The 64,166-nt window shown below is 47.2% G+C and overlaps 1 protein-coding gene across 4 annotated transcripts; it reads right to left on the bottom strand.

Moving 5' to 3' along the window:
- Positions 1 to 17,198: 17,198 nt before the first annotated feature.
- LOC139046706 (kinesin-like protein KIF20A) lies at positions 17,199 to 61,749 on the bottom strand. Of its 4 annotated transcripts, XM_070528656.1 has the most exons (10): positions 61,596 to 61,749; positions 60,658 to 60,786; positions 41,401 to 41,552; positions 37,433 to 37,639; positions 35,936 to 36,142; positions 33,743 to 34,258; positions 32,497 to 32,849; positions 28,887 to 29,055; positions 23,653 to 23,772; positions 17,199 to 17,317 (listed from the first exon to the last, which is right to left on the bottom strand). In XM_070528656.1, the coding sequence occupies exons 2-10, from the start codon at positions 60,767 to 60,769 to the stop codon at positions 17,282 to 17,284; spliced, it is 1,872 nt and encodes a 623-aa protein (XP_070384757.1). In that variant the 5' UTR covers positions 60,770 to 60,786; positions 61,596 to 61,749; the 3' UTR covers positions 17,199 to 17,281. The 4 variants fall into 4 exon arrangements, with proteins under 4 accessions (XP_070384757.1, XP_070384758.1, XP_070384759.1 ...); XM_070528657.1 differs by lacking the exon at positions 23,653 to 23,772; XM_070528658.1 differs by lacking the exon at positions 28,887 to 29,055.
- Between the last annotated feature and the right edge of the window lie 2,417 nt (positions 61,750 to 64,166).

Below are 64,166 nucleotides of genomic sequence, written 5' to 3'. Positions count from 1 at the left end.
GTGGGCATGGCACGATAATCGAAACCCATTGCTCGATCGTACGGAACTACGTTTGTTACTAAACTGGATAGCAAAGGAAACACACTTTGTAAGCATTGGTGGGTGCTTCACTTCGCCATTCCACTTAAGCGGAACCATTGTGGGCCAGAGTTTATAATCCGAGTCGAAGATGACGTCACCGACCGGAGCGCCATTGAGCTGTCGACTGGAGCAAAGCTGTACAACACGTGCCTTGGTTCAAGCATGCGCGGAGGTACAGTAGGCTGAGACGGCGCAGGCGTAGGAAAGAAGACGGGCTTGAGATGCCTGGATAGCATAGGAAACTGACATTGTCAGCAATGCTGAATAGGTCACTTCGCCATGCCCACTAATTTTAAGGCACGGAGGTGCAGCCTGATGCCAGCCGTGTCGGCCTAGGAGTAGTTCTCGTTGAGCGCGATCCCGACGGGGCTAAGCAGCTTGTCGCCTACACCATCCGTAAATTATGATACATGGAGGGTCATTACCTCTCGAACGAGCTAGAGGGCTTGGCCATTGTCTGGAGCGTTCACGAGAAGTTCCGGCACTACATTTTCCGCCGGAAGTTCCCTGTCGTGACGGGCAATGCCTCCATGCATGGATGCTTGCCAAACAACACCTGAAGCACAAGTTCTCCCGCTGGGTCATCCGACTGCAAGATTATGCCTTCGACATAAAGTATCGGGTTCCGACGCTAAACCAGGTTTCCGATGCACTATCGCGAAATCCATGGGACGAGAGCTCACCTCAAACCGAATAAAGGTGGATATAGTGAGCAGAACTGGATGTTTCTCTCAGTGGTGTGATTCAGATTTGGCATCAAAAATAACCTGCCTCGGAGATGGGCAGTCCAATTTTAAATTTGTGCTGTGCGACAAACTTTGTGTGGACCCTAATCAACCAACAGCCAAAATTAATGTCATATTCCAGTAATCCCTCAACCATGCGTTCTGAAATCCTCCACGCCATTCATGACACCCTGGAAGGCGGGCACATACACCTACGGGCTAATCTTCGCAAGATCCAGGGACGTTTCAGGTGGCCTAGGATGGATAAGAGCATTCCGTCGTACGTCACAAGCTGCGAGACGACACAAAAGCGTCGCCAGGGGGGTGTATCCCAACCCATTCCACTCCCTGACACGATTCTTCACAAATCGAGATTGCTCACATCAGCCCATGCCAACTATGGCAGCAGGCAAGCGGAAATCGTTAGTCGCAGTGGACTGCTCATCGAGGTTTGTGAAAATCACTGCAGTGCCTTCTCTTGCTGCTAACTTGGTGAAATTTCTGCAGGACCACGTTCAGTGGAAACGCGGTCTGCTCAAGAAACTGGTTCCAGACAGAGTTACCTTTTACCGTAGCCATGAACTTTCAACGTACGTCCATAATACTGGCGTTGAACGCTACTTCACTTTAGAATAGCATCCTCAAGCGAACGGATTAACCGAGAGGCACAACCCGACCCTACAGGCCCTACTTATCCCTTAATGCATGAACAAGAAACCGAAACGGACTGGGACGACCACCTGGAAGCAGCAACAGACCAGCATACGTCATTAATAAGGCGTTTCAATTTTCTTCTAGAGCTTCACCTTATCAAGTTGTCTACCGACACATTACAATACTGACCACCGTTAAAAACTTGGACACACATGGAAAAGATGGACGTGCCTCTTCCAGACAAACCCTCGGCCTCAACACTCGGGCTGAGGTACGCAAAAGTTGAAACGCCCTTTCGTGATCACTGAGAGACTGGGAGAGAACACGTGGCGTGTGCGCTACCGGGCTAGTGATACCGGTAGGCATCAACGCAAGAGGAATAATTTATTCTTGTATATATATATATATATATATATATATATATATATATATATATATATATATATATATATATATATATATATATATATATATATTGTAGCGAGATATAAGCTATTCTTTGTCATCTGTACATGATCATCATCATGTGGGGCTCATATGGGGTTCTTCTTCATCATCGCTTGTGGGGCTGGCTCTCGAGTGTGCTCCTTGCTGTTGTGGGCGTGGTCGGTTCGCCTAACCTTTTGACGCGGAATAAAAGCCGTGATTACTGCTGCGTCACAAGTGGTGGAGTGTGCTCTTCGGTCCCCCGTCCTCTGACTCCCCGCTCAACCTCCTGGAGCTTCGATCGGGTCGCCGATTGTGCCAGCTGTCCGCCAACATGTCGCAGGACGAGCCCACAGGCACTTCTACTTCCACCATCTCGGCCTCGACTACCCCAGCCGCTCCGTATTGGGTTGTCAGTGGGCACCAGCGTGATCCCCATCTGTTTGCTGGACTTCGCGGTGAAGACGTCGAGGATTGGCTGGACGACTATGACCGAGTGAGTTCGGCTAACCGTTGGGACGATGCGTCCAAGCTGCGTCACGTCGCCTTTTATCTGACAGGCGTAGCGAAGACTTGGTTTTTCAACCATGAGGTTGATTTCACGAACTGGGGTGCTTTCAAACAGCAGCTCCGCCAAATCTTCGGCACACCGGCTGTTCGTTCTGCCCTCGCAAAAAAGACGCTCGACACTCGCAAGCAACAACCCGGTGAATCTTATACGTCGTACATCGAGGATGTGCTTGCTCTTTGTCGACGCGTGCACACGGCCATGACCGAATCAGACAGGGTTCGCCACATCCTCAAAGGCATCGGCGCTATTGCTTTCAATGCTTTAGCCATCCAGAACCCCACTACCGTCGCTGATATCGTCGCTACTTGCCAGCGCCTTGACGAACTAGAATCAGTACGGTTGCAGCCGGACACCACTGCAAACACTAGCGCCAACGACCCTACGTTACGAGCAATGATACGCGCAATAATTCGAGAAGAGCTCCAGTATCTTGGCTTAGCAGCAGGACCTATGCCTTCTCATGCCTCCGATACCAATCTGCGAGATGTCATCAAGGAGGAATTGGCATCAATGGCTGGTGCAGCGTACACGGACCCTCTAACACCTAGGGCCCCATCGACGTACGCACAAGTAGCCGCTGCTACTCCAGTAATCGTCCCTCCGATGCCTCCAAAACCAACAACGGCTCACATCGCTTCTATGACTACCAGCGCACCTACCCAAACCAGCTATCCGCAGTGGCGTCCCCCTCGTCCCATCTGCTACTACTGCGGCTATCGCGGCCACATAGCGCGTTTTTGCCGCAAGCGCCAGCAAGACGAGCGTCGCGGCTATGACGTATACGAACGGGATGACGTTTCGCCCGGAGCTACTTTCCAACGTCTAGGGAGCTTCCATGACCAACGCCGTCCTTATGGTCCACCGCGCGGACGCTCTCCATCGCCTACTGTAGCATCCGAGACGGCTTACCGTCCTGCGAGACGCCGCTCGCCGTCACCCCTTCGCCGCTCTACGTCCCCACTGAGACCTGCTTCTCAATTCGCCGAGCGTCGTCCGGAAAACTAAATTATGCAGCTTTTGGAGGAAAAGCTGCATCGAACGACAGGACAGAAATTCCTCCATCGCGTCCGTACAATGTGATATTGGTTGTAGTAGAAGGTGTACAAGTAGAAGCTTTAATAGACACTGGTGCTAGTGTTTCAGTCATTCACCGTGATTTGTGTTCGCGACTTCGGAAAGTTACGACCCCCTATGAAGGACCTACGCTACTCGCTGCTCAAGGGGCCTCCATTCGACCTATCGCCATGTGCACAGCTCGTATTTCCATCGATGGACTTCTACATCACGTACAATTTGCAGTGCTAAGTTCGTGTGCCCAGCAGCTCATATTGGGATGGGATTTTCTTTCTATGGCCTCCGCCTCCATCTGCTGTGGACAACGCGTTCTCCATATGACCGACACGACCTATTCACTTCATGCAGATGACACACCCCTTCACTTCCTTGCTGCAGAAGATACCGCGTTACCTCCTCGCCATCAAAGCATCGTTACTATCACGTCTGATGTGATTGACTGCGGCGGCGTGCTCGTCTTACCATCTGCACGCTGTCTTGCAAGAGGGATAGCCTTTGCATCAGGGCTCGTTAGGTTTGATGATGGCTCTGCACTTCTCTACGCTACAAACCCGACATCCGAAAAGATTCTCATCCCTAAAGGCACTACATTGGCTTGCGCCACTGCATCAGAGTCTATATCTGTTATTTCCTTTAAACCAGCTTCCTCTGAAGGTCCTTGTACCGGCCGGGCCGCATCTCCTTCAGCTCTTGCAGCTCCCATCAGTTCCGACCTGACACCTTCGCAGTCACAACAATTGCTTGCTTTGCTCCAAAAACATGAAGCTTCCTTTGACGCGCATTCATCTTCGTTGGGAAAGACTTCGATTACGACGCATCGGATAGAGACAGATGGTACATCCATCGTGCGCCGTAGACCATATCGCGTATCGCTAGCCGAGAGGAAAGTCATTGACGAGAACGTCACCGACATGCTCCAACGCAACATAATACGCCCCTCTGCTAGCCCTTGGTCTTCCCCCGTTGTTTTGGTTCGCAAAAAAGACGGCTCTGTTCGATTTTGTGTCGACTACCGAGCACTTAACAAGATCACACGCAAGGATGTATACCCTATGCCGCGAATAGACGATGCCTTGGATTCCCTGCAGGGTGCCGAGTACTTCTCCAGCATCGATCTGCGTTCCGGCTACTGGCAGATACCTATGCATGAGGATGATAAGGAGAAAACAGCGTTTTCAACACCAGATGGGCTCTACGAGTTTAATGTCATGCCATTCGGCCTTTGCAATGCACCCGCAACGTTCGAGCGCATGATTGACACCGTTCTTCGTGGCCTAAAGTGGAAGACTTGCCTGTGCTATCTCGACGATATTGTTGTTTTCTCGTCAACCTTCTCTCAGCACCTGCAACGTCTGGATGAAGTTCTCACGTGCCTTGCCAACGCTGGACTTCAGCTAAACACCAAGAAATGCCATTTTGCGAGCAAGACGATCAAAGTTCTAGGTCACATTGTGAGCAAAGATGGCATTCGTCCTGATCCTGACAAGGTTTCCGCAGTTCAGCACTTCCCTCGTCCCGAAAAGACCAAAGATTTGCGTAGTTTCTTAGGCCTCGCTTGCTATTTTCGGCGATTCATACGGGGCTTCGCCTCAATAGCGTCACCTCTGCACAAATTACTGGGTTCTAATGTTCCCTTTGTGTGGTCTCCCGAATGTGAATCTGCGTTCACCCATCTGAAGCAAGCTCTTACATCTGAACCAGTACTACGCCATTTTGATGAAGCTGCTCCTACCCTCCTGCATACGGATGCTAGTGGTCACGGAATTGGTGGCATTCTCCTACAGCGAGACGACACTTTAGGTGAGAGGGTCGTCGCATACGCAAGTCGCGTTCTGACAAACGCCGAAAAGAATTACACCATCACGGAGCAGGAATGTCTAGCTATCATTTGGTCTGTGCAGAAGTTTCGGCCTTATCTTCACGGCCGCCACTTTACGGTCGTTACAGACCATCATGCATTATGCTGGCTTTCGACGCTGAAGACCTTGTCTGGACGACTTGGTCGGTGGATTCTTCGTTTGCAAGAATACGACTTTACCATTACCTACAAGTGCGGGAAAAAACACCAAGATGCAGACGCGCTTTCTCGCTGTACGCTTCCTACGACACCATGCAATGGAGCTCCAACTACCATCCGTGACAAGCTTTCGCTCAATCCCTCCTCAGATGCTTTCTTGTTGGCCACTGTCGACGAGATGCCTCCACACGACAACAAATCCTTCCAATTTCATCAACTTGCCGACTCTTACTGTCGGCGCATCATTGACCACCTTCAATTAGCTTCGCGCCCGCCTAACGCTCGCCTTCGTCGGCAGCTGACACAATTTAAGATTGACAACCGCGTCCTATACCGTCATGTCTATCACCCTGACGGTCAACGCTGGGTTCCTGTTCTGCCACGCTCTCTACGTGCTCATGCCCTGCGGGCTTCTCACGACGACATGTCTGCTGGTCACCTTGGTTTCCAGAAAACCTATGACCGCATCAAAGGGCGCTTCTACTGGCCTGGATTGTCCGCCAGTGTAGCGAGGTATGTCGCTTCCTGCGCTCTATGTCAGCGTCGAAAGCTCCCTACATCAGCTCCAAGCGGACAACTGCAACCGGTTCCATGTACGTCGCAACCATTTGAGGTCGTTGGAGTTGACCTATATGGCCCTCTTCCTGTGACTCTCACCGGTAAACGATGGATTGTGACAGCCGTTGATCACTTGACACGCTACGCCGAAACAACTTGTGTGAGTTCTGCCTCAGCCTCTGAAGTTGCTGCATTCGTACTTCAATCCTTAATACTGCGTCACGGTGCTCCTCGCGTCCTCCTGAGCGACCGTGGAAAAGCATTCCTCTCGCAACTACTAGACGAAGTACTCAGAGCCTCCGGAACCACCCACAAGACTACCTCCAGTTACCATCCGCAAAGCAACGGCCTCACAGAGCGATTTCATCGCACGCTGTCAAACATGTTAGCCATGTACATTGACCCGGATCACAGAAACTGGGACGCAATTTTACCATTCGTGACCTTTGCATATAATACCGCCGTTCAACGCACGACCGGTTACTCGCCATTCTACCTTGTCTATGGTCGTTCGCCCTCTTCCTGTCTTGACGTCTCTTTCTTCGCGCCAACTGTCCATCAATGTCCTTCCTCCTGCGAAGAATATGTGTCCCGCATTCTGCGTTGTCGCCAGCTCGCCCGCATCAACACCGAAGCACGGCAACAGGACCGCAAGCAGCATTACGACGCCTCTCATCGCGTCGTGTGCTTCCGCCCTGGCGAGGAAGTGCTACTCCGGACACCAGTTCGTACTCCTGGCTTGTGTGACAAGTTTCAGCTTCGGTTCATCGGCCCCTACAAAGTCATGGAGCAGACTTCTCCAGTGAACTATCGCGTGGAACCAGTTATTGTTCCAAATGACCGCCGCTGCCGCGCCGCTGAGATTGTCCACGTTTCCCGTATGAAACCTTTCACGAGACGTTCACCGCCCCTTTGAGTTGCGGCCAGGATGGCCGCTCTCGCGCGAGGGGACATTAGTGTAGCGAGATATAAGCTATTCTTTGTCATCTGTACATGATCATCATCATGTGGGGCTCATATGGGGTTCTTCTTCATCATCGCTTGTGGGGCTGGCTCTCGAGTGTGCTCCTTGCTGTTGTGGGCGTGGTCGGTTCGCCTAACGTTTTGACGCGGAATAAAAGCCGTGATTACTGCTGCGTCACAATATATATATATATATATATATATATATATATATATATATATATATATATATATATATATATATATATTTATGTATATATATATATATATATATATATTAAATGTGCGAATCTGCTGCGATCCGGTAGTTGAGGACGCACATACGAAAACAAAGCGATGCTTTATTGCCTCCATTTCGGCGGCTGACCGCCCCTGATGAAGGCCGAACCATTGTCGAAACGTAGGAACTAAAGCATCGTATTTCTCGCACGTGCATCCACAACCACACACACGCACACACACACACACACACATATATATATATATATATATATATATATATATATATATATATATATATATATATATATATATATATATATATATATATATATATATATATATATATATACGCGCACTGATATGCAGCTAGAGGGCTGATTCTTCCTTATGTCGCAGTGAGACCGGGTACCCTGAACGTGCGAATCAAAACCAAATTAGGAGCATAATAAGCCGTGACGTGTTCAAAGGATATTTCTTCCGTGCTTTTGTTCACCCTTTGTTTTGACTACGTGCATTGTTGGACAGCGTCAGGCGCTGTCCTTGTAACACAGACATGTACCGACTGCTTGCCGACTTCGAAAAATATTTGGAGTGCTTGAAGCTTTATGTAAACGTGGCGGCAAACTGAAAAGGGGAGAACGACACCTGCCCCTCGTGTCCCGTGTGCCTGCAGGCTCGGGCGGCAACCTTCTGCTACATTGGAAGGAGTGCAGACGCACTCCGATCTTCAGCAACATGTCAGTCGGGGGAATGCCAGGACGCAGCGCGAAGGAAAGTTGACAGAAGCCTATCGCTTTTCTAAACATGGCCCCGAACAGTGTTTAAGCGCGACATCGGTGGTTCTAACCAAGAAGGAGCTTCAATACTTTTAGCCGTGTTGCCGTGCATAGATAATGCGATTACCGTTAAAATGATATGTTGTGCGTTACGCCTGTTCTCTACGGCTTCGTGGAAGTTGTTTTCAAGAATAAAGATGAGTTGTTTGTCCAGTCACCATCTTCTAGCTTTGTCTATGTTTACCTCTCGACTTTCTCCTTCTTAAAAAATTAAATTATGGGGTTTTACGTGCCAAAACCACTTTCTGATTATGAGGCACGCCGTAGTGAAGGACTCCGGAAATTTCGACCACCTGGGGTTTTTTAACGCGAACCTAAATCTAAGTACACGGGTGTTTTTTTTTCCATTTCGCCCCCATCGAAATGTGGCCGCCGTGGCCGGGATTCCATCCCGCGACCTTGTGCTGAGCAGCCTAACACCATAGCCACTCAGCAACCTCGGCGGGTACTTTCTCCTTCTTCAAGTTTGCTGGCATTCTGCGACTACAGCCATGTACCAACCAGCCCAATAAACCATTTTCACATTTATTTAATCAGCCAAGTCTATCAAGCAACCATACGTTATTTGTATAGCACAGACGAACAATGCTGACCCTGTTGCTGTACAAAGCATGGTGATAGTGGAAACACTCCACCCTCTCAAGATTTATTCAGGCTGTTGTTTTTAGAATTATACTAAAATTATACAAGAATTATACTCCCTGCCACCAGCGATGTTATAAAGATCCTTAAAGCTTAATAAATTATCACTCCGTGTTGAATTGTCTCATCCAGCGCTTAAGGTTGAGGAGGAGATAGGTGCAATTCCAACGCCACAACAACGATGTGTCTCACAGATGCGCCATGTACTATCATTTCTTTTTATTTTTTTGCAAGGTTAGAAAATTGTCACAATCTTATAGGAAGACTTCTTCTGTGGCAGCTCTTCAATGTGAGTATATATCTACCATGTTTAGGGGCTGAACATCGACTACGGTGGTGCACGCTGTAGTAAACCGAAATCTTAAATGCACACTGACACCGGTGCAATTTTACGTACATCTGATCCTTTCGAGTGTGGTACACTACGGACCAAGCATGACCACCCAGAGTGGTTTTGCTTTTCTACGCCATTTTCAGCATTTTCTTTCTTTCGAGCATTTTCTTTGTTTCAGATGGAGGAAATGTTACTATTTACGTTTTCGCGTGATTTTACATTTAACAGTAATCGCTGCGGCCTGTCCATTTTTTTTTCTTCTGTGCCTGTATTTCTGTTCTGTTCATAATGGGACACTCTACACTTTGCCGTTGTTTTACTTTAGTCCGTGTGGCCTATCATCTTCCTCTGCTTTCGTTTCGTTTTCCTACACATAAGGCGCACGCCCCCGGCGACAGATCGGGCAAGTTGCAGATGGTGTTAGGGGAACTTTCAGTTACTCCTTAAAGAAGTGAAAATTCTCATGAAGAAATAATGAAAATAACCTATGAAGAATTAAGATATCTCCCCGAAACAACTACAATCTTCCTTTCAACTTGTCTTTTTTTATTTTAGAATTCTTTTTATATTCCCTGCTTCCTAAAGAGTAGGCAGGCATTCTGTGCCTCTCGATGGCTGTGACCAGCCTGCCTTCGCAACATTTCCATCTATGTGCAATGTATGTCTGTATATGTGTTCTCACATCGAATAATAATAATAATAATAATAATAATAATAATAATAATAATAATAATAATAATAATGTGAGCGTGACCCATGACTGACACTGCTTATCTCCACACATCATCATCACTTGTACAGATCCCTAATCTGTAATTATCGTCATCAGTCGCACAGCTTTTTCTTCGTCGTGGCTCGAGCTCGGCTGGATTAAACGGTTCCTTATAAGGGGTGGCAGGTCCTTTTCGTTTCCCGCGACCTCTCGCCCTTCTCACTGGAGCTCAACTTGGGTCGCCGCACATCACCTATTGCCATTGCTTGCTCAAGACAATCCGAGCACGTCCGTTACTACCAGCCCAGCACAGCCTTCGCCTTCCGTCATGGCTATCCACAACCACCGCCGTGATCCACAAGTCTTCGCTGGTTTACGGGGTGATGACGTCGAGGAATGGCTCCAAAACTACAACCTGTTGAGCGACTTAAATAAGTGGGATAACTCACAGTAGTTGCACAATGTCCCCTTCTACCTCACCGATGTAGCGAAAATCTAGTTATGGAACCATGAGACTGATCTCCCCGACTGGGAAGCGTTCACGCAGCAACTGTGTCAGATCTTCGGCGCTTCCGCTGTCCGCACTGAGGTCGCGAAGCAGCAGCTCGGTGAGCGCGTCCATTTCTTTGGGGAATCGTATGCATCCTACATTGAGGGTTTGCTAGCTTTGTGCAAACGTGTTAATGCCACCGTGTCCCAGACTGACCGCATACGGCATATTATTAAAGGTAAAAAACCGTCGCCTTTAGGGCACTCACCGCACTAAATACTGGCACCATCAAAGATGTAATAGCCACTTGGCAGCGCCTAGAAGAACTTCAATCTATATGGCTATGCACAGCTAACACAGACCTTCGTTTGCCTTCAGTAGTATAATTGCATATGAACATACGTGATATCGTTCAGGAGGAACTTCACGGGCGGTCCTCTTACTGTGCGCCAGAACCTGACGTCGCCCCTTCTCTGACCGAGATAATCAAGAGATAATCAAGCAAGAGATCGCCTCTGCGTCGCGTCTAAGGTGCTCCGATGGCCCCTACGCTCGACAGGTGCCAACATACGCCGACGTCGCGGCGCTCCCTCTATTCACCGCGGCCCCTCTACAAACGGACCACTATGTTCCTGTGGCTTCATTGCCGCCACCAGTGCGTGTACAGCCTTACCGCTCCGCTCCGCTTCCTGCTCGACCCATTTGCTACTACTGTGGCTCCCAGGGAAATGTCTCCCGGTTCTGTCAACGGCGTCAATAGGGTGAGAAACGTGGTTATACATCCGAAGAGCGAACAAGCGTCCGTCCAGCAACGGGCTGCCAGAGAACCTCCTACCACTCTTCACTTCACCAATCCCCCTTTCCTCCATAGCCTATACCAACACGCCTCTGAATTCTCGAGAATCTCGCTGCAGGTCACCTTCTCCACGTGATCGTTCCGTATCACTTCTCCGACCTGCTTCCCATGTCTCCAGCGCGCACTCGGAAAGCTCCCCGATGCAGCTTTAGGTGGGGAAACTGCATCCACCGGACAGCCTACAATTCCTCCAGAGCGACCGTCTAACTTGTTGTCAGTGCATGCAGAAGGTGTGCCCGTCACAGCTCTCATCGACGCAGGTACCGCCATTTCGATTATTCGCGGAGACTTTTGTTCCCGCCTCCGAAAAGTGGTGATGCCTCATTGCGGCCCGTCTCTTCGTGCAGCGACCAACGCCGTTCTTCGTCCCATCGCGCAGTGTATAGTCCCAGTATTTATTGACACAATACGCCATCACATCGTTTTTGCTGTGTTTCCAGAGTGTTGCCACGAAGTTATTTTAGGATGGAATTTCTTGTGATTGGCGTCCGCTGCTATCTCTTGTCGTGAGCGACTCGCACTCCTGAATGCCACCGGTTACTCTCTTCCTCATTATGAATAACGCATGCGCCTCGTCCCCTCTTCCGAATACGTTCTTTGGCCATCAAGAGAAGAAATTATAAGTGTCAATTCCAGGGACATTCGGGATTGCGACGTTCTCATTCTTCCCTACGGTCATACGCTGTCTACAAGAATCCTTATTACTCCTGGCATAATTGTTCACTTCTCTCATAGCTCTGCATTCCTCACCTCGTTAAACCAAACTACCGAACCTCGACTGCTACCCCGTGGATAGAGTGACACTTGCGCTGTTGATACACAGCCTAATGCAGTTGTTGCCATTTCGACTGTGCTACCAGAGTCAACGTCGTCGCAACTCGCTGCCTCTTCTACACCACTGCCAGTAACCAAAAGCCCTGACCAGTTTGAGCATGCTCAAACTTGCCAAAATGTTTTTCATGCATGGCAGTAGGCCGAACACAAAGAGAAGACCTGCGACACCACGCTCACCTCGTGTGGACGTGTTCTCATTGTGGCATCCTTGTTTTGGTCACCGCAATCAGCAGTGGAAGTAAGCAGAGACATTTTGTTTGTAACTGGATGTTTGGCACTGGCAGGCTGTTTTTGCTTCGTAAAACGTCGAAAATCTCGTTTAGGTGACATTTGCCCTTCTCAACACTTCTAGCTTAATGACATTTTTTTTCATATAAGCGCCCAGGAGCCAAGTGTATGTTACTCGATTAGGCGTTTAATGAAAATGTAACAAAGAAAAGAGAAATAACTTGGTATTTTATTACCGGTTGTTTTGAGTTTTTAATCTTGAAAGTTATTATGCAAAAGAAAAATATTGTAGAAGAGGGCAAACAAACTGAAGAACTTTTTAGGCACAGTGATGCAAATATTCTGATTTATTGCAAAATATTAATGTTCCAGTAAAAATCACCACCAACGAGTCAGCCCAAGACATCCTGGTCATGGATCGGCTGGTTCACCCATGGCGCCGCTTCTCACTCCAGCTGCAGCAACCAAGACGATGGTTCACAGAAGGCAGAACGAGCTCGCAGCTGGTACACCGCGTTATCCCAGGCGATCTCTACACCCACCCCAGGCTCTCTAGGACTCCACCCACCGTCTGACCATCATCGCAGGAGTTGCGCAGTCCTAGCCACTGTTCCACCGGTGGGGTTTGGCGAAAGGGCGACGCGTCTCGCTTCGAGTGCACCCACAGGTTTTCCGGGGCTGGCTCCACTCGTGGCGTCGAGAATCCCTCTGTCATCACCGTGCACTCGCTGCCCTGACCCACGGCGAGCACCACGAGAGCTTCAACATACGTGCGGGCAGTTCCAGTTCATCGAGACCGCGCACTCCGCCGCCATATTCTGACTGTGGCGTAAGGAATTGTCGAGGACATTCTCCTACTTTTCCAGCAGTACGAGTGCGTCTGGGCTGTTCGTTCGGATATTATAGGCCTCCATGAAATCGGCTATGCAAAAGCTAATCCGGAATCGTAACAATGCGCGGGCAATTTTGCCGAAGTAGCGCCTCCCGAAGACCCGGCGGATGAAGCAGCTCGTCGGGGACGCGAACATTTCGGCGGTGTTCTTATGCGCAGAGATCTGCTAAAACACGTATGGCGCTTCGACCTAATTACGGCGACATCTTCCATTTTTTTTTGTTTTATAAAAATATATTCTCAACTATGCGATGTCTGCAGTATGCCTGAATATTTACTTTTGGGGGGCACTGTCATTGCATTATCGGAATTAACGGATTCCTTGTTATGAACGCAGGCATGAGCTGGCATATCTCGACTGCATATATGCCTAGCCCACAATGAACAGAGCCATTAAAGGGAGAAGAGGGGACACATAAACCACTGTGAGCTTTGTCTCCTCTTCGCTATGTGTTGTCGTCTTTGTTGATCATCCGCTACGTACGGAAAGTCAAGATGTAATAACTCGATGATATAGCTACACCCTTCAGTTTGATTACTCTTTACGTGAGTATAGGTATACCATGCGACTGGGCAGTTACTGTCTTTATCTGCTTAGTTTTCAGTCACGTTGTCTCATATCTCTCACTTCAGGAAATAGCGCAGGCTGTCTCTCACTTCAGGGAATAGCGCAGGCTGTCTCTCACTTTTAGGATGGTCAGTCAGCCTGCAATGTTTTCTGAAGCTATGCTGATTAGACTTCCTAACTAAAAACTAATCAAGCTACAGCAGAGCAGAAAATTTAGAATGCTTTAGAATGCGGGCATGCTTTTCAACATGCAGCATCCTTTACAGGCATTGCCTTCTGGGTCACGGAGACAGAATAGAAGCCGTTCACATGCCAATCTCGGAAACGTCCTCACTGGACGCGGTGGCTTACCGGCTGTGGTGTTGTGCTGCTGAGTACGAGGTAGCGGGATGAAATCCCGCCTGCGGCAGCATCATTTCAATGGACGCGGAATGCGAAAACGCGTCTTACCAGTGCATTCGGGGCACCTCAAAGATCCTATGGCGTTGAAACTTAATTCGGAGCCCCCGCTGCGGGGAGCCTCACAATGAAACCATAGTTTCGGCACGTAAACCTCTGGAAATAAATTCAAAGAAACAAAATGTCCTTTACATGTGGTGCGGTTTTAAGGCAACGTATGGAACGTTTGAGCCGTTGTTACGGTGTTGTTTAGCGGTAAAGATCGGCTGCAGGACCACCGTGCACTGGTTGCCATTGATAAGTTAGGCCGTGGGTCCTTGCTGCTCCATTTATTGTGAATGCGACAGTCTCACCGTGCGATGCCTGTAAGTCGTGAGGCTTGACAGGAATTCTGCAGGTGGATCCTACTGTGCCTTGATTTCATTTCCTCCAGTTGGAACATCCATTTCCGCTCAGTCGGTAACACGGTTGTTCCTGCCTTTCTTCTGGACTTTGTAGCGTTGTGACCAGGTCATGGTGCTTGCTCGATTCCGGAAATGCTATTGTGCGCGGGTACCCTGACTATGCGGATATCTGTGACTTCATGTTTAAGCAGCATGGCTCTTCGATATAGGGATGCGATGCGCGAAATGCATCTCACAAACTAGCATAATTTATTCCAAAGTAGTTGCTTAAGGCTATGTGGATTGTTGTGGCTGGTTCGTCCACAAGGGGCTTTGTAGCTCTTGTACCCTCCATGTGTGTCCTAGTATGCAGCTATGCGTCACTGTGTTCATCTTGCACTGATGCATTAGAGTGCATACGACGTGCAATGCATGGTGCCCTTAGGGTTCATAATGTGCTGGTACAAAGTGTTCTTGTTTGACTGCCCCTTTTATATAGAATTTATGAACGAACTGAGGGAAACAGCGCAATTTCGTCAATGACGGAAATTTACAAATGTGCGCTGGCATAAGTAATTTCATTTACTGGTAGTCCTAATAAAAGGTCGCAGTACAACACAGTTGGGAATGTGCGGGGCAGGAATCTGGACCCGAATAATGGCAATAAAAATAGGCTTCTCTGGATTCTATGCAGGTTTACAGTGCTAAGACAACTTACACTGAAATAGACCTATACACGGATAGCGTGATTACATAGAGAGGGACAGCGCCCAAGGTCCCTCTATTTTCTCAATAGAAACCTTCGTGGTCCGCTGTGGCACGCTTCATTGCATTGGCATTTTTGGGCTAAATTATGACGCACTTTCACGGGTCCGTCCATCCATCCGTCTAACTAGCTAGCGAACTAACTTACGTACTAACTAACCGTTTTCCCGCTAATTGGGGTCACTGTGTACTCCATGGTCCAGTGGTTGCCGCACGAGACTGTTGTACTGAATGAACAGGATTTGAAACCAACCGTCGTACCACTGCCATTCAAGCCATTGCTGCAAGCGGCTGCAAAAGCTAAATGAGGAAGAAGACGCCGCCAGAAAGTAGCATCGGGAGATTTCCTGGACCCAATAAAAGTTTATGCACTCACTCACATAGGGAGCTTGAATAGCGTCTGTCAAATAAGCCTCTTGCGTTATTGTCCAAAAATTTCTACTTTACCGTGAGTCACCTTTTTCTTTAAAGCTTTCTTTCCTTACATTGCGTTTAAGCGCCGGCTTCTTAGTTGTACAATCCCCGTAGTGAATACAAGGAGGTCGTGTACGAGTATGACCGCGAGCACCCATTGAAAGTCGTGTACACGGCGCTATCACGGGCAACTACACTTAACGCCTTGCATCTGACGAACGCCAGGGAGAGCTCAACTTCCACCACAGGGACGCCAAATGGGAAGCCCCCTGCACCACTCTCTCGTTTACGAAATCACTGGAGTGGCAAAGTACAGGCTGAACACAATAATGCAGCTGGCCCAGGACTTTCTCGACAAACAAATGTTTGAAAAACACGTCATTCTCGTCGCCATCAACGTGCAGTCGTCGGATGCCCACGTAAGGCACTTCGAGAAAGGAGGAGGAAATAAAGAGAAGGCAGGGGTGTTAACCAGAAATGTGTCTGGTTGGCTACTTTGATCTGGGGGATGGGAAAGAGGGAATACAAAGGTGTGATAGAGGGAGAAGAAGGAAAGGCGTGGCGAGCTCGCGCACACACGCAGGCATCCTGAGCAAGTCAAAGGCTTTCACTAAGGCCAGTCGCACTCAAGAGACCAAAAGTGCCTTAACAGCGTCCCCTCGCGGGAGACCCCGTAGGGAGAGGAGTCCTCGCACTCTCGGAAACGTGGACTAACCACCACGCCCGCATCAACGGGTGCTACCTCGTCGGGCACAGAATGCGGCTCAAGTCAAGGTGTGGTGGTGTCGCCGTCTACAAGAACCTTGTCATGCGCCTTTTCTCGGTCGAATCCATTAGGCTACATTTGTAGCCCCACGTTGACGACACGCCAGTGTACAGCAGCGTAGGAGCCATATCCGTGGATCAGGTAACTTACAACGGCCAAAACATCGCCGTCACTGCCTTCTACGTTAGTCTCAAGGCCATGTAAGAGGTGGTGCAGTGATTCATGCCAATGCAACTAATAGTATACCCCAAGACTGCGTTCATACCTTCGTACGACAATGGTTGGGAACGAGACATGCCGCTCGCCCTCTACGTGGACTTTGACATGTACCCCTTGAAGCTCCGAAACGCGTGGTTTCCGCCGTACACGAGGGAGGCATATGGCACCGAACGGGCCTCCCTCGACATTGTACCCACGGCAACGACTGGAGGTGTGCTCGACCACCTGAGGCTAAGAAATTAGAATTGTTGAGTGATTGTAGATGCTGATCAGTGTTCTTTGTACGTTAGGTTCTATTTCGAACAAACAAGTCTACGTGACGCTCATGAGGACATGTGAACGCGGTCATCGTCTGACATGCCTGTATGTGTGTGCTCCATATTGAAGCAAAGCTACACAGATACACGACAAAGATAGCCAAATAAATGGCGGTTACATTTACCATGATCGCCGAAAGTCAGAGCATACTTGAGTGGTACACGGCCCGAGGTCCAGCTCCTATAATGATCTTCTGAAGGGTGCGGGCCAGTGCACCGGCAGGAGTCATTGATACACGTATTAAAAACATGTCTAGGTAGCTAAAATAATTAACATTTTATTTAAAAACAGCCTAAAACACAGTTGTCATACGTCCACTTCAGCAAAGTGTACCTCAGGCAGGAGTGTTCGGCACGTGCCCGCAGCCACACTGCACAGAGAATGCAAACCGAATTGTTATTGAAAAAAATAATGAAAGAAAGAACCAAAGCACTTGCATTTTGAGGTATCCGGATGTCAGTGCTGATGTCAAATGCCGGAAAACAAAATTGGCCTACAATTTCTTATTGCGTGTAATGAGAAAGACGAATTAAAAATTACTCCTGGAATGTTTCTTCGCCGAACAAAGGATGGGTTGGTTAATGAATCACCGAGACATTACCTAGCGCACACCTGACTTACCATTACACTGTTGTGTTCGGCAATGTTTCATTTGTATTTTCCCTTTTCCATGTCACAAGCTATTCAATGCTGGCAAGTGGGCTAGTTTTTGTTAATGTGTCAAAAGAAAAAAAAGGCAACCTGCAGGTCAGTACACCCAGTAATAACGAACTTCTCAAAGAAAACCATCGCGACTGTTTATATAACGAACTTATAACAGCTTGCATATATTTTTTTTCGGTTTTGCAGTCGACAGATCCTGGCTTTCACTTGCTCCTTCACAGAAAATCGCAATGAGCATGTGCAACTAACACAGCAGAGAGCCTAACAATGCATCTATTGACCTTAAATGTCATTCCTTTCTTTTCGAACAAAAAAATTCCCAGCTGGGTTTTGTTGGGGTGAATATTGGAATAAGTCGCATGTTTTCAGAGGTAAATGTACGAACACAAGCGACAGTCCTGAACGAATTAGGCACTTCATAATAGCAGTATTGAAGGGCGCTGCCAATATTCAAACGGCAGAAGTCAAAAGAAACGAATAACCCGTGAAATAACCATTTTACTTGCTTTTAAAAGTAGTGGCATACCAGGTCAAAGAAACGAAAATGAGATTTCCACCGCTATGGCTCCGGTGCTATGGTGTGGTGAGCACACCGTCATAGGTTCGATACTGCGACGCAATGACTACACATCGACGAGGGAGAAATGCAAAAAACAGTTGTGCACTTTAGGTTATTGAAAAACCCCAGTTGGTCGAAACTAATGCAACCCTCCACTATGGCATCTCAATGCTTTGGGACATTGTGGTTACTTTCATTCTTAGCTTCACACCAGTTGACACCACCAAGCGAAATTCGAGGGCCTATACAAAAACAGAAACGGGGATAGAAAATTATTCCACGGAACTAAACTGCGAAGTTCTCAGGGTATATCCTTTGTTGTATGTCAACGACTGCCATTTTGTGGCAGCCTGTAAAACAGTTGGTGTTGCAGCAAGGAATATAGTCCCTTACACGTGTGCTTATTGATCTTTGCCCGGTGACGACTTTTTACCGGCTAACAAATGTCAAACGTTATCACTCGGCGCTGCATGTATTAGAACATTTGATTCTTGCAGTAGGGGATGTCTGTTGTCACCAAGCCTTTTGTCAGATTGCGTGCGTGGCGAGAAGAGTTGTACATTCTAAGATGTGTGCGTGCACTAGCGATTACACATGTATAAATAGCCGACCAACGCGTTTGACCCGAACATCAGATTTCGCCGATGCGCGATTGTGCTCGCCGCCATCATTGTGCTTTGAGTGTCACTTGCTTTTTCTGGACACAGGTTCCTCCTAGAAAGAGGTGCTTTTGTTACGCAGTTTTCGTTAGTGTTCCTTACTGTAACGGTAATGTGGCAATAATTGTGCACTTTACCGAGCGAGATTGGGAAGTGTTGAGCCTTGGAAACTCAATGCACGAAACGTTTACCCAGTGGGAGATGGACAATATTTTTGCTGGGTGCATTCTGTCGAAATCGAGATTACTCTTGCTTGAGCATCTCATTCCGGCTTAGGGGCTCGGAGCTCATAAGTTACGAGACTGCGACGACCAGCTATTAGGTTGAAGATGAGCACATACCTGAACACGAAAAGATTTGTGGGGCAGGAAAGGTAAGGAACCACGGGTGTGAAAACATTCGAAATATCAAATATGAATATACATAATTTGAGAATTCGCATTCCGAAATTGTTCAAGACTGATGGACAACAACATTTTCAGTCTATCAGGAGAAAGGCCAACGCAAACATCTGCTGCGACGGTCCTGCTGTAATAAAACAGATTGATTAGCAGACGAATATGTTCCGGAGTGAAAGTCTTAAGTGGATCACTCCTGCACAATTTTTGCAGTAGTTTCCAAGCATGCCTCACCTTATGAAGCCAGCGAATAAGTTGCCTCACTTTAGGCAAAGTAATTTATTATTTAGCTAACCTCAAAATGTTTCTTCTTAACTGCGCGCGCTGCTGCAGTATTGCCGATAGCTTTTTAAGGAACTGTACTGGCTGCACATGGTGACGCAGTGTAATATTTGGATTACCGTCATTGTAGGGCATCAGGTATGCTTTTTACTTTATTTATAAACGTCCGAGTTCACCTGACATCCCGTTTTTAATGGATTTATCGAACAACACAAATTAGCCTTTCGTTGCCAATGGATTCTATAAAAATGTACATTTCATTACGTTTCGAACATTTCACTGTTCGAACACTTGAAGGAAAAAAAGCGCATGCCAAATAGGTTTTCGGCCGATCAGAGCGTAGATGTGTACACTGTGCTTCATTCAAGCGACTTCTCCGTTCCTACTTCTTTGACAGACCCAGACCTTATGAGCATTCTTTCTAGTCTTAAACTGAACAAATCTGCTGGTATTCACGATGTATCCATTGAAGACATCGATAGAAATATCGAAGTTCTAAAAGAATATGTTGCTTTCTATATTTAACGCTGCCATAGAACGCGGTATATGCCCTCACCGCTCATTAACTAGGCACGTTTGATTTCTTTTTACAAGAGTGGTTGTAAAAGGGATGTAGTGAGCTACCGCTCTATTTCTATTGTTCCCTGGTTATCGAAAATTGTATTGAAAAAGCATGTCGTGTGCATAATGAACGTCTTTCTCATCTAACAATACATCAATCAAACATTACTACGGCTTCGTAGCTGGCTCTAGTGGGCAAGTCCTGCAGAACATTTTCCCAGTGTTATGCATTCCGCTTTGGACAAATACAATACTTTTGTCGGCTTTTTTGTATATGTAAATAAAGCACTCAATACGGTAAATCATTCTCTTACGGGTATTGCGGATCGTCTCTTATCGAATTACCTAATTGAACGTTCACAGGTGGCCCCATTTTAACCTGCGCAGAGTGTAATCACATGGCTGCAAATTGGAGTTTCGCACGTACAGCTCTATTCTGTCGTCCTGTCTTAATTTATACATCAATGACCTATGCCAAGCCATGCAGCTTTCAAATATTTACCAACCGCACACGACACATCTGAAATAATCGGCATCTTTCGACATGCGCAAAGCATGCTGCGTGCTGAAGAAGGAGACAAATAATTTGGGGAATTGAGTTTATGCCATGTTAAGTGTTATGCAAGCCATCAGAAACTCAGCTAGTCTGCTTTAGAAGAGAGGGAAAACAAGAGGTGAATGGCAGAAAGGGTAAGCAGACAGTGTGCTGTTGGCTACTCTGTACAGGGGGTGGAGTAGCGGCAGAAAATATGAGGAAACAAGAGAAGATCATAGTGCGAGAATAAAAAGTTCACTAGCGCTCTTTAAGCAGCTTGGGCCGACGTCCGCTGAAACCAAGGTCCAAGAATTCAGGCTTCCGTAAGGGGACGGTTGTCAATCCTATCTAACGGGGTGTTGAGGACTTTCCTTTGCGCACTAAAGTGACGACAATCACACAGAAGGTGTTCTACCATCGCTTTGCACCCACAGACTTCACATTCTCGACTTGTGGCCATTTCAATGAGGTAGGAGTACGCATTAGTAAAAGCGGGAAAGCGAACTACGTTACCTCCAAACGAGAGTTGCAAATTAGTTACCTCTCGTCGTGGTAAGCCATGTGGAAGGCGGAGCTTCGGATAAGGACCCAGGGAACAAAGGCGCCGTTCTTTAAAGTCACGTAAGCTCGCGAGCAAGTGCATGGAGCTTTCCCGCTGCGTCTATTCTTGACATCGGTATAGGGACTGTCGTCTGAAGATCGAGTGGCTCAACGCTCGTTTCCAAGGATGCCACAGTGACTTGGCAAGCATTCAAACACGATATCCTGTCTTTCCTCAAGTGGCCGATGGTAAATTTCTTCCGTGTCGACGACAATATCGTTCGTGTGGTCCACGGCTTAGTGCAGAGAGCAAACTCTGGAAGGTGACCTTGTAATCGCAGAAGATGGACCATTTCTGGGGAGTTTCCTGCGATCAATTTAATTGCTGCACGCGAAGCTAGAAGTGTGACAGCCGTCGTTGATGTCAAGTGTGATGAAGTGCGTGATAAATTCCCATGAAGTCATCCCGCCGAATGGTTAGTTTTAAATGCGCGCCTTGCACTTGCTGCCCTATAGCATGTGTACCCTTTTAAATATATCTTTATAGCGTGTGTCCCAGCTAACGTGTACTAAGTGGTTAAAAAAATGTTTAAAATACACTGTTCAAGATACAATGATAAAACGTATGGTGTTCAGTTGTCAGCGTTCTCACAACCGCAGACCGTAGGTATTACGATCTTATGTTGCACTGTGTTTTCTTAATCATTCTTTTTCGTTTAGCAACTTGGCTAACGTTAGCTGGGACACCATATAAGTGAATTCCGGCTTGCGGAACACTCGTAGCCCACATATCTGAAGGATTAAGGAGCGTTGATCGTGCAATAAAACCTCGGAAGCAGAGGATGGATGCCGCATGCACAGGTGAGGACGCGGTTGTCGCCATCCCGAACCCCTCTCTACAACGCATTACCACCCTTCACATATCCCCAACTGCCACTTCGGAGGAGGCTGAAGAGGCCGCCATTGCCCTACCTATTACGAGCACGGAGGCCTGGTATATATTATCGGACTAAAACTGCGATAGTAAATTTTGCTCACGGGAGAGTTCACGTCCCTGCATTTCGCATACTGAACTCTATCGGTGCACACCAGCCCCGTCACATGCAGCTCATATGGGTGCCTGCCCACTCTGGGAATCCTGGAAACGAGGCTGCCAACGCTTTAGCCCGAGGTTCTCTCAACCGGGCACCGGCGGCCTCCGATCCAGGGTTCTCACAGGAGCGCATGTATTCATTCAGTGAACTGACGCAAGCCTGCAAAGCTGAGCGTCGGCTCTACCCCCCTCACCCCATCCCTCGACAATTATCACCAGACACTTTGGAGGCGGCTCCAAACACGCACCTTACCCTCCCCTTATATACGCTTGTGCTATCACCACGTCCACACCGACCCCTCCTGTACCCTCTGCCACCAACCCAAAGCCACTCTTGATCACATCCTTTTCCTCTGCCCGACGGATCCTCCCGCGCGGGGCCTTGAGCACCTTACTACTTGGGAGGCTTGGGAGACCCTACTGCGCTCCGAGGACCCGGCCAAGCAAATCATCGCCACAGGCCGGGCTGCCAGCGTCATGAGCTTCCGGGACATGAACGTTTGAGTGCAGTGGGGTCGTGTGGGGGCCCAAGGACCTGCGTGTCCGCAACTCCCCTGTGTGCAATAAAGTTATCACCACCTCACCACCACCGCCTGGTGCTTAGAAGCAGAACACCACCGCCGCTGACCTGTCAGAATGGGTCAGCCCGTTATCAGGTGAAGATAACGTGTCAACAACTGCATGCCGATGTTTCATCTAACACCGCAAACATCGGCTACATTCCAGAACTCAATGCCTGCGATGCAACTCCCCCGCAGAAGCTCTAAACTGAAGTGCAACGCACCGATAACTGCACAAGACCGCGTTTCAATGCCATACTTATTAGGAATGTCAAAACCTTGTCTAATGCTACCACTTCACTCCTGTTAGCGAGAACAGGCAGAATAGGCATGGTACTCCAGCCAAAATTTTAGTAGCTTCACTACTGTACTGTGTATCCCCCCCATCCCGGGCCCAGGACCTCCCACTGTCAGCAATAGTCACTGTTAAGCATCGCCTTGTATTCCGTAGCTCATATTCTGTCACTCAAACACTCATTTGCCAAAATTGCAATCAACTGCAGCTGCACGGACACATGAAAATTATGAGAGGCACCTATACTCAGTGTAAAGTATAGGTTCGAATCACTGAAAATGTATTGAGCTATTTTACTACATAGAACTTCTTTAGAACAACTGATTGTCCTTGTCTTTTTTCCTTGTGTCCGTGGTTTTATTTGCGCTAAGCTACTAGTTCAAATGATTGCTCAGCGTCTAAAATTATTGAAAGTTCGGACAAAAAGAAGTAGCAACTCTACTCTTATAAATGTTGACCTACTGAATGAACGCTGAGCCCGTACTGCTGAGCAACCAGCCAAGAATGCAAGACAGAGGAGCCTTAAGATATGCAAAAGTCGATGCGAAGCGCACACTGACCATGTTCGCAGTCACATTTTGTGCAACTGCCTTTCTGCCCAGCTTTTCCTCAAGTTCGGCGACTTGGCGCTCGGCTTCCTCGAGGCGCCGCCGAAGATCAATGGTAGAGGCTTGCTCTGCCTAAGAAAGGACAACAGGAACACTAGATAGTAAAGCAACATTGTAGTATCCTGTACAGCAGCTACTTACGAGCTGAACCAAACTATTCCTGTTAAGCACCAATTAATATTAATAGTGTCCATTGAAAGTGTTGGTGATCAGTTATTGGACCTTCAGAATCATGAGAAGCGTACATAAAAAGTGGAATAATTTCTTATTCTTCAGCGAGTTCTCAGGTGCAAAGAATATAGACTCCATGCAAGAACACAATACAAGAACGTCAGATATCAGAACGTCAACTATTTCATGTTTAGAATACATGAAAAGCAGCACCCATCAACCAACGTCAAAGGCATGCTAGGTTTTAAAACGCACAAAAAGTAACTCACGCGCCCGACAACCCAGCTGCCTACCTGCCAACTCGTTTTACTAAAACACTACACATTAGAACTTGCAGCACGTACAAGTTTCATCATATGTTTCAAAATGTATGAGAGACAATTTAGATAGTTTCATTCGTCTTTTTGCCCATCTTAGCTTGCAAAAATTGCAGAGTGGCTGAAGGGGATATAAACTAAATCATGCTTGAAAAGCAAAGAAATACTGTCTAAGGGAAGTCCTTAACATAACCGCAACTTAGTAGGGATACTGCTAGCATCTCGCACCCTCGACCAAGCACTTGATGCTGAAGCCAAACTAACGCCTAACGTTACGCTCTTTCCTCCTTTAAGTGATCACTCTACTATTCATTTTACCATTAGTGCGAAACATCCTAAAGATACCAGGAAAAAATGAAGCTATACTGGACTGCAGGAAAGCAGACTTCGAGGCCATCAAATGCGAGTTGCGTACATTAGACACATTATGGACTAACTTTGACGATCATTCCGTTCAAACTAGTTGTGACATGCCTGTATCTATCAAAAGTTTATTTTGGCCTAGTTGGTGTGTACTGCTTGTCATATTGACTAAAAGAAGTCATGTTTGGGACATGTGTATATACTTATAGCAAGTGAACTAATAAACAAACATGTTCCCAGCCATACCATAAATTCTAACCCACAAGCTCTTGGGCTGACAATCACATTAACAATTTTTTAACCGTAAAAAGTGTGTGTACCACTCAGCTAAGTTGGCCTCAAGTGCTTATCGTCGGACGGCATACAAGCCAGCTTCTAACTAATATATTCAAGAGTCAAAATATCCACAACGTACTTTTCTTAATGTTACACCTCCATCCACTCTTAAATCGAGCATTAAAAAAAATTGGACAGTAAATGGACCTCATTAAAATAGCTTGACCTCATTGAATGATTCTACTGAGCAGCCTATTCCTAAACATGGTTCTGCAGCTCACCTTAAAGCATTTGCCAAAAATGTTTGGGAGCCCTTAATAAACAACTTCCAGCATTCCGTAGTTATGATTATCCAGTCATAATGCCAGTGACAGTCGATGCATGTGGTGTTGCCAAAGTTTTTAAGAAACGTTTCCGCGTACAGTTCAATTATACAAACCAAAATTTTCAACAGCAACTCAACACAGGCCCTTCACCTTAATCGAAAGTTGGGAGGGCGACCCCTCCACAAATATGGCAACAAACTTAGCAACTATCGGTCATTTAACTTATCAGCACGCATTGCAAACTGCTAGAGTACACTGTATTCAAATCCCTCTGAGTTTCTTGAACATTTCTCCTGCACATCATGGCTTTAGGAAATTATACCCACGCAAAAGTCAACTCGCATCTTGCACTGATCAGTTGCATCTAATTCTTGATTGTTAATGCGCCGACTGTATTTCTTATATTTCTCACAAGCATTTGATGAATGTCACATACTAAGCCAGTTGTATATTGATGTTAATCTTTTAAAAGGAACCGTATGTTTTCTTGTTATTCGCTCACAATACTTAACTACTAACGGCTATAATTCCCCTATGTGATCTGTTGCCTCTGGAGTGCTCCAAGAATTTGTTCTCGGTCCTTTGCTGTTTTTAATACGTACAGTCACCCGAAAAAGTTTACGAGACGCGTAATTTGCGAAAGAGCCAGATTTCCGCGAAACCTGTGAACGTAGCCTCTAATTAAGAGGTTTGATCCCTAGCAGTTATTGCTAACTGCAGTGTGATTCATTAAATTAGAAGTGCTATGCCTTCAAAGCAAAAATCCGCATTTGTCGTCAAACCCGTGCCCCGTAAAGTTTTGCGGTCGACTACATATTAACGACCTTCCTTCGCCAGTAACTTCTAACATTAATCTCTTCGCTCATGGTTGTGTCATCTTTAGAGAAATTACAGATTACGATTCTAACTGTCCTTAATCCGACCTTGATATAATACTTAACTGGTGCAGTCGATGTCTAATGGAATCAAATGTTAATTATAAAACTATGCATGCATCTAGGACACCGACCTCCTGTCAATTATACTATTTGAAGAACCGTCCTTCACAAAAGGTAAATTCGTACACGTACTTAGGAATTCATATCACGTTCAACCTCACTTGGGCAGCATTAATAGTAAGCGATGCTAACCGTGCTCTTGGTTACTTAAGCCGAAGCATTTTGAATGCTCCAGACTAACTTTGTTTCATGAAACATTTGTACGCCCGAAATAGGTTATGCTACATCAGTCTGGACCCTAATCCCATAAAGTTGCATATTAGAATTAGTTCAGAAAAAGTCGCAGTTTCACCCGAAAGGCGAATCAGTGATTGCGATAGCAAATTAGTGAACTATGCGAAATAAGGATAGTTTCACCAGTAGTATATACAGTAAAAGCTCGTTAATTCGAACCGCAAGGGGAAGCTGCTTCAGTTCGAATTAACGAAAGTTCGAATTAACGAAAGTTCGAACTAACGAAAGTTCGAACTAACGAAAGTGAAGGAGAGCAACAGTACACTGCGATTGGGAAGCAGTAGGGCATGTCAGAAATTTGCCACGTCGGAAAGTGATGGTGTGTGCCGCGGGCACACGCCATCTTCAAGTCGAAGCTCTGGTGCCGACTGTACCACATCACCGATGTCCACCGAAACGAACGTTAGCCGAGGCTTAACACCATCACAATGAATCGCGACGGCCGATACCTCCTAAGCTGAAAACAGAGGTGCACAACCGAAGAAGACTGCCGAGACAAAGACGCTGAACATGTGAAGGTGGCGAAGGGCCTGATTCGTTGGTTCTTGATTGCAAGCGCGGCTGCGACGTACTTGATTCGCTGTGTTTTGGCGCTAGCCGTGCCATCTCCGCACAACATTAGCAGCTGTACAAGATTTGCAAAGCCTCCGAGATTCGCAACGGGCAAGAAGTCTCGGAGGTTACGTAGAGTGGAGAAACGGCAGCGGCCGCTGCCTTCTGGCTCACCCCGCGTCAGTTAGATTTTAACGCGATAGCGTTAAGGAGCTCGTGTCGCAGAAAAGCCGGTGTCGTCGGCGTCGGTGTCGGCGTCGGCCGCGTTGACCGTGAGCGATAAATCACGGCAGGCGCTTCATAAATAAAAAGCAACTTCCAAGATTGGCCCGGTGGGAATCGAACCCAGGTCTCCGGAGTGTGAGACGGAGACGCTACCACTCAGCCACGAGTTCGTTGCTTCCAAGCGGTGCAAACGCGCCTCTAGTGAATGCGGTGTTGCCTTCGAAACGAGCCGTAGAAAGTTATACTGCGGTGTATATCGGTAATTATGAACATGTAACGTACAGAAGTCACAATTACACGAGTTGCGAAGTGCGTTTCCGCTGCATTTCTTCTGCGCTTTCCGCACACGCAGAGCCATCTTGCGGCAAACACAGAAGACCCCCTCCTCTCAATGTACGGCGCTGCCCCGACAGGAGGCGCGCCGCGCGCGCATTGGGACCGCTGCCAGGCGCGTCGCGGGACTCCCTCTCCCCTGACGACGCTTCGCCGTGCTTCCGGTTTAGATTACTATCTATCTCTCTGCCCGTGCCGATCACGACGTTTGGCTGGCGTAGATCGTTTCCCCTCCGAGACACCGAGTACTTTGGTTCGTTTCGTTCGCTCAGGCGCACGTTTCGTTGCCGCGCCCAACGCTGCGTTGCTCGACGCTCACCGCGTGATAGGTGGGCGCTAAGTCCGATGCGGGGCGCGTCGTAAGTGATTGCTGTGCCGTAGCGCATTGTCATATACCCCTTGGCGGGTCGACGGGAACGCTGTCGCGTCCCACTCTTGAAGGCGAAGCTTAAGCGTCCTCCAATTTTTTTTTCCGATTTTGCCTTCTCTTACCGTTCTCCGTTTCGGAGGCAATACAGCCTTATGTGTAGGCAGTAGGCGCGTTTCTCTGGCCGTGTGCCAGGCGAGCGTAGTTCGAATTATCCGTGAGGGAACCTTCTCGCGTTCGAATTAACGGACTTTATACATATACTTCTGTGGAGTTTGGCCGGACCAAATTGTACAGTTCGAATTGTCCATAAATTCGAATTATTGAAGTTCGAATTAACGAGCTTTCACTGGACTTGGAAACGTTAGCTTACTAGCTGAATGATGAAGCATAGTGTCAGCGCGCACAAGCAAACACATCACATTACTATAACATGGACACTCGCTGCGAAAACGCTAGTGTGAGAAAGCGCGCCAGTAGCAGCGGACAAAGTGACCTTCGGGTCACCGTAAGAGCGACAACACGGCGCCCAGAAAAATGAGCCGGGTGCGCATTCCTTTGAAGATGAGGCTCGGGCGACCGCGCAAGGCCGTGCAAAGTATGCTCTTACTGGCTGAGTCGAAGCCGCCGATTGCTGTTGGAAATGTAGGCATAGTGGGGTAGGCTGTAATGAAGCGTGTCACTAATACGATAGAAAACCGTGGAAGCATGATATTGCCGCTAAAGGAACGGAGGCTCAATTGAGAATAGACCAGCAGCTAGTCGGCCCGCGTGTTTTGTCTGGCATTGGTCCCGTACTGCTGGGATGTCTTTTTCGGAATGGCTACAAGTTTTATTTTTTTTTCATGTCTTAAACACAGAATCACAAAGAAAGCATATGTCGGAAGCTAAACATGGTATCGCAAACACCTCAAGAACAGGTTCCACAGTGCAATGTGTGCACTAGAATAAAGCCGGGAATGCCAGAGCTGCCTTGGACATTTGGACAATGCAAAGAGCGGTGGAGAATACAGGGCAGTATTACCATGCTGTGGCGCTTAAGCTGTGCGATCTCGCTGGCAGTGCGGGCGCGAAATTCTAGCGCATGGAAAGCACTTTCGCGCAGCATGCGCAGCTCCTGCTCCATGCACTTCATCAAGCCCTTGTAGGTATTGGCACGGGTTTCGCTTACGGCAGCCATCTTCTGCACGAACCTGCAAAGCGTTGGTACACTGCTAACATGAGATGTCGCTTACTGATGTGACAAAGTAGATTATGTGAAAATGAGAAATTAACCACTTGCCGCATGGTGTCTCGCAAGAGACACAGAACTGGTGCAAACATAATGAAACCCAAAAGAAAAAAATAGTACATTTATCGGTAATCTGTACAATGTCTAGACATATGGACAGTGAAAATAGTCGGACGTAATTTTTATTCTGCAGTAATTTATAGCGCGAGCTCATTACACAACATGTTACTCTTTCCCTAGTATACACGTTATGTTTACCATGTTTATATTAAATCAACACGCGAAAAATACCAGGGAGTTTGCCTTTTGTCAGCCTAATGTAGTGTTGTAAAGAGTAAAGATGGTCCGGTTGTTTTGTGAGGTAGAAATTAATTGCTGTAGCATACATGACACAGCATGTACTTGTAACTTGTTTTATGAAGGGGAACAGTCACTTATGATATCGCAAGAGAACGAATTCTGCGGCATAATGTTTTTACATGTTAAGCTGCTTCTTAGCACTATTATTGTTATCAATATGTATGAAAATGAAAGTGCTAGCAGGGTTACGATAAACATAAAAGAGCCTGCTTTGTTTCAAGAGCTAATGACAAGAACAGAACAAGGCAGAGGAAAAGGAAGAAGACAATTTTCTGGCTTGCGCTGGTCTCTTAAGGACTACGCAAAAAGGCGTTGCAAGAAGTGTTCTAAAGGTTCCGGCCCAGATATTTGGGCTGCCATTTTTTTTTGCTTGGAAAAGGGCGGATATTTTCGCAGAAATCCTGCAATTCTAAAGCCTTTCGGTATGGTCACAAAATATACCGGAAAATGTATGCCGTGTTAAGTACGATACATGACATCTGTATGAAGTCACAACTAAGCGTTTCTCTGGAAAATTCAAGTTTGTTCGGGAATATCGTCCTAAATAATAGCTTCTCTGGTTTTTTCACAAGGAAATACATGATATGCTGTAAGGGGTTAAGTGAGGAGACTTCAGATTTAAGGGGCTGTTTTGCCTTGATAGGGTGAAAATTAGGGGTGTGCGAATATTCAACATTTCGGATACGAATTGCATAGTCCTGTGCTATTGGTATGGTGTTCGATTCGAAATTGTCATATTTGCAGTTGTCTAATAATCACGTGGCAAGCTGACACTGCCACTTGATGTGCAGGAGAACCACGTTTGTGGTGCAATCAAACTTTCTTCAGCAAAAACGTGGGGATTTCTGCACCATCTCTGCACGTTAATTTGTAGTTAACTAACGTGCCTCCCTTTAAGCTGCCAACGAATTTGTTGTCTTGATTATGACAAAGCGATTATTTAACCTAGCTAGCCAAATGTTATACGATTTCAATGAATGCGCGTTGCTGAAATATTGCGCTTAGTCCTTTCAACGAACACTACACTGATGCATGCACATGGTCACCACGCTGTCCTTTCTTTCACTACTGCCAGTGACTCAATGTACCGAGAGCAATCACCTTTAGTCCCGATTTACAAGTTTCCCAGTTGAAATTGGTAATAGCATTAGTGGTATCAAATAATGTAAAAGAACGCTTTGTTGCTAGCGCAGTCAACGCAATACTTACAGTTCAGTTTTTTTAGAAATTGCAAATATCTGTACAAGGCTCCAGAATTTCACTAGTTCACACACCCCTAGTTAAAATACCACCACATGAACTTGTAATATGCTGATCCTATGTGCGATTTGAGCCTCACTGTCAAATGGTATGCGAAGTTAGGAGTTTTAGTTTCACATGTATAGAAGCTTCAGGTACGTAAGGATCTGAGCGAAATGCGAATGCCCAGAACGTCAAGAATGATCTTGCATTTCTGTTATGCACGATATAATTACCTGCCTGCGTTGCATGCCCTGCCTAGATGAATGACTGAGTACCAAGAGCCAAGCGCAGTGGGATCAAGAGTGCCGATTTCATTCCACTAAGGCACCGATAGAAAAGGACGGTGACACAGATCGATGCAAAATATTTCGCAGCTCGAAATCATGCACCAATTCTACATAACCGAGTATGAATGACCAGTTCATTCAGTTAGAAAAATGCATGGCTTTTACTGCAGACGGTGATGGACAAACTCGCCCGTGGCAGCGATGACGTCTACTGACAGAGGGTCCGAATGGGCATGGCAAATGGTGGTTGCTTCCGTGCGCCACGAAGAAGCAACCACCATACTTGCACGCAGAAACGTTTACGTACGTGAAAGCAATTGTTCGGTTCACGTAGCACACAGGATTATGTTTGCAGGTGCAAATCTTCGCATGTGAAACAGACCGTCTTACTCCTATTTTTTGTAAGAAAATTACGGTGCGCTTCCCATAGCTTCCAGTGGCTGTTGCATTTGTGGATGTTACCCTCGTATGTCACCCTCGTATGTTACCCTCGTATGTCACCCTCGTATGTCACCCTCGTATGTCACCCTCGTATGTCACCCTCGTATGTCACCCTCGTATGTCACCCTCGTATGTCACCCTCGTATGTCACCCTCGTATGTCACCCTCGTATGTCACCCTCGTATGTCACCCTCGTATGTCACCCTCGTATGTCACCCTCGTATGTCACCCTCGTATGTCACCCTCGTATGTCACCCTCGTATGTCACCCTCGTATGTCACCCTCGTATGTCACCCTCGTATGTCACCCTCGTATGTCACCCTCGTATGTCACCCTCGTATGTCACCCTCGTACCCTCATCAAGAAAGTCAGCGTGTAATTCGTTTAAATAATTCGTGGGATGTGGCGTTGCTGAAGATCAGCATACTTGGCAACCACTAAACTTAATTGATAAAATTAGGGAGTGGCAGAGTGCAGTTTTTTTAAATTTGGGGTAACGCCTTTTGAGACATGCACTTCATTGAAGCAGATTTACATAGAAATAACAAATGAGCACAGCTAACTTGGAAAGGGTAAGACTGACAAGCAGCACATTGTAGGTAGATTACCGGCAACATTCATTTAGACCGCAGGCTTTGAAAATTTGGTCTGCTGGAAGAACTGGCTCGTAGAAATTTAAGTTGCTTAGAAAGGGTACTGTTGCAGTCTTTCGCCGCCATGCCTTGCAACGGAAGGTTCGGGGACTCAAGAAAGTGAAAGGTTTATGTGAACAAATTGTTTGCATCATTACTGATGCAACAATAAAATGATTTCGAATTCGCAAACGTGTTTAAAAACTTGGAAAGTTGGCAAGTATGGCATCAGGAATACGATCGCTAAGTGTAAACATCGCTAGGTGTAAGTGCCATTGCATCCGGAAATATAGGAGTGGGCTTACAACAGGTGGTGCTTCGTAGAAAGACCTCGCATGCAAAGCTAGAGCTCTGGAGACTAAATACAAGGACTGCTTCATATGAGTGAGTGGCAACACTGACTGAAGCACAGACCACCGCAGGATGAATCAAAACACGCACTTCAGCTGGCACCGGCTATCCTCCAGGTCCCGCTGGAGCGCCTCGATGGTCTCGAAGAGCTCAGCTTCATGTGCATCCAAGGCTGCTGGTGGAGCCACTTCCTCAGCTTTGTTTTGTGCAAGGGAACCATCAGGAAGTTCATCGCCTCCCATGGCACGGTTCCACCGCTCACTGAGACGACGAACAGCCTCCTTGCAGCGAACATGGCGGGACTCGAGCTGCAGTGGCACCACTTCAATGGCAACAGCTGAGAACTTGAGCGCATTCAGCGACTCCTCGAAAACCGACATGGATGGACAGATGTTCACAACCAGAGAGACTTGCGCACCCGTAGTGAAGTAGGCCTGCATCGCCTACAAAAATCCAGAGTAAAAATTACGCAGATCCAATGCATAGGTTGGAATCAACGTGAAGCAAAGCTTTTGAGAAGCAGGTAATATGCATCCCGTTTATTTGCATTTAATTATCTTTATTTTCCAACTATATGCAATTTTATGAATTGTGCATGCACAGTGAGTCACTGATTTAAGCTCACGGAATGGTTATAGTTACATACCTGATCGCCTGTGAACTGTGAAATCGTAATTCAGCGGAGAGCTCTCAAAAAAAAAAAAAAAAAAACTGGGGATTGGTGGGTGCGTAAGCTAATAGTGAGCACGATCATTTTGAGGGATGCCCACTCATTTTATTTGTTCATGAACGATTATGTGCTTTTAAACGCAGCATAGAAATAGCCGCAAACTAGGAGCAGTATAGACTGGCTAGCAACACATTGTTTTAAGATTAGCGTCTATTACAGCGCACTTGTTATTGGCGATTTCGCTCTCAGATACCTGCAGGAATAAATTTACTCGAAGCTGGCGTCCTTTCATTTCAGAAGAATTTCAAGGGTATGTTCAAAGGGCATTTGAGGCTAACTTGCAGTAAGAAATATAAATTTGCATTCAATGTGCCTACTGCAGGTCTACACAATGTGCAACAGCTTTAGATTGGTTTTTTTAATGCCCAATCCTTATAAGACTAAAGTTTGCTACTTTACTGCTGGTATTATTTCATGTTCAGAATATGCCAGATCAAAAGCATGTCGCAAGTGTGCCCATTTCGAACGACCCGGTGGGTGCTCCGTGGCGGAAAGAACTGAATGCACGACTTCCCACAGCAAGGCAGGCGCTCTACCGCTAGGCTGTGGCTGTAAAATTGTGTATCCGAGCTACAATGTCGGTTCATAAAAAAAAACCAATCGTACCTGGGTGAGCTTGCTCTCTCGGAAGGGCACCGGAGCCTTCTTGAACGCATCTTTGCTACGGAGGCCCTCCAAGCAGCGGCTGAGCACTGACAACGAGTTGTTGATGCAGCCGGCTTCGCGAAGCCATGACCCATCAGTTCCCGCTTTGGATGGCCTCTCCGAACCCGCCAAGTCACATAGCATCATTGTGCGGACTTGCCAGTTTTCGGTGCCCGACGTAGATGTGACAAGCCTCACCATGAAGACGCAGTGGCTGCGGCTCGAGCTGCGGTTCAGCCGAGTCTCGGCAATGGTTTGGTTTGTGCGAGCAAGGCAGAACAGCCGATGCGCCTCATCCGCCGAGTGCACGGGCACTTCGACGAGTCCACGCACAAATGCGCGCTTAGCCCGGTCTTCACCTAACTTTAGAATGGTGCGCCACTGGCCGCCTTTCTTTGTGGCTGCCTCAGCCGATGGGAGCAGAAGGTCATAAATTCCCTCCTTGTAGATTTCATAGCAGGAGAGCCACAGGGATACCTGCCGAAGATGTGATAGAAAGGACGGAAGGAAACTATAGCGCAAACCGCACGGACTAATCGTCCTTCTCGCAAGCATAATGAAGCCGACAGCTGATACAAAACAGTATTACTTGGAGGGGCTTTGTTTAATTATGACCAGCCTATACTTAAACTCCCGAGCATCAATGCAAGCAATTTTCGTTCATAACTTCTTGGCACGTTTTACTGTCTGTTCAACCAACATGCTGTGCCAGAGTTCTGTTCTTCCTTTTAACATTTATGAACCTCAATGAAGTTGAAAGAACCAAGTCTGGCTAGCAGCGCTGTCTGTTCCCATTGGTAGTCTGGGCGATTTCATGCGTTTAAAAAGCTGTCCGAAGATTTATCAATAAAGTTCTGTGGGTCGCTTGAAAAATCTTATTGCTTCCTTTCCTAATTACCATGCTGTTCTTGTGCAGCCTTCTTCGAGATTCCCGGTCAGATGTACGCTTTGTCATAAGCGAGTATTAGCAAAAGAAACTTGCTATCAGGATTGGAAAAGGCAGTTTTGAGCAACACCAAAGGTGATCATGCCATAGGCGAGTATTTAGCTAAAACGTGATCATATGAAATTTTGGTGCATTTAACTCGTAGGCAAGTGTGAAGGGCACATCGTATCCAGATCTAATGAACGAGCAGCAAGCTATAGCAGTTACTACATGAGGACGTAACGTTTGCAACAAATGACGTGCTACAGTTTCTTCGACACACTTGCGTAACCCACATACTAATTGAAACACTTGCGTAACAAATGCACCACCCACAATATTGTTCGTAAATGAGTATTTGAACTCATCAGCTGCATACCGATGTTGCCAATTTTGAATTTAGCACTACAAACAGGCTTGCCGGCAACCAAATACCATCTGGAATAGTAATATAATTGCATTTTTTGCCACTTTAATGCAGCAGAAGTACCACAGATGGAACGTTTATTCTTTGCCAAGCTTTGAAAGGAATACATATTAGTAATCTTTCTGAGCCCGAAGAAAACACTGTCGAAAAGCACGACATCCCGTGCATCTGCTTCAATTTACCGCACTAGCTCATTTTTCTGTCCTACCAAGCCTTGACTGACGGCGACACTATCCCGTTTGCCCCCTAGATGTGCAAGTCCTTACTGGATTACCATATTATACACATATAGTCTGGGACGCTACAGAAGGTAGTTTGAGCTGCATTTCGTAGTCTATGGTCTTCCGGTGCGATAGCCGTATGTTCCGTCTACAAGTCACCCTGTTATTATACTAACACCACCACTTTTGCATAGCAGATATTGGTTACCCAGAGAAGATGCGAAAATAAAACACTCACGAGGCTTTCTGGAAGTGTCATTTCAAGCCTATTTATACTTCAGTTAAGTGGACTATAGTTCAATTTAAATAACCCAAAACTGAATTAGAAATGTTTAAGGAAATTTCATGAATCCATAACCACCCGAGCCCGAAAAAAGAAATACTTTTAAATCTACGAGGTCACACTAACGTGCACTGCTGTAGTTGCCAAGAGAGTTTGTTTTAATGGAATTGTGCGTTTTTACCTTCTGTTAACTTCTTAATGAGAAAGCAAAGAGTAGTTGTAAAGGAACACTGCCCGTCTAAACCGAATTAGTCTCGGTAGTGTGCCTTAAAGCCGACACTTCAATAGCTAAGCATACTTGTGCTTCATCATAGCTGCTGTCACAGCTGTGAAGTAGGGACTCATGGCTGCTACTTGAGGCAACACGGCTGAAGTCGGTGGCGCTGCGGGCTGCCTTCATGTCCAACAATCGGCCTTTCCGCAAGAGCGCAGAGGCCTCCTGCTCGGCGCTGAGCGGCACCACATCGTCAAAGCAGTCCGGGCGTACTGGTGCCCCCTTGCACACCTGAGTGGTGAGAAGCAGAAAGGGGAATACACTTAGGTCACGAACAGATTGGCTGCTGAGAGTTCGTGCCAAATCAATAACAGGTCTGCGAGACAATAAAGGTGGCCTCCCAGTTGACTCATGACCTAAGGTTCCTTGCAGACAATGTTTGATATGCCTAAGTGTATTCAATGACTAGTAGACAAGCATACCTGCTTGATCTTTCTCGCTATAATTCTGCTAAATATTGCACCTTTTCCTTGAATACGCCAATTCTCAATGTGATTTGCGGATTTAGACAGCAAAGCACTTTTCTGGTATTTATATATATCTTCCTTCAGGAGTTTAACACAAGGCGGAAAGGAACAGTTGCCCTTCTCTAGCTGTAATGAGCGGGGGGGGGGGGCGAGGTGTTACCTACCCCAAGGTAGTTAACCAGCCGCTCATGGACAATCACATGGAAATGTCGAGAATTGTAGCTTTAAACAACAATGGCAAATTGTTGCAGTACTGTGCAGTGGAACTATCTTTGTAGAAGCCCTGGAAGAAAGCGTTTTCATTTCCTTCAAATGCAGTCTGAAGAGCATGGCTACGGATGCATTATGTTCCCCGACAGTGAGGGAGCAGACGTGCACAGCGTAGTGCAAGTTTATGCCATGCAAGTCACAATGCCTCGTTCGACACAAGAATATATCGGCAGGTACCGAATATTAGTCAGAAGCATTTTGAATTTACATCATATTATATGCGATAACATTCTATCAGTCTTTATATCATGGTTTGACTGTACATAAACCACGCAGAAACTGAAGTGGAAACGTGCAACTAGCTCAGTGGTTAGCATGTCTGTCTCCAAAGTGCGCACGGTCATTGTGAGGGACAAGCTCAACGCATAGCGGCAGCAGAGGTTAAGCAAAGTTATTCTTTGCCAAATGCCATGATGTGGTGCCTGCCGTGAACAGGTGAGGCTCCAACATTCAACAAGTCGCTGATCAATATGACGCGAGTTGCAACTATGAGCAGCTGTCGCCAGTATTACAAGCTTGACAATAGTAGCCTGCAAGTTACACTGACGGAAGTGCCAGCTGGGCCAGTTCTAATTATTTCATATGTGCAATGTTAATATCTGGAGAGAAGTACGTGGAAGTATTTGCTTTTCAGTAATTCCTCAATTACTTTAGTAGGGCAGGAATTGGTCACTAAGGAAGTGCATTGTGATTAATTAATGATCAGCTACATTTTTGTTGCAAGGTGGACAAGTCTGGTCTAGCGCAAGGCAGAGCGCAAGAAGAGATATGGAAAGTCCCTGACCCGAGATCCGATCAGCTTGAAGAGGTGTTCGAAGGTGCGCGGCACGAGTCCTGGGTCATTTGGTGGACCCTGAACTGTGTGCGTTTTGCCCCCAGCGGTAGGGCCATATGCAAAGAGGAGCACATTGGCCCCACGCACAAAGTCGTCAAGTTGATCCCGCACCACCTCCTGGAACAACTGCATTTGACTGCAGCATTCTGGAAACACCTGGGTACAGATGAGGACGATGTGAAGTCAGAACAAATCGAGGAAACGTAGTCAGAGATGAGTTTTAGGATGAGACATTGAGGAATAACTAAACAAATAATTGAAAAAGCAGCGCATGTTTTTCTCGTAGACAAGCTGATAAAACCGAAGAGACTCTAAAGAACAATGCCGTTCTTTGCACATCTCACCTCTGAATTGTCAGTTAAGCAGCACTGGCAAAACCTTGGCATGCAATGCACACTGAGATAAATGGTACATGCGTAAAATTTTTATGTGCACCAACAGGACAACCTCAAATTTCAGTGGATAATTTGTCTGCTAAGAAACTGCTGTTGCATGTGACTCTGCGGTGCCGTCACGTATGATACGAGAACTCACGAGGGCTCCCTTAGAACACTGGTGGTAGATCCATCTGGTGCTTACCATGCTCCAATGATGTTTGCAATTATGTGGAATCTTCTAGAAATTGCATCCCGAAAAAAGTAGGCCCGCCCGAGCCAAACATTCAGCTGCTTCCAGAGCAATCGGAGAAGCCAGCTCGATAGCTGTCAGACATCAGTCACACACTCTGCTCGTAGGCGAGAGAACCTTTTCGAGCTCTGAATAAGGCTGATGAATATGTTCAGAGCACTCCCTTTCGTGTGCTGCCAGAGCACGCAAAAATGACTAGTCAACCATAATTAGAAATGCCTTCTTAGAGCAGTGGAGGTCGCCATAAGGCATTGTTCAAATAAGACAAAGACAAACAAGACAAAGTATTCTTTTTTTGTTGGAAACATTTAAAGCAATATAGATTTTACAGCGTAGCTTTCTTTGCTAAGGCAATTCCATGATTTCGTCTAGGTCGTTTGGTCGAGTTCCCTCTGAATAGATTTTGCGCACATAAAGAAAAAAACCGCGGCCGCCAGCGGGATTGGATGATCGGCCCACAGCACAGCAACCCGACGCTCGAACCATTAGGCCACAATCGCTTTCTTTATATTCTGTCATGGTATTTATTACAAACACAAGGGTGAATCAAAGTAATTGACCCTATATTTTAGTAGACAAAAGGAGGTACGTAAAGGCAACTACAAATATACGCACCATTTTACGTACATTGCACTATATTCCACATCGGCCCCTCGCAGGTTGAGGCATTTGTCCCATCGCAGTCGTCAGTCATCGACGCACGCAGCCTCCCCGAACGCTCATTGCCACGCAAGTCTTCACGGCCTTTTGAAAACTCGCGACACCACTACCTCACACTTCATAAAGCGAAACACCTCTCCCCATACGTGGGCTGCATTCCCCTGTGGTGTGTGGTGTTCGTCCATTTCTTTATAGAGAACAAATAACACTTCAGTAAAGTTTCGTTCGTTCTCCGTCCTCGCTTCACCGTTGGAACTTGAAGCTTATCGGACGATGATCGGCAGTTGTTGGTCAAACGCAGGCAGGAAACGATGAGGTCAGATGTACAAGAAACATTTATAGGCAAACTTTTCTATATACATGGCAGGTACAACAAATACATTACAATTTTGAACAACTGAGAAACAAGGTCTCACTCTTCTACTGTCTCAATGACTGTTAGAGCCCAGACTCGTTTTAACGTACATAGTGCGGAGGCGCACTGGTCTATCAGCAATCCTGATCTCAGCCAAGTCTAACGTACATGGTACGGAGCCTCACTGATCTATCAGTAATACTGATTTCAGCCAAGTCTGAGGGACAGCATGTCGTCCCGATTTTTATAGCCCAAATATACAAAGAAAAAAAAGGCGGTAGGGCCGTTGGCCCGTCCCACAGGTTCAGTTGCCAATCAGAGTCAACCGTTTGTTAAGCCACCACCCACAGGGATGGGCTTACTCTTAAAAATAAACATATTGGAAAACAAAGCTCTCTTCCTTCTTCGCCAAAACTCCGTTGCCCTCTCATTTCTCCGTAGTGAGTGACCGGCTCAGCAAAACACGCCAGGCCCGAACAAGTTATCGCTAGACCGTTTCAAATGCCAACGGCGTCTAGGCTGCACCTGTCTCGGAAGCAGGGGCACCGGCACCACGAAGTGCCGCTGTACTCAAAGTTTGGCCGTCTGGGAGACGGATGACCCTCCTTGTCCTTCAAATTTATTGTCTACAAGACAAAGTTCTTTGAGTGCGTGTTTCCAAGACGCCGTCGTGCGAATGCACTCTTTACGTGCGCACCGCATTCCTACAGCGTGCACGGTAAGCTGGTCTTAGACACCACGCAGGCAGTCGCACCCAACAACAATGCTGGCGATTACCTTCCGGAGGCGTAGAGGATTAGGTCCATGCTCACTGCATGCAGCACAGAGTCAGAGTTGCTAAGTCCTTCTTAACCTCGGCGGCGCCTCCAATTAGTCAGGGACTCGGGCGCCAGGCTCACAATACCTTTTGTACAGCGGTTCTTTTCAAGGCTGGTCTGTGTGACCCGTCGGCGGACTGCCAACATCGTGCGCACAATACTCACTTCCAGCAATCGGCACACGCCCGCCTGGCACCTGCCGCGATGCGTCACCCCAACCCGCGCGTTGCCTGTGACCCCGCATAACACAGCAACTGTCGCCCCGCTGACATGGGGGGAAGTGAACCCCCTCTCGATATACACAAAGCACGAGGCCGATTCGTGAGACTTAAGAACCCGAACAATCAGAGCGACCTTACAACTTCGTTGCTCGTGCGCCATGGACGTGTGAAGCACAGCCACCATTTCAATAACTGACAGCAGCGCCGTGCCGCAAATCTACCGCTAAATAAGACCGGGCCGGTCCAACAAAGATGCACCACTGGGGATGAGTGTCGACTTCGTATTTACAGCCGTGATTTGGCTAAAAATAATTGGGGCAAAGACATTCCGAATCGCCTTCGTACAATATGTATTTCCATAAGGTATTTACATAGCGGCGAAAGCAACAACCACGCGTACATTTCTTTAATGCCAACCCAAACAACCTCTTTGCGATAATCACCGTCTGCTGATGATTAGAATTCTCATGCTATGGCTCAACCCAAAAAACGGGCTGGCCAAGAGATGGGTGGTGCATATTGTGCGCACGATGATCTCTCAGGTGATCGCGGCATGTTCAAGATTTTCAGAAAATGACACCCACAACGAGGGACTAGCCAAATAGCGACCAGGAAATTTCATATAAACAAATAAATTATAAAGAAAAGAAAGCATATAAACCATCCGTCCCCACGCAGCCTGCTTAAGCGAGAACAGATGTGCGCGCCTGCTTTCTTTGCGCCAAAGACGCAGGATTATATCGGCAAATTTCTAGCATTTCCTTAACCGCTTCACAGATTCAGATTCCAACATGTGCGTTGGACCTGCATAATCTTTTCCTGTTACCCCTTGCTCCAAGACAAGCGACATTATACAACTTGAACACATGGCTGGTCTTGTACGTGTATTTCAATTAACTGGGAGGCAAGATATTGGTACCAGACCTCGGACCTCAATAGGTGACTGTACGTCAAAATTCCGAGACTAGAATAGCTGCACCATACCGACTTCCTTAGCAGCTTCAGGTACATATTTTGCCCCATATAAACAGACAATCATGGTAAAAGCATTGGAAAAATAACGGCAACAAGACAAAAGTACACAGGACAGGCGCTGAGGTCAGCGCCTGGCCTGCACACTTTGTTCTATGGTGTTGCTGTTTTTGCACTGCTTGTATTGTAAATAAATACTACTTCGCCCAGTTTTATACGTTAAAACAAATACTGTACGCTGCAGACACTGGCTGGAAAACTCACCTTTGTAAATCTAAAACGTTTTTTCTGTTGATGGATCAGAGTGGCCGTGGTTGTCTCGACAGTTGTTGCATCGGATACATTAAACGCAGGATCCGTGAACGCCCTGCCCGCAAATCTTGGTCTTATGCGTAGGTACACCCTCACCGCTGAGCCTGCAAATAAAAGGCGTGTTCCCACTGCATGCACCAACTCGGAGCACAACTTAGTTCAACATTTCATTTGCCGTGAAAACAGTGCCCTTTCTTAGCTAATTTATAAACATCTGCGATTTGGCCGCCCACGTCGCAGAACACCTGGTGTCGGACGTCGTTTCGGCAAAGACATTTTCGACCCACGTATACCCAGGCCTTCCATATGACGCAGTGAATTGCCTGAACTAATTGAACTTTTCAAGCTAAAATACGTAGAAAAATCGTAAACTACGACTTGCACCCAGCCTACAGAAATGATAGCTCTCGAATTATAATTTTACTATGCGAAAAAGCACTTGTTACGCGAACACACACACACACACACACACACACACACACACACACACACACACACACACACACACACACACACACACACACACACACACACACACACACACACACACACACACACACACACACACACACACACACACACACACACACACACACACACACACACACACACACACACACACACACACACACACACACACACACACACACACACACACACACACACACACACACACACACACACACACACACACACACACACACACACACACACACACACACACACACACACACACACACACACACACACACACACACACACACACACACACACACACACACACACACACACACACACACACACACACACACACACACACACACACACACACACACACACACACACACACACACACACACACACACACACACACACACACACACACACACACACACACACACACACACACACACACACACACACACACACACACACACACACACACACACACACACACACACACACACACACACACACACACACACACACACACACACACACACACACACACACACACACACACACACACACACACACACACACACACACACACACACACACACACACACACACACACACACACACACACACACACACACACACACACACACACACACACACACACACACACACACACACACACACACACACACACACACACACACACACACACACACACACACACACACACACACACACACACACACACACACACACACACACACACACACACACACACACACACACACACACACACACACACACACACACACACACACACACACACACACACACACACACACACACACACACACACACACACACACACACACACACACACACACACACACACACACACACACACACACACACACACACACACACACACACACACACACACACACACACACACACACACACACACACACACACACACACACACACACACACACACACACACACACACACACACACACACACACACACACACACACACACACACACACACACACACACACACACACACACACACACACACACACACACACACACACACACACACACACACACACACACACACACACCTTTTGCTTGGGCTAGTTGGTTCATGCTTGAAGTAGTAAAGCCAAGGCGCAGAAGACCAGGACTCGGGAAGAAGTACACAAACGACAGGACCGGCGCGCAACAAACATTACACACACAAACCCGCCGCGGCTTTCAGACAGGCCTCGGCATCCGCCACTTTGCGTGCGCCGGCAAGATGGGTGTCTTGGGGGCCACGGAGTGGCGCGTCCGGTGCCTTGCAATAATTCAAGCTGGCGCTCGCCTCCGCCGCATCGCGGCCTATGCAAGAGGCTGTAGTTCCACGGCAAAGTTCACCTTCGTGCATAGCGTTAGGGTTACATACGCTCCGGTTGCCTGGTAGCAGACGGGGATCTTTGAATGCTATCTCGTTCCACGCTTAAAGGCCAAGCTTTAGCGCCCCCAAATTTTTTAAGAGTGCTGCGCGCGGTACTGCACAAGTTCACATTGAACAAGTGCAGAGCAACACATGCATGCCTCGTAACCTTGTCGCAAGTTAAGTGCAGCGCCAAAGGAGCTTTGTCTTCTGTAGGTAATAAGGCTTTTTTTTCGGGGGTAATTAAATTCTGGGGTTTTACTTGCCCAAACCACTTTCCGATTATGAGGCACGCCGTAGTGGAGGACTCCGGAAATTTAGACCACCTGGGGTTCTTTAACGTGCACCTAAATCCAAGTACACGGGTGTTTTCGCACTTCGCCTCCATCGAAATGCGGCCTCCCGCGACCTCGTGCTCAGCCTGCAGCCCAACATCATAGCCACTGAGCAACCACGGCGGTATTTGGAGGTAATGCACGTGTAACAAAGGGGAACGTATTGCCCTTCTTTGCTGAAATAATGGTAGGTAGTTCTACAAATGTCAACGGAATAAAATGCATCTTAAGAGAAAGCTGCTCAATCAAAAGCCGTTCAGCACATTAGAAGCCTTCATCAATGGATCCCGACAACAACAGACATTAAACTAGTGCCCCGTTTCCTCATGATAGCTAGAGGAATTGACGCGACTGAAGTTTTAACGTTTGCATTCCGCGAATCAACTAGCTAGGGGTGCACCATGTGCTATATTATCAAGAGCTCGCACGTCAGCTGCTCTTCCAAAGTAGCCAGTGAACAGCACCAGTGCTGTAAGTGCCTCAAGTAAAATTGAAGAGCAGCGCGCAGGCTACGCTCACTGCACTGAAAATGAGGACGGCAGTGCTACATTGCCTGAACTTGTGTAGAGAACGCAACGAAATATTCTACACTTAAGTGACGCCGAGGTCAGTATAAAATGGGCAAATGCATAACGAAAACAGACCAAGGCATGTTATGCGGAACCGAAAAGCCGCAAGTGTAAAAGAAAGGGGGAACACTCCAAGGAGATCCAAACAATTTACTGAACTGTGAAGTAAGCACCCACAAGGGAGCTTTTAAGCAGCCTTTCCACCAATGTACCCGAACTGCTAGCGTTGTTCTAGCCACCTTGCTGTGCTGCTCCACTGTCACGGTGGGAAGTGACCCTGCCGAAAGCGGGATCAATTTTATACCTTAGCCAGACATCACGCCATTACTCGAGCACCCCAACACGGCAAGCAAGCCTGGCAGGAATGACAAATGGAAGTAAAGAAAGAGCAAAAGACATGATACGAACGAAAACAGACAAGACATACGAAAAAGGAAGACGTGAAGAGAGGGCGCGGAGACGCCACCTTGGCGAAGGGGCACCCGCATGGAAGGACGTGATGGCCGGGGCGCAGCTGATTGCCGGCTCTGGAACTACCGCTGTCCCGGACCTACCCGCCGAGACATGTCAGCGTTCACGCCACTGAACGTGGATGCACGAAGGCTGGCTGCAGCCAGTCACCGTCCAGTCTACGGACCTCAGCTGGGTGGGTGTGCACCAGCGCCAGCCGGCACGAGACCCGCGCAGCTGGAGCGCGACAGCTCCCGAGCGACTGTGCCTTCGTCATGTCAGCCGGGGCACCGGTGACGCCGGACACTAATGACATCTGATCACGACCGGGTTGCGACGACGGACCCGGGACCGGGTCGTGAAGACATTCACGATGGACATAACCGGTACTGTAAGGGCCCGTACATGGTCGCTCCGCCCGTCCGTTCCGCCCTCGTCCGGTCGCGAGCGGAAGCCCGAAAGGCGGAAGGTGTCGCAAAATTCGATGCACGCTCAATCCGCACGAGCGGAACGCACGCGCACTCCTATTGGGCGACGCGGCCTGTTGACAGCTGGCAACCGTTCGGCGGAGCAAAGGTGTTCAAGGTTGGCAACGACCTTTGACAGCAGACGACACTGGCATATTTTTGCAGATGTGATTTCAATTTTCCGCGTTCCGGCGAAAATGCGACTCTAGGCTGCCACATTCTGTTCTGCAGCCGTATGTGTTGCATTGGCACCGTCATCCTTCTTCGAAACATTGCACAGTCGTCTTATATGCGCCACCTTGTACAGATGCATTGCAATCGCATCACGTCGCAGCACACGACGTATTCTGGGATGATTACTTTCAGTGCACGCTGCCTTGGCTGTTTGAACAAAACCTCTCTAATTCCGAAACCCGGGAAACCACTGTCCCTCCAAAATCTCAGACCCATTTCCTTGACTTCGTGTATTGGCAAACTCTTCGAGCACGTAGTGCTAAATCGCCTCCAGCCTCACCTCGAAGCGAACCAATTCTTTCCCAATACCTTATTCGGCTATCGACCAGGTCTGTCTGCGCAGGACATACTCCTACAACTTAAGGAGGATGTTGTGGATGGTCCAAGTAAAGCTCAAACAAGAGCCATTCTGGCGTTGGACCTCAAAGGAGCCTTCGATAACGTCTCACATGACCTCATTCTAAACAACCTTGCATTCTCCCGATGCGGAAAGCGCATCTATGATTATGTCCGAGCCTTTTTATCTGACCGAACAGCCACCATCGGCCTAGGTGATATTCGGTCGGATATCATAAAACTTTCCGGCAGAGGGACTCCCCAGGGTTCGGTTCTCTCACCCACCCTGTTCAACGTGGCGATGGCAAAGCTACCACCGCTCCTCGACAAACTTCCGAACGTGCAGCACGCCCTGTACGCCGATGATATTACAATCTGGGTGACCACAGGGTCAGACGGCGCCATTCAAGATGCACTACAGGAAGCCGTAAATATAGTTCAGGATTATGCAACAGCCGGAGGACTCACATGCGCAGCTGAGAAGTCGGAGCTCCTGCTTGTACTAAAAAAACGGAACAAGGCCGATATTCCACCAGCCATCACATTGCATCTCAATGGCAACGTTATTCCAAGGGTAGACAGGCTACGTGTGCTAGGACTTCACATACAACAGAACGGGAAGGCCACACATACCCTACACGTGCTCCGCCAACAAGTTACCCAAATAACGCACATGATAAAACGCATTACAAACCACCGACAAGGACTGAAAGAAAAAGACTTACTCCGAATCATGCAAGCCCTCATAATTAGCCGATTAACCTACCACCTCCCCTATCATAATCTGACTCAGACTGAGATGCACCAGATGGACACCCTCCTCCGTACGGCACTAAAGGCAGCGCTGGGACTACCCCAACATGCGTCTACGCAGCTCCTACTACGGCTGGGGGTGCACAACACCATCCGCGAACTAGTTGAAGGTCATCTTAACAGCCAATTGCAACGTCTGCAACGAACAATGCAAGGTTGCCACATTCTATCCCGGCTAGGATACCAAATACCAAGAACACCACAACAGGAAAACCGCACACTTCTTCCGCTTAGCATTCGCAACAAAATTCACGTGGCCCCAATTCCCCGGAATATGCACCCTGACCGTCATAAAGGTCGACGAAAGGCAAGAGCACAAGCCCTGGCTCGCCTATTTGGCGATGACAAATCAAACACTCCAGTCCTATACACCGACGTGGCCCGCTACCCACAGAAACGCGCCCTATGTCTGGTCGTACTAGATAGTGCAGACATTCTGAGAGCTTCGGCCACGCTCAACACTGTGGACAGTGGCACGGCGGAAGAAGCTGCTATTGCCCTAGCCATCGTACACGCTTCAACCATGCCGGCGCCGGATGGACCTATCACAGTGGTCACAGATTCTCAGACCGCCTGCAGGACTTTGGCACAAGGGAAGGTGACACCCTACACACACCGCATCCTTACATCATTACACCCCACAGCGTTTCACAGGGTGCGTATCGTCTGGACACCTGGACACGCCTCTCTCCATGGTAATGAACGCGCTAATGCGGTAGCCCGAGAGCTCGCTAACCGGGCGCCATTGGAAGAGCTGTCCAACCCAGACGACGCACCGACAGAACCAATGACCTACACTGAAACTCTACAATATTACAGAGACACCAGGAGACACTTCCCTCCACCACATAATTCCCTTAATCGAGAAGATGCCGTCGCGTGGCGACAACTTCAAACTAATTCATTTCCCTGCCTCTTTTATCTTCACCTCTTCCACCCCACACACTATCCCTCATACTGTCCCTATTGTGGAGCAAAACCCACAGTATATCATTGCACCTGGGAATGCCCACACCCTCCGGGCTACTCCCCTATTCCTTCACCTTCCCCTTCCTCCTGGGAGACTGCGCTGACCAGCTCAGACCCGCAAGAGCAGCGACGGCTGATCCGGCGGGCACGTGGAGTGGCGCGAGCCAATGGGGCCCTGAACTAAGGGCTCCACCCTGCGAGGAAGTCGCCCAAACTGATGATAAATAAATGTTTTCTCTCTCTCTCTCTCTCTCTCTAATTATCCAACGTGATGCGTTCTGCGACACGCGAAACTGATATTGTCGCCGGAAGCGCGGTTTCTATAGTGTTAGTGACAGCTTGCAAGAATACAGAACACACGCACATCTGTCGCGGAATGCATTTGCGTAGGTCGCCAAGACGCACATTTCTACCACTGAGCACGCGCGTGAGGCCCCGAGTACAGCTTGCCGATACGCTTGCTCGTGCTTTTTTTTTTCACTCTGCCAATTTTAAGAGGGTGCTTAAAGCAGTTGGATGCATGGAATGCCTTTTCCTTAAATTATTTGCTCAGCGATGACTGAAGTTCTCACCGTGTGCAAAAAAAAAAAGTTATGCATAAGTGGTTAACTTCACGCAGCAAGGAATTGAAGGTTAAGCAGTGAATGTACAATTCATTATGACTGGCTTAAAGCAATATGTATGTAGATATCGGTGACCTTATGCAGATATATGCATACTCATGAGATATGTTTCCAAGGGGAGTACTTTTGTAAGCATATAATTTACATTGCTGATAAGAAAACTTTTTGAGTGAAATCAAACAATTGCATTCTTTCTTGCCAGCCTGACTACCCAATATGTTGCCACCTTACTACTTAACATACCTAATTTAACATTTCAACAATGTACAAACATTACCAAAGCGCACAAAATTAAGCTGTACTTTGACAGGCATGCTCCCTCTCTCACCCATGGCACCAAACAAGGATGTTCGACTTGAGATTGTTTGATACTGTCGGCATCATACATGCGTGTTCTATTTTGATTGCTCCACATATAAAACATAGGCTCTAATCAGGTTATATCAGTTAGTTGGGCATGAGCTGCATGTTGTTTATGTATTTATGTACTAACAACCTTGCTAGCTCATGCACAGCCATATTTTAGGAAAATGAAAAATGCATAGCATAACATAAAGAGCTGGCCAGTGCCTGTATTTATTTGAAAGCAAACCGACATTATCAAGTGCAGCTTAGCAGTGAGTTCAGTGACCTCTTGTGGTGTGAAATGGCTGATGTAGTTAGTAGTTTTGTGTTTGTCTTTCTTACTTAGTTGTTTTAACATGCACATGACAATGAAATGAAGGTGCGTAGGGCAGAAGACAGGGCCACACAAAAAGCGAGGAAACATTCATTGTCATTTTTTTATTTCCATAACAAACCAGCGAATAGTTCCTTAGGTTCAGTTTTGTGAATAATGCACAAGGTGTTCTGGGTAAAACTGAAAGATTGTAGTGCTCTATTAGCTATTCACTATTTGGGTAGCCAAATGAACGATACTCCCATTAGCACTGCGAGAGCACAGAAATTTGCAGTCAAGAGGCCGTAGTGGCTCAGCCTCTGTGCCAAATGTAAAATTGTTCCAAAAGAAAACATGCATACTGGTGAATTGGGTATGCATTCACGTCTACTATTCAAATCCACACATCACAAGTTTTCTTTAATTCCTTGGCACATTTCTCACCATTGTACAGACTTTTGTTTCAGCTCTCTGTGTGCGGTGTGCAGCAATATAACTTGGTAAATCAAAGCTGCGGTTATTCACTACACTGAAAGCAACTTTGCGTGTTGGTTAGATAATATAATGCTCCTACACATGGGTCAGCTTAGTATTAGCCCCTTTGTTTACTAGCTCACTGTTACGCCTGAACTATACGGTGCCACTGGACAATACTGTATCCCTGCAGGCACGCTAGAACAGCTTGGATATGCACAAACAACCCTTTACATCGCACTTAAATTAAGGTCGTGTAGATTTGCTGTCACAATGTGCTTGTAAGCATAACTGCCGAGCATTCAAAAAAGTGTTTGAAATGTAAGGGTGGATGCTCAGGTTTGCAGGTGTGGCGTTTTACATTTATAGTGCAAGGACACACCGATGAACAGGAAGAATACCACACGAATCATCATGTTGTGACCTCGCAGTCACAATGCAAGTAGTTTTCAGTGGTTTTGAGCTATAAACATGTGAAGCAATCTGTAAATTCAAAACTGTATTAAGTAAACTGAGACACCATGAAAAGCAACATAACACTACGGTGTACACATTTTTTTGTCACATCAGCTCTTTGCGGTGCAGGTCAAATATGCATACAAGTTATTTGTAGGAAGTAGGAAGCCTATCCAATATAAACAAGAAACTTGCAGGCAAGGTTATCACAACAAACCAGCTGAGACGGTGGTACTATTCTACTTGTTTTCGTTTGTGATAGCACAAGTGTGCCCACTTGTGCTGCTGGTTGGTTGTGACTGATATAAATAAATAAATGAATAAATAAATATGCTCGCGAAGGTTTGGGTCATTCACATTTCAAGGGATGAGTAACTGTTACATACGTGAATCATTTTCCTCTGCCTATATCAATGACTTAACTATATGTGGCAGGTTTAGCTGTGCGATTTTTTGTGTAGCTGAAGTGATGTAGCACACATAGTTTCCGCGCACTACCAATTGGCGATAAGCATGCAGGAATTGGCCTTTGAGCTATTGGTTCAGTGATGGCTTTCCACTAAACGGACTGTTGAAGAGGCAGATTTCACTTCATCAAAAGGCCCATGTGAAAAATAGCCTAGAACTCATGACACCAAATACTGTCACCATGTGTGGCTGAAGAACAACACGTTACAGAACAATGAGCAGTGGAATGAATCTCACTAGTATACAAAGAATTGCAGCTGCATTCAGTATTTCACTGCTGGTATACTAAACACAAACCTTCATATGAGTTGTTTGGATGGCATAATCAACAAGATCCCTCTAATGAGCTGTGGCAAAAGCTAACTAAAAAGCTGCTACCCCAGGTACTGCATTGGCCTAAAATATGGATTCTCGCATGCAGTGAATACAGTTCTTAAATAGGTTTACATAGAGGTATGAAATGTAACTGCACCATGTGATAAAATTTCGATACGATCAGCTGACTACCCCACAGAACATCTCTAATGGGTATAGTTGGTGCAACGTGCCTTCATATTAGAAGTTGCGCTGTTTTATTCACACACAGATGCACATAAATGCAAGGTACACATAAATTTGTGTTCACGTGTTACTGTGTGCATCAAATGAACAGCACCACTTATACTACAAGCCATAAAGATAAATAATTTTTTGTACCAGTCTAATTTCTATTAGCTACGCAGCGATTTTTTTTTCTCACATGCAGCAACTCAACTCCGTGCATAAGTTAAGCCATGGCTGTCATGCCCAGAAAATCATAAAATAAAGAAGTGACCATGTGTACGGGCCTAAAATTGATGGTTTGGCAATATCTTGTCTGGCTGGGTAGTAAATTTCTGTCGAAAAAGAACAATTCAGCACACTGACAAAGCAGTGTGGCTAACAATATAGGGAGCAGACACTCTGCCTGCAGAGTAACTTGAAAATTCTGCCAGCAGGTCGTGTTCATTGGCTGGCTTCGGCCACATAACTAATGCTTACATAACTGTGAAAATTCGTGTTCAGGATAAACTCATAGCAGCCAATAGGCACGTTTTATATTGTGATAGCAGCTGACTTCTCAGGGACAACGCACTGGGGCCATGATCATGCTAAAGAATGACAAGAGGCGAGGTGCCCCTTTCTATAGTCTGGCAGCGCAGCTGAAAATGGTTCAGTTAATGTGTGGAATCGTGGCCTATTCAAAAAAAAAATCAGATTGCCACTTATAGCGTCCAACATCCCACACCCATGAATGATAGGTAGCTGTAAACTTACTGGCAGATGAAAGTGCAGAAGAAAAACATTTAATGGACATACTTTACAGGCCAAAGTCAGATTAATGCACATTATTTGCTAATGACTGTTGGCAGAATGAACACGAGGAAAGAAAATGAAGCACTTATCAGGCATATAATGCCGGTACTTGTGCTATTGTTTGCTTTAAACTGAAGGCTCGTGGCAAAACAGGCAACACATACCAGATAATCAAACAGGGTGGATAAACAAAGTAACCACAAACTTTACCTTACCCAATTCTGCCTGCATTAGTAACGTGACCATGGCTGGCCAGTGAGGAAGAAACAACTCTGGGCAAAATTTCACGCAGTTCTGCTGGCTGCTAGCAGAATATTATATAACACCATACCTGTGACAGTTACTAGTTACAACTCGTCCCACGTGTTCATTTTAACATTCGTAGTGCTTTTTGTCAGCAAATGTAAAATTTTTAGTTAATAAGAAGGTAGTATCCAGTTCTTACCTGTAACATATTCATCTACCATGCCACTTGTGTCTTCACAAACAGACTGCTTAGTCACTAGTCAAAAACAAGCAGCACAGATTTTTGGCTATGTAAGCCGCTTGCATCACAAAATATAAAGCAATTTACTTCATGAAATCTAGAAATTGTTGATCTGCACACTAGTGTCCACATTATGAAAATCAAGGCTGCCAGAAATTTGCATTCATGACATTAGTGCTCTCAGGCGCGTCCACATATTACGACAGCGCTGAACGTCTTGACGTATGCAATTATTATGATGTTCCCTAATTTCCCCCCACCGATTGAAGCATCTACAACCATGCAGTAACAACTTTTGAAAGAAACGATAGATGTACGAAGCAGAAAAGGCCTGTGTGATAGGGCTTATCTGTAAGGGCACTAAATATGAAAACGCGATCGGCAACGCTTCTGCGCCGTTCACTTCTGAGCAAACGCACATCGCGTAGAACGAGCACTTCTACACCCAGCAACGCTGCGACACATCGCACATACATATCACGATTTGTAGCTTGCGAACGCACTTCATGACAGCAAGAGCACAGCTCGAACGTCGCGGTCACCTTGGCGCGTCGCAGCCGGCAAAGCGGCTCACGCACAGTATAGCACACGCAGAATGGCAGCGATAACGAGGCGATAAAACTTATCGCTACTGATCGTATCATTACTTCTGAAAGTTTCGAAGGGCTGGCGTTGACTACTTCGCGGCAACGATCCGAATACACAGAACAGAAAGCAATCGTGTTCGCTGGGTGCGCTAATCGGACGCTACTTATTTCGGCACGCACTGAACATTTGTCCTGCTGCTCAGAATGCACGTGTATGTGATGGACTTCTCGTTTGCGACACGCACGCGAAGCATGGAACAAAAAATCACGAAGTCGACGGCTTCAAATATTTCTTCAGACGCTATCGTAAACACAACACACTTCCTGCGCCCCGTCTGTTTCTTTCGGCGATCGCACGCGCTGACGATGCCTGGAAGGGTGCACCGGCTTGCTGCCTTCGGTGACTGTCTCCGTGGGTGCCAGATAACTCTTGTAAAAATCATAAGGAGAAAAATAAACTGTATCTGACGCGGCTGTAGCTTACGCCTCGCGCCCCCGCTTCACTTCGAGCAAGCGCCATGTTTGCTGTGACGACACCGACGACACCGTCCGTCCGCCTCGGACCAGCCGTGCTCCATCCGCCCGAGCGGATCACATGCGCATTCCTATTGGACGACGTGGTCTATTGACAGCTGGCAACCATTCGGCGGAGCAACCGTGTTCAAGGTTGGCAACGAATTTTGACAGCAGACACTGGCATATTTTTGTCTATATGACTTTTGTGGATGCAAGTTAAAGTTTGACGTAATAGTTCTGCGTAATTTCCCCCCTTTATTACGTTCAAGTTCAATCTATGATTAATTTCTCTATGCATCTAATTATGTATTTAGAGAACGAAATATGAATAGCCGTCGCTGAGACATCAATGCGTGTCTTCTGCTACGAATCCGAACATACACTGCCGAGCTGCACCGAGCATTTGCGCTACAATCCAATGGAACACGCAACTATGAGGCATAACAGAATCCTGAATTAATCGTGCATAATTAACATCGACCACAAAGCTTTTCTAAGCATGTGTATCTAGGAACGAAATAGCTTTTTTTCGAAACAGTAACAAAACTTCTCCGCAGTCAGGGAACGCCACAGCATCCCTTTCTCTATGGCCACAGCCTCAAATTGAAAGGTGCTGTGACTATTTCTCCATACGGCTGCCGTATTAAGCGATTGCATAGCGCTGCTTGGTTTTTCGGATATTGCGGGCTCCGAAAAATTTATCGGTCTGCTGTAGGCAGGCTTTGAGCCTGCTCAGCAAATTACGAATTATGTACACTTGCGTAAGTAGCGAAGTTTCTGAAAGGCGCCGATTACGAATACCGAATATTCTCATTTCGAGACACATAAATACAAAGTTAAAATCATATGTTTTGGTGTTAAGAAGCCAGTAATTATTTGCAGATATTAAATACTCGTGCTTACAGTACCAATCACAACTAAAGAGCATTAGAATAAGAAATCAGAGCGTTTTGCATTTAGTCATTTCTATTTATTGCATGAAAGGTCCCTTGTTGAGACATGACACGAGGTTGTGGGTGCTTACTGGCAAACAAAAATAATACAGGGTACGATGGGATGTTTTCGAGGAGCCGCTTGAACTCGCCTTATGTTCCGTGTAAAAGACTGTAGAATGAAACAAGGCACAGCATGTCACCACATACAATTAGGAGGAGCCAATAAGTGTAGTATTGCACCACTAAAATATTGCTTTGATTGTGATGCAGACAGAGTGATCACTCGTAAAATAACTTCCTTTGCTAACTGTGACAACACACTTGCACAACACAACCAAACCCAGGATATTGAGAACCACCACAGCTACTGTGCATGACTTGTGTTTAGGTGGGCCCTATAGTGCATTTAAGAGCTCTGTCCTTCTCTGTATGCTAATAAAACATCCCAAGTCCTTTGGACATCAGGCCTCTCTGGATTTTGCATTGCAGGAGGTATTGCACTGCATTTTTGAGCTCGCCTAATGCACGTGACATGCATACCTTTGCAGTGGTAACACATGTGAACTTTACTTTATTCTGTACGCTACAAAGAACTGCTATTGCACTATTACTTCAAAATGCAGTGTTAAGGCCCATTTATAAATTGCTTTCTTGTGGTATGGGTGCAGTAAACTGACATGCTATTGAAACAAAAAGCAAATGCAGACTATACCACCAATGTACCAATATACTTCCTTCCTGTCAGACACTAATTTCTTTCTCAGAAATAATGAGTGCTCCAAGAAAAAGAATTAAGGGGTTTTATGTGCGAAAGCCAGGATATGAATATGAGGTACATCATAGTGGGGGACTGAAAATTGGGGCCACCTGGGGTTTAACATGCCTCTAAATGTAAGTATGGGGGTGTTTTCGCATTTCGCCCCCATCAAAATGCAGCCGCTGTGGCTGGCAGTCGATCCCGTAGCCTCATGCTTAGCAGCCCAACACCACAACCACTAAGCAATCACGGCGGGTAACTGCTCCTCAGGTTGTGCAATCTGTGTGGCTGTATCAAAGCACTGATGTAACATGTGTTTCAGTGGGGTCTAACTACCGCACAGAAGTTGTGGTGCAGCGCTTCCTAATGGCAACATGTGTTGCAGCTGGGATACAAAGAGTTGAGCCTTTGTATCCGATGAGCATATGGTACGTGGAAACTGTTTCCACTTGTAAAAATTTGAGTATGTTCTAAATGACATGAGCCAATGCTATTTTAATTTTTATAATAGCTGTACACGTTCGTGTACATCAAGAACACCATGAGATAACAGTCATCGGGGTATGCCTGAAAGGCACCTTCAGCATCTGCACTTCAAACCGCAGCCATGTTTTAGCCATTGTAGGTGAAACAGCAGTAGTCAACGCGAAATTGACCGCCACTTTAGCAGTTTGCATGCAAACACACATTCATGTGGTGGCATTGTTTATTTTGGTTACCTGGCCCAGGCAAGTAATGTGAATTAGAGAGCAATTATCAAACATCATTAGCTTAGTGAGGCCCAAAATACTAATTCGGGTAACTATTAATAGCAGTAGTCGAGGGCACGCTTGAAAGGCACCATTAGCAGTCTGCACGTCAAAGCGCAGTCAAGTCGTCGCCACTGTTGGTGAAACGGCAGCACTCAATGCGAAAATGACAGCCACTGCTGGCAGCTTGCATGCAAACACACATTCATGTGGTGGCATTGTTTATTCTGGTTACCTGGCCCAGGCAAGTAATGCGAATAGGAGAACAATTATCAAACATCATTAGCTTAGTTAGGCCCAAAATACTCAGTCGGGCAACTATTAATAGCAGCAGTCGAGAGCACGCTTGAAATGCACCATTAGCAGTCTGCACGTCAGATCACGGTCATGTCGCAGCCATTGTTGCATTTGCTTATCTGACGGCAAGTAACGCCAATGTAAGCACAATTATTCACCCTGAATAGCTTTGCTAGGATTGTTTGTACTAAAAAATTCTGAGTGAAGTTGAATGTGTTTTATTGAGGCAATTAGTTAATTCACAAGCCATCGGCATACGATCGAAGGCCAGGTTCAAACAATGACATTTGTGAAGTAATAAATGGTGAAAGTTGCAAAAGCTATCAGTGCACTGCTTTGCTGGGCTCCATTTACTGAAAAATGTTTTTGCAACGACGACAGCATCAGATAGGAAATGACACCCCACTGCACAATGTTATTCGTGTTGAAATCGTTTGCCATCACACGTGATGGGCAGCGAAACCATCCCTTTACTAAGACTGATTGCATGAAAAATGCAACAGCATAGCAAGGTGTAGTTTCACAATATGGCACCCTTTCATGTGCACTTCTGGTGAGCTGCCACATGCACTGATGTACATACATGAACATAGGTAAGACGCTAAGTTGCTGTGCAACCCCCATGACGCTTTTAAGAAAATCTATCTCTAAACCTTTGTGTTTTCATAGGCGATCAAAATCTGTTTTGAGCAAGTTGGTTAATCACATTGCAGCAACAACACAAGAAGCAAGGACAGAAAACACAGCGAGTAGGCAGATTGAGAAGACGAGGTAGACCAGTGAGAAAGGTTTTGATGAGATGGAAGAGGCCAGCCCTGCCGCATACACGAGTTAGTGCTTTGAATGAGATTGGTTAATGAAAATGTGTAATGACTTTGCCGAAAGAAAACTAGCAAAAGCAAATGCTGATATAATATAAAAGGACAGAAATAATGGTAAGCGCAAGCACGCATGGAAGCAGCCACGTATTCACACACAAATGCGAGAACTAAGAAAAACTCCAACGTAAAGAAATATGGGGAATAGAAAAAAAATTGACAAACGCACGAAAACATACATTTACAAACAGACGCGGGTCGAGGTATTATAGGAGCGGGTTCACAAGCTGCTGTGCTTACCTGCTATGTTTTCTCTTTTTAACCGTTCTCCTAACACTGTCTTGGGAATTTTTAATTGCATTCATGACATTAGTGCTCTCAGGCACGTCCACATTTCACGACAGCGCTGAACGTCTTGACGTATGCAATTATAATGTTGTTCCCTAATTTAACCGTGCAGTAAGAACTTTTGAAACAAACGATAAATGTACGAAGCAGAAAAGACCGGTGTGATAGGGCTTCTCTATCGGGCTACTACATAAGAAAACGCAATCGGCAACACTTATGCTCAGCTCACTTCTGAGCGCACGAACATCGCGTAGTACGACCACTTCTACACCCAGTAACGCTGGAACACATCGCACATATATATGACGATTTGTAGCTCGCAAACGCACTTCATAACAGCAAGAGCACCGCTCGAACGTCGCGGTCGCAACGGCGCATCGCAGCCGGAAAAACGACTCACGTTGAATGGCAGCGATAACGAGGCAATAAGAACTTATCGCTACTGATCGTATCATTACGTCTGAAAGCTGCGAGGGCTGGCGTTCACCACTTCGCGGCAACGATTCGCATACGCAGAACAGAAACCAATCGTGTTCGCTGGGTGCGCTAATCGGAGGCTACTTATTTCGCGACGCCTTGGACGTGTGTGCTGCTCAGAATGCCCGTGTATGTGATGGAGTTGTCTGCGATGCACACGCGAAGCATGGCACAAGAAATTACGGAGTCGACGGCTTCAACTATTTCTTCCGACGCTCTCGTAAACACACACACTTCCTGCGCTCCGTCTGTTTCTGTTGGCGATCGCACGCACTGATGAGGTCTGAAAGCGTACACCGGCTTGCTTCTTCCGATGACTATTTCCGTGGGTGCCACATATCTCTGGTAAAAACCACAAAAAGGAGTAAAAAAATAGACTGTTTCTGACGCGGCTGTAGCCTAGGCCTTGCGTCCCCGCTTCGCCATAGCTTCGCTTCGAGCACGCGCCATGTTTGCTGTGACGACAGCCGAACTATCCGCCTCGGACCAGCCAATGAGAGACGAGCAGGCGGCCGGACGGGAAACTTGCGTCCGCTCCTCGCTCACCAGTAGAGAGCCATACGCACGCGGGCGGAAGCGGGCGGAACGGACGGGCGGACTGACCATGTACGGGCCCTAAGCGTTCCGGCGCCAGCGTAACGATCAGCCATCAGTGTTGCTCCCTGAAGAGATGCGAGTCCTCAATTTATTGCTGTAACTATTGCAGTGTTTGTTGCGATCGTGCCTTGGAAACCTATGCGGCTCAGCGACATGCACCACCGAATGTTCTTTTGCCGTCTCGTTTGTTTCCGCTCGTTGGGATTTATCGATGAGCGCGAAAATCAAATCTAGTCGAAAGTTTTAGCGCTGTCTTTGTGTACCTGTTTCTTTCTACGTCCTTGTTCAGTCACGCTTACACATTCCATCATGGATCACATCGGTGACACCGTTGTGTATATATCGGAGCAAGGCGGTTGTTCATGCTGCTTTACCGAACGCACTGTGCGTCTATTTTTCGCATTTGACACAGAGGTAAACAGTGCAGCTTTGGAATTAAGATATGGGTCAGCATATGAACACGTAAAGACCCACCCACCTACGTAGCGAACGCGACCGGCAGCCTTCGGGAACGGGGACGTGTATACGGATGTCGGCACAACGCTGTGTCGCCGCTTGCCACTCATTGTGTTCGCGCCGTGCGAACTGAAGAGTAGTACATTCATCTTTCGTGATGAAAACCCTCTGGGATAGTATTGTTGAGTTGATAGTAGCAGCTGTTTCCTTCGTCCGACCTGCTTACTCTTTAGTTCAAGTCAGCCGTTAGCGGGGCCACGTACTCGAAGGCGCCAGGCCTCCTCCGCTGAACAGGATCAACATTGGCTGAAACTTGATGTATACGGCTTCAGAGGGTCGAAACCGATTCATTTCAACTTAGCTACGGTTCGACTCATTTTTAGCGCGATTAATTATGTATACTAGGTGGTGCAGCTATCGCGATGTAGGCTCGACGGCCTATTGCGCGGTGTGCGGTCGAACAATGGTCGGCACGCTGATTTTATCGGTGCCATCGGCAAGAAATTCCGTCCCAGTACGACAAATCGCGCTGGTCGGTTGGATCGTTGTTGGCCTGGCATGGTAGTCCGCCTCTCGCTGGCGTGAGCGTGTTGGTTTCGTGTCGGCCTAGTGTTACCGCGCCTTAAACGAGTACGTGAAGTCAGGCACGTGCTGCCACACTAACAAGTGAGAGCCGACGCTGCAAGAAGAATGTCTCTACAACGTGGTGTTCTCGAGTGTCACCGCAAGGGTTTTCCCGTTATATTGACTAGCTATCAATGAGATGCGACTAGTGGCTCATGGTGCAGTCCGAACAAATCCCTGGCCCCCGTCTGTTTTGAAATGGAATTGTCTTACACGCTACGCACGTTTTCGGCACCGTACCGACGTCAAGCCACCAGTGGCGTTTCAACGTGGTTCACGGCACGAGTGTGGGCAGCAGAGCGTTCGAGAGGGTTTTAAATTTTTTTTCGGGGGACTTTCCCCCCGATGTCGGGCAGCGTGGCCGCGCGTGCGTGACCCTTGCGAAAGGTTTCGCGACTAATCCGCTAGGCAGGGCGCATGCGCGTTCCCGCCGTGAGGAAAGCAGATTGCGCGTGAAGATATGATAAGGATGCATATTAAGTGAATAAGAAACAGAAAGAAGACAGGATAGAGAAATAAGCATTTATTCACCGAATAAATTTAACAGCCATGTCTGTTGACCTTGTCTTCGTGCCTTTCTACATGTCGCCCCATGCTTGCGACAAAATTGAAAAGAATAACACCCCCTATATTCGCGGATGACTATCTGTGGCAATGAAGGGAAAGCTACGGAGGGAAAGCGCGGCAAAACGAGAGCTCTTCTGAAAAGAGTCCTGCGTTTTTCATCCACATTAGTCTAAGTTGGACAAGAAATACATAGGCACCTTAATGTCAACAGTTAAATAAGAAAAACACACCACTTATTGTAAAAGTTATTATTTTGCGGCTTTTCCCTGCCGCGTCTGGGCAAACGCGAAATGGCCGCGCATGAAGCTGCGTCGATTCAGCGGCTGTCCCGAGCAACCTAAAGCACTGTCATACGCTGGCGGACTACTTCGCGCCGTAACACTGTGCAGCAACCACGCACCCGTAGCTCTCCCTCCACTGCCACAGAAAGTTGTCCGCGAGTTTAGTAGTGTCCGAAACCATTTGGTGACCGCGTTACGTTTAGGAATGGGGCGAGCGTCCAAACAATTGTGGATGCTGCATTGCATAGCACGTGAGCACGTGCTCAGTGCTTATACATAGAAGCGAGATATACCACTTGCTACCGCTATGGCCGAGAATATCGCGGTTGCGAAATAATGATGAGATAAAACACGACCGCGCGACTTTGTTTGCCTGCACCAATATCTGGTAGGTTTTGGTGCAGAATGGAAAAGTTATTACATGTGTGGCCTGGTTTTGAAGTGCATTACGTGCAACGAAAATGCAAATATATTTTGCAAACCCTGTACGAAAGGATTTTATCCGAAATTGTACGAAATTTGAAAGTAGTCGTTATTCGAGGTTTAAAGTAGTTTCTATCGAGTATTCGTAATGCATTCGAAATGTTCGCTATTCGAACTGAACCAATAAAAATATAAAGGCTCACTTGGAGCAAGGTGTGCGTCCAGGTGACGTTCTGCCTGAAGGGGTGGCGGAAGCTCCTCGCTTGCAGACCCAGATGGTTCCGCCGAAACCGTGTGTTTGGCCCGCCTGTGCATCGCTGTGAGCACCCGGGCTGCGATAGCATTTAAAGTGACAGTATTAGGTTCTCGTCACGGCGCCTGTCGACTTGGCACTCCATGCTTACGGGACGAGAAACACCATATTTATCAGCGTATATAAAGCGAGGCTTTGTCTTGCAGGATGGGGTCATCTGGGTGGAAGTGAAAACAGAACTGGGAAAACCAGCGGCATTACACATTGAGCGCAGACGCGAGCTCTTACGCAAACAAAATAGGGCTGAGGCATGCACAGAGTTTTGAGGAGACGGAATCTCGAAAGAAGCGTCGAGCGGAGTAGGAAGCGTGGTTTGCTGTTCATGCTGGCTCGTAAATGCTAAGTGAACCGGCGCTCATACGCAGCAAGGACTGGCTTTGAACGCAAGAGCACACTTTCCTCGTATCGCGAAGCTTGACGGCGCCGACACACGCATTATGACAGCAGGTGAACCTGGTCGTCTCATTTACTGGCCTGAGACAAGTACTTGGAGAAAGGCTTCGTGTAGGACAAGTTCACTTCAGTGGGCAGTGTGTGTGACAGACTGATTTCCGCCGTGTGCGTCGGCTGTGTTGGTGAGCCACAAGGCTACGTTGAGCGAGGTGTTTCAGGGTGAAAATTCGCCCGACTTCGGCGCGTACTCAAGAGCTTAAAAACGGCTGTTAAACAAGAACAGCGCTGCCGGCAAACACCACGAAAAGCTTCCCTTAAAGCGTTGCCCACAGCGCATGGCATCCGCTTAATTCTTCGCGGTAGCAGGGCAAGGACAAAGGGAGAGTAAGGTCCGAAGCGCAACGGAGGTTATAGTGCTGAATCAAAACCACTTACTTGTATTCAAAGTGTGTTGGCAGTTGCTTCAATGTAGCGACAGCCCGTCTGAGGTGAAGACTCACTGGCGCCTCAACTGGGAAATGCAGCCGCAGTAACAACAGTGCGCTATCGCAGCATCGTTCCCACGGTTTTAATATCGTGCATCTCGCTGCCACAGCGCCACCTGAGCCGCAGCACTGAGGCTGATTGGTCCCATTTCTATCGCCCATAAGTGAATTATGATTGGTCCAAAGGGCTCGTTAAATGACACGATGACACGGTGTAACAAGAAAACGTGCTGCCGGTGTTCCGACAAGCGCGCGCGGCTCGTTGCTCTAAAGACCCGTTTATAGTCCGACGTTATCGGCGCGCGGGCGAGCGTCGTTCGCGGTCAGTCACGCGACGTCGGTTGCGCTGCGCCAGCCGAGATGCCATCCCCTCTATAGCAGCCTACGCGCGCGCCGTAGGCTGCTATCTTCGGAGCATGCGCAGAAGGTTCGCCAAGTCGCGCGCCGTCTGCGGAGTTGTGTTCGCGCCTTTTTCTTCGCGCGCAATGCATTGTGGTGCGAGGTGGTGGTGGTGCCATTGTGGTTCCGCCGACTTCGACGCGCGAATGGCTCAGGAGCGATACCGGCGCCGGGCCCGTCGGGGCGCGTTGGAAGCCGCCGGTTACGTTAGCTGCGCCGGTGTCGTTTTCGCCGACGCGACGTTGCGTGCGCGCGCGCGCGGGTGTTACGTCGGACTATAAACGGCCCTTTAATGTTCGGCTACGCAGGGCGCCGCCGCAAGAAACAGCACATACGTTGGGCGCATGTTGCTCCCGGTGGTTTCCGCTGAGGCTTCAACGGCAACGTTTTACAGCGAAGCTCTTTATGGGCAGGGTTCCGTGAAATTTTAAGACGAAAGCCTTTCTGGGCTCATGGTCAAGTTTTTGTCAGCAGTCCTGACCGCCGGAGTGTCTTCCGAAGTGTCATCACGCCATATGAGACACATTAAAGACTGAAAAATGATTGAGAGTGACAGTGAATGATAACGTTATAATAGAGACTGGTAGATGTTAATAAGGGCTAATGACTTATAATGACAACTAATTACTCCGAAATGACGAACATGTCTAACGACGTCTTGTAATGACCATAATTGATTAGAAATCACTAGAAATGTCTAGACATAAGTAGTAATGACTGAAATGGCTATGAAATGACCAATAAGTCCAACGACGAATTGTAACGACTACATTTGATTAGAAATGGCTAACCATGCTTAGTAATGACCAGCAATGACTAACAATGGCTGAAATGGTTTGTAATGACTACTGGTTACTAGGATATGACCAACATGTCTAACAACGGCTTGCAATGACCACAATTGATTACAAATGATTAAAATACTTAGTAATGAGCAGTAATGACTAATGAAAAGAAAGCGAAGAGGCGAATGATAGGAGGAGGAAAATAGGCTTTCGCTGTTCAGCCCTTACGAGAAATCTTAAGAGACCCTGTGATTTTTCATATGTGCGAGCAAAATTATTATCGTCAGCAATGGCTCGTGCCACTAATCGCGCCTTCGTCGTCGTCTTCTTCCACAGCTGGGTCGCCGGCGCCCCTCGGCGTAACCACTGTTAGGAATGGCCGTACGGGGTGGCAACGTACCAGCTTTCAGCCTGCTGCACGTGTTCCAAGCCCCCCAGACGGGGCGCCCTTCAGAGAACTGCGGATGACCAGCAGCCACGTGGCGCACGGTAAGCTCAGGAATGTGGTACTCGGCAGCGCCACCGGGGACGGAGCAGAGTTCTACGAAGCCCTCTGACGTCGGCGCCGGACATCGGAATGTGTGTGCCTATGTGTACGTAAACTGTTCCGCGGAACGGCGCCCCTCTGTCGTCGGTGCCGGACATCGGAATGTGTGTGCCTATGTGTGCGTAAACTGTTCTGCGGGGCGGCGGCAAGTTTACAGTGATTGGACGAACGTTTCCGTCAACTGGGACTCTGTCCACGTAGACCTCGAAGAGTGACGCCGAACGATGACGTCGAACTACGATGTCAGGCGGAGAGCTTATAAGCAGCGTTTGCCGGCTGCTAGAGTGTGCTCGTGTTGTGCTCGTCGTCGGGAGCTGAGTGCTCGGTGTCATGCTCGAAATGTAGTAGTGAGCTGTGTGCTCGTAAACTGTTTGCTGTATGTTAGTTTCGCGGGCTCCATATGGGAGTCACGCTAGACTGCCGATGTATGTCTTGCTTAAAATGTAAAATATGTAAATAAATCCTGTTGAGCGAGTTCCTCTCTACGACCTTCAACTCCTTCAAATGGTGGCAGCGGCGAGGTAGTTGACAGCGGTGGGATCGTCCGACGAATCTTATAACTGAATGGCAGTGGTGAGATTGCCCTACGGCTCGTAAATCGGCCTACGACTTGGAGACAGCAACGGCAGCTGACGAACGTTGGCACATGGTGACCGACCGGCATCCTGATCAAGTTGGAGGCGACTTGAGATTGACCACCTCTTGCAACTGACTGGAGACGGCGGGGAAGGACTGGTGATATGGTGCTGCTTCAGTGGGTAAGCGTTTGGTTGTGGCTGTAAGATTTACC

This window comes from Dermacentor albipictus, unplaced genomic scaffold (assembly GCF_038994185.2).
Source record: "Dermacentor albipictus isolate Rhodes 1998 colony unplaced genomic scaffold, USDA_Dalb.pri_finalv2 scaffold_13, whole genome shotgun sequence".
NCBI lineage: Eukaryota > Metazoa > Arthropoda > Arachnida > Ixodida > Ixodidae > Dermacentor > Dermacentor albipictus.
This window is presented reverse-complemented; position numbering and strand designations above follow the sequence as displayed.

Coding starts and splice junctions, on each gene's coding strand:
- LOC139046706 (XM_070528656.1), bottom strand. CDS start 60,769: ATGCACAGGCGGGCCAAACACACGGTTTCGGCGGAACCATCTGGGTCT. Junction 37,640..41,400: donor AACGTTTTAGATTTACAAAG/GTGAGTTTTCCA, acceptor ATCTGTACCCAG/GTGTTTCCAGAATGCTGCAG. Junction 17,318..23,652: donor AAAATGTGACTGCGAACATG/GTCAGTGTGCGC, acceptor TTCTCTGTGCAG/TGTGGCTGCGGGCACGTGCC.